The sequence below is a fragment of the Anopheles ziemanni genome, chromosome 3 (genome assembly GCF_943734765.1).
Source record: "Anopheles ziemanni chromosome 3, idAnoZiCoDA_A2_x.2, whole genome shotgun sequence".
NCBI classification, from domain to species: Eukaryota; Metazoa; Arthropoda; class Insecta; order Diptera; family Culicidae; genus Anopheles; species Anopheles ziemanni.
In genome coordinates, this window is record NC_080706.1 from 8944 (window position 1) to 81032 (window position 72089).

The 72089-nt window shown below is 37.3% G+C and overlaps 6 protein-coding genes across 9 annotated transcripts; 3 read left to right on the top strand and 3 right to left on the bottom strand.

Moving 5' to 3' along the window:
- Window positions 1–6215: 6215 nt before the first annotated feature.
- On the bottom strand, window positions 6216–10269 carry LOC131288501 (cadherin EGF LAG seven-pass G-type receptor 1-like). The gene is made up of 7 exons (XM_058317642.1): window positions 10100–10269; window positions 8919–9024; window positions 8248–8414; window positions 8033–8170; window positions 7775–7961; window positions 6637–6738; window positions 6216–6569 (listed from the first exon to the last, which is right to left on the bottom strand). Exons 1-7 carry the CDS (start codon window positions 10267–10269, stop codon window positions 6216–6218), a joined length of 1224 nt encoding a protein of 407 aa, XP_058173625.1.
- A 3551-nt stretch (window positions 10270–13820) lies between these two features.
- On the bottom strand, window positions 13821–18732 carry LOC131288884 (venom carboxylesterase-6). The gene is made up of 6 exons (XM_058318065.1): window positions 18529–18732; window positions 16237–16950; window positions 16005–16167; window positions 15741–15922; window positions 14268–14424; window positions 13821–14194 (listed from the first exon to the last, which is right to left on the bottom strand). The coding sequence occupies exons 1-6, from the start codon at window positions 18730–18732 to the stop codon at window positions 13821–13823; spliced, it is 1794 nt and encodes a 597-aa protein (XP_058174048.1).
- A 1968-nt stretch (window positions 18733–20700) lies between these two features.
- On the top strand, window positions 20701–28046 carry LOC131288553 (DENN domain-containing protein Crag). Of its 4 annotated transcripts, none has more exons than XM_058317695.1 (11): window positions 20701–21088; window positions 21948–22724; window positions 22809–22915; window positions 22983–23133; window positions 23210–25413; window positions 25479–25787; window positions 25993–26076; window positions 26209–26605; window positions 26673–27140; window positions 27342–27520; window positions 27620–28046. In XM_058317695.1, exons 2-11 carry the CDS (start codon window positions 21975–21977, stop codon window positions 27936–27938), a joined length of 4968 nt encoding a protein of 1655 aa, XP_058173678.1. In that variant the 5' UTR covers window positions 20701–21088; window positions 21948–21974; the 3' UTR covers window positions 27939–28046. The 4 variants fall into 4 exon arrangements, with proteins under 4 accessions (XP_058173678.1, XP_058173679.1, XP_058173677.1 ...); XM_058317696.1 differs by having other exon boundaries at window positions 20701–20901; XM_058317694.1 differs by having other exon boundaries at window positions 20701–20870.
- A 467-nt stretch (window positions 28047–28513) lies between these two features.
- On the bottom strand, window positions 28514–30636 carry LOC131286049 (dual specificity mitogen-activated protein kinase kinase dSOR1). Its single transcript, XM_058314911.1, has 3 exons — window positions 29854–30636; window positions 29388–29720; window positions 28514–29328 (listed from the first exon to the last, which is right to left on the bottom strand). The coding sequence occupies exons 1-3, from the start codon at window positions 30619–30621 to the stop codon at window positions 29209–29211; spliced, it is 1221 nt and encodes a 406-aa protein (XP_058170894.1). The 5' UTR covers window positions 30622–30636; the 3' UTR covers window positions 28514–29208.
- A 999-nt stretch (window positions 30637–31635) lies between these two features.
- LOC131289567 (chromatin assembly factor 1 subunit A) lies at window positions 31636–35369 on the top strand. Its single transcript, XM_058318851.1, has 3 exons — window positions 31636–33459; window positions 33701–33864; window positions 33926–35369. The coding sequence occupies exons 1-3, from the start codon at window positions 31665–31667 to the stop codon at window positions 35342–35344; spliced, it is 3378 nt and encodes a 1125-aa protein (XP_058174834.1). The 5' UTR covers window positions 31636–31664; the 3' UTR covers window positions 35345–35369.
- Window positions 35370–37082: 1713 nt separating this feature from the next.
- On the top strand, window positions 37083–38453 carry LOC131288892 (uncharacterized). The gene has a single exon (XM_058318072.1). It carries the CDS (start codon window positions 37083–37085, stop codon window positions 38451–38453), a length of 1371 nt encoding a protein of 456 aa, XP_058174055.1.
- Window positions 38454–72089: the final 33636 nt, after the last annotated feature.

Below are 72089 nucleotides of genomic sequence, written 5' to 3' on the forward strand. Positions count from 1 at the left end.
GACAATCTATGGATAAAACCTATAACGAGATAAAGTTGTAGTAGTATTTAATAAAGTCAATGATTAAAATAATGCTAACTTAAAACTATTAAATAAAAACCTACCAGCACGTCAACAGATAGTCCATCTCGAATCCTGTTTTATTACCATCACTCGATGGACAATGTATGGATAAAACCTATAACGAGATAAAGTTGAAGTAGTATTTAATAAAGTCAATGATTAAAATAATGCTAACTTAAAACTATTAAATAAAAACCTACCAGCACGTCAACAGATAGTCCAACTCGAATCCTGTTTTATTACCATCACCCGATGGATAATCTATGGATAAAACCTAAAACGAGATACTAAATAAAACTATTAAATAAAAAAAACCTACCAGCACGACAACAGATAGTCCAACTCGAATCCTGTTTTATCACCATAACCCGATGGACAATGTATGGATAAAACCTGTAACAAGATAAAGTTAATCATTAAAATATTGCTTACTTAAAAATATTAAATAAAAACCTACCAGCACGTCAACAGATAGTCCAACTCGAATCCTGTTTTATTACCATCACCCGATGGACAATCTATGGATAAAACCTATAACGAGATAAAGTTGTAGTGTATTTAATAAAGTCAATGATTAAAATAATGCTAACTTAAAACTATTAAATAAAAACCTACCAGCACGTCAACAGATAGTCCATCTCGAATCCTGTTTTATTACCATCACTCGATGGACAATGTATGGATAAAACCTATAACGAGATAAAGTTAATGATTAAAATAATTCTTATTATTTAATTCTCTAATTTATTTTTATTTACAAGATGAAACAAACATTCTCTTCGTTTTTCACACTTGGCTTATTTTCTTTCATGTTTTGATGCGCAATGCACAATAATTGGCGAGCTAATACGAGCCGAATATCAAAAAGAAGCCACCATCGCGGCAGCAGATTTAGGCAAAAGCTACCGCCATCTTTACGCCATCTTTACGCCATGACACTGTTTTCGTCACGCCTACTAATTAGTAGTTAAAAACATGATCATACACACCTTGGTATTTGAGGTATATACACCTTGGTATTTGTTGTATACACCTTGGTATTTTACCTCCGCCTGGTAGTTTACCCACACTGGTTCCCGGCACTTGTACATTTTTCTACCGCTCCGACTTGTACCAGGAGCACAGGCGCACCAGGAGGTACCCTCAACACTTTAACCACCTCGGTCGATCTTCCTTCTCTCTCTCACAATTTATGTACCTCTAGCTATGCATACCTTGTTACCAATTTATTGCCTCATCTCCTCCCACTTGCTGACCAAGCAATTGCTGATATAGCCAATCAGTAGGCCTTCTAATGCTTGGTTCATTTAGAAATGGGGCACTTTGTATTGCGTGTATTTTTAATACCAGCAATCCAATTGATTAACTTTGTTCGAATGAATAATAGGTTTTGATATAATATATTTAAAAGAAATATTACAAAAATTATACTTCGATTTTACCAAGAAATTCTCGCACTTTTCTGTTCATACCGCCCATCAAATGGCGCACAGCAGCTTAAGTTACTGTTCTGGTCAGTAAATTAAACCAATTCTTTATTTGTATTATGTCCTTCGTTACTGCGCCCTTCTTCTTTAATTTGTGTTTCATTATTGCCCAATATCGTTCTATTGAGTGGATCTGGGGGCAGTTCGGTGGATTCCGCGATTTTTATATGAATTTCACAAAATTATCGTTGTACCATTGTAGCACATCCTTGTTAATATGGCAGCTTGTTAGATGAGGCCAAAACATAACTGGACCATCATGAGTCCTAACAAATGGCAACATTTGTTTCTTAAGGCACTCCTTCTTATACAAGTCCGAATTCATGTTCTTATTCGTCACAAACACGGTGGTCTTTTTGCCACATGTGCAGAATCCTTGCCAAATCATATTTTTTTAGCGAATTTATCGGCGAAAACAAGTTTGAACCTCTTGGGGACGTTGCCACGAGCATAAGCTTTATACAATTTAATGCTCGAAATTTGTTTAAAATCGGCTTAAATGTAGCTTTCATGGTCCATCAAAATGCAACCATACGGTTTGGTCAGCACCTGATCGTACAACTTCCGAGCCCGGTTTTTGACCATTGTTTTTTGTTTTAAGTTTCAATTTGGATGTTTACTGACTCGAAAACACTTAAAGCCAGCTTGGAGTCAGATTCGCCGTTCAGAAGAGCGGTCGGCGTTAAGATTGTTGGCCAAATTATATTCCAAGATATTTGGGTTAGCTTTGATTTTCGGAATGACTCTAAATCGCAATTGACGATTCACGGTTCCACTGCATCGCTTAGTTTGCACCTTACGGGCACTCGTCTGTGTTTGCTTGTACTTTTTAATCACTCACGTAACGGTAGATTTAGCAAATTTAACCGTTCTGCCAGCTCCCGAGATGACACTGATGGATTCTGCAGATAGTTGTGCACAATTAGTTTTCGCTTCTCCTCTTGCATGTCGAATATCTTGGAGCAGGAATAACGAAATGGCGTGAAAATTTGACCAAATAAAGTATATACTTTTCTCACCAAATGCTGTAAAAATTGTCCATTTTTTCCCACGGGGTGCTATCATTCAAACAAACTGCCCCATTTACCAGGTGCACACTTCTTACTCAAAGGTACCCGTATCCTTGATTCATTCAATTTACATTTTACATTTATCACCCCTTTCATTACGATCAACGAACATTCATCTTACCTAACATTGCATTATTCAATTCTATATATTCACTGAAACCGCAGGCATTACAGACACGGTTTTCCACCATTGTAGTTCTCCCTGAGGAAACAGCTTGGTTGTAACTAGGTCATCAGGCTAATCGACGGTTAAACATTTGGAGGCAAATCCAACCAATGACCAGATCTTCATTCAACGAAATATCCTCCTTAAGAGTCAAGAGAACCATATCACCGCGACTTACGATACCATAGATAGGAAAGAGCTATGCTAAATCGTATATTAGAGGCCACAATGGATGTGGTTTTGTACAACCTTTTTATCTTACCGGAATCTGAGATTAGTTTTAACATAATCTCCGAAATGCTTGGGATTGATCATCTACACACGATACCAGATCACTTACAAGGCCATAAGGTCATAATAAAGTCAATGATTTGAGAAATACAATAAATCAGATCAGACCAACCAGTTGGGGGACAGCCGAGCGGTAGCGAACCGCGGTAGCGGTGGTTAGAAAACTATCCACGTACACAAAGGGAATATGTCTAGTAGGCCCTTTAAGAACCGGCATGTGCATTACGAATCAGGCCGAAATAATGCACCAAAATACTATGACATACAAATCGTTGGGTTGACTTGTTAAAGCTAACTACAACAAATTTTATTTACATTTGCATCCCGAAAATTTGAAACTACAAAATTACAAACTACTATTTTTAACTCGTGTAAAAAACATCCACCGACAAGATTTAGATTTTAATTTGAGCTCTTCTACTGCAAAAGACTCACAAAACGACCAGAGCACAATCCAGAACTTACCCTCTTGGACTCGTAAAAACAGAAGGAGAGATTTGGTAGATATTTTCGAAAAAATATTATTTCAAAGGTAACTAAAGCATGACCATAACTAAATTGAACCAAGGAAAGCGCGCTACTGTGGCGCCTGTAGTGGCGTCAGCGGGAAACTAATATTTTTAGTAATATTAGTAAATAGTAACAATCAAGTTGTGAAAGTTTCAGACCTGTTTCGCGAAATGCCGTACAATGGAAATTGAACGACCAAAAAAGAATCCGCACAAATAACTGGAGCGCCGGTGGACACATTGACAAAGCCTGGAATCCATAATAAAAGCAAAGAAAAATTAAAAGTATTTTTCTTTTGTACAGTTATACATAAGGTTTGTTTTAAAAATAGGTTTTTACTATTTACGTGTTCCCTGTTCCTATAAATTCACATACTTTTTTTTTTGCTGAGTTTTCGACCTGCCATTATTCCAACGTTGTCTTGAAGTGGTTCTGGGTCAATAAGATCACTTGGTACCAAAACCAAATTTCCCAGAGTTTCGTACCATCGAAAAAATCTGGGAAATCACAAAACATCATCTTAGACGAAGTGGTGGAACAGTTAAAGATGTTCTTGCCAAGAAGAAGTGAACGGACGTTGCGAAAACGGTATCCCTTTCCACGATACGAGCGCTAATGCAGGAACCAAAACACAAAATACGTGAATTTATAAGAACAGGGAACACGAGAATACTAAACACCTATTTTCATAACAATCGTTATGCATGATTGTACAAAAGAAAAATACTTGTCATTTTTTTTGTTTTTTTTTTTAATGAGTTATCGGCCTATTCAATTTACTCAATTGCCTTGGTACTCCAGTGTTTTGTGCGGGGTCGGTTTTGACAGTTCAATTTCCATTGTTCGGCATTTCGCGAAAAAAAATAGTACATGTCTGAAACTTTCACAACTTGATTGTTACTATTTACTTATACTAATAAAAATATTAGTTTCCGGCTGACGCCGCTAGAGGCGCCACAGTAGCGCGCCTTCCTTGGTTCAATTTAGTTATGGTCATGCTTTAATATTGATTTGTAATCGATACCAATGGTTCGAAACATGATATTTTCTTCCCAACTGAACTTGGAAAAAAAGTTAAATGTTTCTATAAGACAACAATTTTCTATAAGACGTTTTCTATAAGACAACAATTTAAATATTTTCTCCTAGATAGCTTTCACCTAAGAAAATAAATAGTGAAATCCGTGTAACCGGGCAAGTGATCAAAACGACCGGTTAAAATAAAACACAAATTCGTGGTAACTATTAGTTTTAACTATTGTACATTTGATCCGACATAAACCATAGCTGTCTTTTATAGAAAGTAGTTAATTTCACATTGTACTCATCACTAATTTAAAAAAAAAACTCTTTTAAATATATCAGTAAGAGTAAGAATCATGAATAGAACTTAAGTTTTATGGTTTATTTGTTCACATTCCCAGCTCACTATCACACGTCTCATGGTAACTCTTTTAACTATGGCAATACAGAATCATGAATAAAAGTTTTATAGTTTATTGGTTCACATTCCCAGTTCACTATCACACGTCTCATGGTAACGATGGAAATTACTTTTCAGAATTGTAAACAAGTCAAATTACTTTGAGATAAAAATGAATAAACGATTATGTTTGCCTGCGTGAATACCTTTCAACAGAAAAGTTCTACCTAGGCTTCACGTTCATCCAAATTGGTTTCGGTTATTGTAAGGTTATAATATTACATTTTTTCATTATTATATATCACATTCATGATATCATTGTAGTTCATGTGCTTTTTATGTGTTCAACTACCCAAATAGCTATATAAAGTCCTGGGATATTTAATTTTTTTTCTCTTAAAAACATGTTCAAGATACATTCTGTACCACACTTCTACCCTTGTAGAAAATGGGTCTAAAGAGGCTGAGTACTCTTACGTTATACCTTAAAATATATGGTAGTAAACACAATAACTCACACAATTTATTTCGTCTTCCGTCATAAAATTTGATATATTGTCATGAAATGCATAAAATATTTGTGCAGTTATATAACGAAAATATTCCTTTTTTATATGTATGTTTAAAGTACGTAATTCAATTAAAAACATGCCTGTATATTTTACCTCATGCCTGCGGAGGACGTATCCCCCATATCATCCGCAATGCACAATAAAGAACACCAGCAAAGATAATTTTATTTTAACTGTATAACAATCATATCTAATCATTACCAATTATCTAATAGTGTGTAGTACTGATGGTAGTTGACAGTTTCCTTTACTTTATTCTTATCACTCCTTACCCTCTAACGGAAGAATTTCAAATATTTATATTTTCGTCCAAATCGTTTTGTGTGGATAAAATCGATATGTGTATTTCTGATAGATCATCAAAATTAAATTTGTTTAATAACCACAAGCGAACAAGATCTATACGATGTGGGTGTGGTTTAATGTACTTGCTCCATGTAAGCATGTTTTGGTGGCTTTAATATGTGATATGAGTATATCGCATTATTGTAATTGTGGTTACATTTTATATAAGCCCCATATTTTGCAATATTCTGTACGTTACGTTTGTCTGACTTATATATTATTGTCCTGCCAGTAAAACGGGGTTCTTCTCAAAAAATATAAAAACCGAACGAGCAGGGCAGGCAAAATTTACACAGATATTGGTAATGGAGTTTTCGGTATATCGTTTACAGGGAGTGATGTTGAAAGCTCTCCGTTAAAGGCGCTGTCGACACCTGTCGATACCAAATTGTCCTGTCGATCGACAAAAATACCCTCTTTGTATGTCATCTTAGTTAGGCTGGACACACCGTCATCAACAAGATTTATGAAATTCACTGTATCGTCATAGTTAGGATTTGTCACTGAAAGCACCCCATAGCGGCCGCCATCCCCATCCTTGAGACTACGATACGCTCCACGTCGTGATTTGTTGCTTCGGTGAACAGAATATAGCTTAAGGACCTTGCAGTTACATGACACTAGCAAAGCTATAACCAAGCCCTGGAAATATAAGAAATTTGTATGTTATACAAACTTGAGCATTTTTTATATGTAAAGAGTTTCTCACCTGTATTCCTTGTGCAATGCTATAAATTGACCAGAACTCAACAATGTTCCACAGAGATGCTATAGCACCGAGGCAGGCAACAGATGACAAAACAACAAGAATCTAGGGAAGATGTAATGAGACGTTACTCATATGCACACTTGAAAGCATTAAAGAATAAAGCATTAACGTTATAAATAGAACTACATTAACGTTATAAATGAATCCTTACTAATGAGCGAGGAAAACTATAACGTAACTAGATAAACAGCTGAATAAGCTATGTTTTGATTTAGACACTGAGTATTTTACGATGAGGTTGTAGATTAAATTCGATCCATTATGCTATTTAGTCAATAATTATGAACGAATTAAAAATAATGAATTGTGACTCTGGGGGAATTTCAATTGTATTTAGCAGAATTTGCTGTTTGCATCCAATTACAATTGTATCCATATGTCATTAACATGAGTAATGTGATCGATAATGAATAACCAAGAGCGATTAGTTCTACAACCGTAGTATGCGGCAGTGGAGGCTTCAAACTCAAAAAGGTTTGATGAAAGTTTGACAGCCTGAACAATTGTAATAGCTTAAACTATGGTAGACATTAGTCGCATATGTTTCTAAGTCGGCATCATATAGGACTTGTATATCGTAAGTTAGCCGTACATTGCTCGTTGTATGTATGCATTAAGCAAATGGTATCACATTCTTAATCGGCATTATATGCAAAAAAAAAATTCATTGCTCGTACATTGTCTATGCATAATGCGATTCCGATTTGAAATATACTGATTTGAGATTAAATTCATACAACTTTATACGACTTCGTGTTATGTGGGATATACATTTTGAATAATGTACGGTTAGCGCCATTTTTGTACTTATAGGCATTATTTTAGCAACATAAACGATTCAATCGTGTAGCATAAACGTACGACTATTTCAAGAAATTTTCATGAAGAACGTGAAATTAAATTAGTCTATTGCTTCATACATATTTAGGCAAAGCCAACTACAATCAATTAATTTAGGATATAACTCCGATGATGTTTGAACAACCGTTGATTGAAAATATTCTCGGAATGAAGCCAACTAATTAAAAAAAAATCAATATATCTTAACTTCGATGATTTCTAAAATAATGAAACCTACCTTGAAGAAGAGTCCAATTTGTAAACCACGTTTCTTCACCAGCTTGTTCTTCGCTCGCGAATCTACTTGCAATGCTGCGGCGATTTTAATGGCTCCCCCTCCCTGACATGCGAGATAAAAGCCAGAAAAAAGGAGAAAAATCGAGGGCATCAGAAAGCCCCAAATATATGCAGATCCTTCCATTAACCTATAGGAAAAAAAAAACTATGTTAAGGGGGTATTCCAAAACGGTATTAGCCATTTTGTTTTCCAATTCACCAGCAATGATTATCTCCGTTCAATTCCTGCACGATCTGTGCAATGAGTTGTGCACCACTTATTTTAATTTCCTGTTCTTTATACTTGAAAGCTGCCGCTACACCAAGCATTAGAAGTGGAAATCCCCAGGAAATTATGCTATTTACATTCGGTAGAAAAGATCAATGTCGGATGTTTGAAGAAGAGTTTTATAATTTATTTTTTTAAATACTAACCTGTAGTTCAATAGTGTCCTCCCCATACTTGGTTCAGGACTTGCGTTGAGATTATTATTGCAGCGGAACATAACGAGCGCATGATGACAACAACAGCATAACCAACACAGTGATGCAAGTTTCATGAAAAGCAATGCCAATGATAAGGACATACATAATTCAGGATCCTGGAAATAAATATGGTTACGATATTGAGTGTATTGAGATAACCAAAATCTGGAAATTTTGCACGAAGAATTAAGAAATCATGTTGATTGATTTTCAAGCTTTTTGACACATTCGAGGATAACAATAGCTACTTGTTACGGCAGACTCATTTAAAACAATAATTATAGTGTGTTTCAAATTTTCCATTTTTTCAAATGGTTCAACATTCCCTTGGGCTAGGACAGAGAAAGCAACTGTAACCGACTGATTGTATATTATATATCGATGGCCAGCCATTTGTTTTCGAAACAAAAATTGTACCATAAGCTCAAACTAAACTACTCTACGTATTAAATGTTCATTTTAAGATTTTTACACGGATTAATTTTAAATAAAACGTGAACATGATGCATACTCATGATCATTCCAGCCAGAGATTGATCAGAGTTGGCCGGTTCAGGCTATTTACCTTCTATAATCGTAGAATTGAATTGAAATCCTTGAGCAGAAGAACTGATACTTACTTGTACACCTCCGACACCGATAACAAAAAGAAGTTGACTCATGAATAGTGTAGCCAATAGACTCAATAAAGTTGTACCAGCTAGCGACTTTAAATCTGAAAACAAACTAAAAAATGGATTGGTTTAGATGTGTTTGCCAGAATATTTCAATAAAATGCAAATACATTACTTGTAATCGCATACGTTCATCGTTAAAAATTAACGATTCCGTATGTGATTCCACCTACTGTTTCTGACATTCACTCCAGTCCAATTGATCCCTTCAAAAACAAAACCAATACTAAATCTAGGCCATAATAAATTATTTTTTACCATAATCAACGTATGCATGTCAAACGGGTTGACAACTATCGGCGATAGCAAGTACATCCGATAATTGAATAACATTAATTTTAATATACAGGTACATAAGTTTACAATTTGACAACAATATTATAATTGGCAGGAAAACTGTTTATATTGGCATCTTTTAAAGTTCTTTTCTACTACTGTTGATTCATTATGGCTTCAGGATTATCGAAAAGATCCGGCGTTTAAGTTTAAGTTTAAGGATAAGCCATGAATTTTCAATTGAAAGCAATCGCGAGGGCTAGGGAGGATTAGCAATGTTGGGTATCAATTTAAGCTTCATTCGCTTTATCTCATGTTATGTGGCTTGGGGATGGCAATATACGTTACTATCACTGCGCAGGCATTGGGTTGTTTGCAACAACCATTTCTTCAAGTCATAACCAGAAGTGATCTTCCGTCCATAAAATAATCAAGCGTAGTTTGTGTACTGTTTTGGCCACCACGAACTTAATTTTAATGAGAATGTTACCAAACTTGTTCTGCACACAAAAAAAAATGCTACTCTAGTTGACTCTTTCAATGTGAATTTTTTTCACAAACGCAAAATTAGGTTCTGTTTTACTCCATGAAAAATCTTCTGGAAAAAAATTTAAGTTTTTCACGGCGTACGTTTTAGCAAAACTAGCCCAATTATCAACTTAATTTAGTTTTCTTTCAATGTCATGATTACCAGCAATTAAATTATGCATGCTGTAGCAGTTATTCTCAAAATATGTGCTTAATATTGCAAACTTTAGCTAGGTAACTTTATCAAAGTTATGGTAATAAATATATTATATTATGATCAAACAATATATACATGTATATGTATAATGATTGTAAAAACTTACCTGTACGTTATAAATGCAAAAGCAAGACCAACTAGACTGACAGAACTACCAAGTACCACTCCTAAGGCAATAAGACCTCCTTGAGAGCCCCATGTAGTACTCAGCGCGCTGTATGATATGTTCGCAGTAGGTGGAAACCCGTGAATATGTCCAGTATATAGAGTTTCCATGTTTCTGTAATTTGAATAGTCGGCGTAGTAGTACGCAATCACAAAAAAGTTAAAATAAGCTAATTGAATGAAATAAATTTCATTATAAACTTACATCACACACATTAAACATCACATACATTTAAAAAACTATTTCGACTGCCAGTAAGGCGGCTTTAGGGTACTAGCCGAAACTTTAGCCATAACGTTTGCATTAAAAAAGTTGACCTTTTCCAGATGGTCATAAAAAAATACCCAGACAGATAATTGCTTTGGATGAATTTTCCATGGATGGTAATTATTGATGCTTACTAGCAAACAAATTCTACACCCTTACGAACGGCCTGCCGCAGTTGACTGCGGGAAGCAGTGATGCGTATATTAATTATATTTGACCGGTTAAACTCCTCCGATGATCTTTGGGCATGATTTGCCAGATAGCCCAAACCACTAGATAGTATACTTAACTCTTACGCCGCAACTCTTGACAGAAAAAAATAGCAGGTTTGTGCATAGCCTTCTTGCTGATTTTCAGCCATGATGTGGCGTTCTATGGAAGTTAAAGGCCCCCAAAATATTTAAAATGTACTGTAACACGCTTCAAAAGGAATATAAAGTACCAGGTTTTATTAACCACTCGCCACCGTCTAACTTAAATTAAGCTACAACATCCATGCTGGTCACGTTGTCACGATGTCGCGAAAACATGTTTGACAGGAGCTTCGAGCCGTTTTGTTTGACTAACTGGCCCCGATCGACACATGAGTATAGCAATGTCCATCTTTTTAAAATTTATCTTAAGATAAGGCCAGTTTAAACGACCTTCTGGCTCAAAGACCGGAATGGTTAAGCCATTTTTCCTTCTGCCTGTCGTTACGGCCTCTGTTGTAATGTGGCGTTCCGCAGTACGGCCCGTGGCCGGGCCAAGGCTTCCAAACGATTTTTTAACCTTTCTCCATAAGTGACCAAATAGTCAAAACTTCAAATCAGCTGAGTTCGAACAAGAAATGTCTCACAACATCAAACAAGTTTGTGCAGCGATAAATTTTGGGTTGGTGTAATGTTTTGGCCACGGCGGATTCAATTTAAATGGTAAAGTTGTCAAACTTTTTCTGAATTTAAAAGAAAAGCTATTCTTTATTTTGCGTCGAAAAGAATGTTACTAGCGTGTTCTGTTTTTGCATGAAAAATCGTTAAAACTTGTTTATTTTTTTAATGCAAACGTTAGGCCATATACAACATGTTTTTCATATCACGCGAAACAAACAACTAAGGTTGTTAAACATTTACAGTACATTAACACAAACTGTTTAAATCTGTTTTTCGCAAATTTTAGTTAATTATTCCTGTGAAGATTTATTTGCTTTTGACTGTAAAACATTAAAAACCAAGAAACCTATGGTTTCACTGAACATACTAACATAAAACATCGTCCTGAAAATCCGTCAATCTGATTCGTATATTAAAGCTATTTTAATTTTGTGTAGCAATTTTTCAATAACTTACCAAAAATGGTTGTTGTATGTCGGTCAAGATAGTCTTCGATTACTGTTTCCCGAAAAATCATGTGGGTGTTTAAATGATTTTTTAAATATTTGATTGATAATTATGCCGGTGAATCAGGTTCTTGTTACCCAGCATGGACACAGGTGCGTAACGATTGTCTTTTAATGGTATCTGTACTTATTTTTCATGTATCCAAACGTGTTTGGGCTCACAGAGATATAGTTTTTAATAGGTTAGATATTTGCTTTTGAAATGTGTTATGGATGCTCAATATCGTGAAGTTGTTATGCACAATAAACGTTCTTAATGTTTACCTTCGCAACAGTACATGACACTCATGGTATAAGAAATATTACAAGAGAATAACTTCCTGTTTTGAATTGAGAGGTGAAATAGGACAGTTCTCATCCTGTACAATCGTTATTATCTTGTTCACCTTTGTATGCATCTCACAAACCGAACACGCACAAGAAAGAAACGCACATGAACGCCACGTTTGCGTCCTTAAATTGTTGTTCCGTCATTTTTTTGCTTGTGTTCTGTCAAACAGTTTACGTAGTATAGAAGTAATACTTTTCCCAAAGATATTGAAAACCATATGCTACCAATAAACTGCAGTGCACTGAATCCATAGTATGTTTACTTATCATAACTGATAAAGGAATGAGATATTAGGGCACATGAAATATTTTTCACATCACACATCCACAACAAACCCACACACAAAATCAGTAGAGAAATCCGTATTCTATATACATTAAGACGATAAAGCATCATATCTTTAATGCGACTTTTCCTGGGTCGTACACAAATCACACGTATATAGCGGTTGGACTAAAGGAAGTTTACACGTAGAAATCACTGATTCTGTTTCCCCTTTCCTTGAATTGAAGTATCATCATTGCGACGAGAATTCTTTCTTGAATCACGGAACAGCAAAGGCAGGTGTTGCGACAATGCACACTGAAGGAATATTGAACATAGATTTTTATGCTAAGACGACAATTTATTAAGAGTTCATTTCCTACCTCTCATGATTCATTTCAGCGCAAGCGCATTACATATCTTTCTAAAGCAAATGTGTCCACGTCGTGCTTGGCGATTGATCATAATATTAGAATTCGTTAATCAGGATCACAACTGGCATATTTTTTTAAGTACCTTATTTTTACGTGTATAACGACCCAAAAAAAAAATATTCAATGATTATGAAAAAATTGAAATTTTTTTAAAATAATTTTTATGAGTTGTAACAATGTTATACGTGTTTTAACCTCCGTGTGTCGGGGGGGTCCGCGAAAGCCGAGCGGTAGCGCCGGTTAGAAAATCGGCCCATGAGCGCCGGGGCTCACCACCTCGACGGCGTAGGTTCGAATCCCAACCGAGACCGGACCCTCCCCTGTACGAGAGGACTGACTATCCACGTACAACAGGGAAACAAGTCTCGTAAGCCCTTAACGGGCAGGCATGACCAAGAGGTCGTTACGCCAACAAGAAGAAGAAGAACCTCCACGGTCGATATACACGGAAAAATACGGTATGTAGCTAATTCATTTACCTATGGTTATGGCTTCATAGTAAAAGTGACGCATGACGAATTATTTATGTCAATAGTATTGAAATATATTTATTATTTTCATTCATTTGGGAAGAAAACCATCAACATACAATAAACTATAGAAAGGATAACGAGCGGATCTAACTTGCAATGTAGCGGAATGGCAGATTTAGATGCAGCATATAACTTTTTAAAGATCAGATTTTTTGGTAAAATTTTACAATTCCAACAATAAAAACGATATACTGACCTGATACGAGCTATGTAGATTTCAATTGCAGAATACATGACAATTCATGGGCATTCACGTTTTACAAGATTCACCAATGTTCGTTAGAATTGTTCTTTTAAAAGAATTCATCGCATTCATAAGTTTTGTAAGGCATTTTTGATATTTGTTCAATACTTTAAGCCATCATTTTACTTTACGACACATAATTTTACCAGCGTTTTACTATCTTGTGCTTTGTTTGGAATGGCATGATGACAAACAATATAATATAGAGTATCACAACTCATTTCGGGAATGAAGCAGACGGTCATATTCGGAAGATGTCTTAAAGTTGTGCGCTTTTAGCTTACGCCAGAACAAAGCACGTTCTTCTAATAAACCCGACTCTAGAGCCACAAGCGGTTCAATAGAGGTATCGAGACTACCGATGCGTAAATATTGTAGGGGAAATCCGCTGGTTGGAGGCCACTGTACGGCTATCTGATCAATCGATTCATCAGTCGGAGTTGGATTTCCAGTTCGAGCAAAATTTACCCACAACTTTGTTATGATCTTCCTAACATCTAATTCCTCTTCTGTTGGAATAGCAGTCTGGAAAAGATCCTTTCCGATCGGAAACAAATACTGAAGTTCTTCCGCGTGACAGACTCCTAAAAGTTAATACAGAATAAAATTGATATAGATTAACAAACATCAAAAATAGTGTTTAACAGCTAAGTTTACCATAATAAGTTTCTTTTCCACCTTCAAAAATTTCAGTGAAACTAGCAGATCCTTTATGTGCAAACAGGTACACATACGTAGGCCCAGCTTTCAGGGAACGTAGCCGAATACGTAAATATTCATCCATGCCAGCCAAAAACCAAGCATCTGAATAAAGCTGGGAAAAAATATAATGTATGTAAATGTAAGATCGATATAATTTTTCATAATAAACAATATATTGTTTATAACATAACACCGAAACAATTTTCCTTGGTGAGTTTCTTAATTGGAAGTTATATTTTTATAGGTCGATTACAGGCCATGTTTTGTAATAATATCGCAACCAATTGAATTTACCTTTCTCTCAAATTCAAAGGATTTCGGTATTGAACTGGTTCAAGGCGTACATTTATAATACCTACTCAAAACTTAACAGACACAGAACAAACGTTACTCATGTACATTCATCTCATCTGAATTTTCAGTGGTTGATATTAAAGTGTTCTTCAAACGTATAAGTAAAGAACAAAGCACACTACCAGCTTCGAACGATTTGTCAAACGACGAAAACCGAGGTCGATGAAAACCGAGGCCAGTCTGTATAGTTATACTGCATAATTCATTTGGATTGAGATCTGGTGTCTGATAATTCTTAACCAAAAAAACAACCAAATTTACTCGTAATCATTTATGGGTCAAAATAGCTGTGTTAAAAGTTGTAGCATCTTGTTTAAACACCTTATCATCCTTTCCCTACATGTTCTTATGTTTGCCGCCACAATATGTTGTAAAAACACCTATTATAGAATGTAAAGCGTCAACCTTACTTTGTTGCTAGAAAGCTAGCCGAATTGCAACATCGCTGAAACGACCCAGCGTCGACTTATAAAAAGGATAGAATGACGCCAATTTCTGGCACGTAACGTAATATTTAACCACTTAACAATACCACGTTAAATGAATAAAGTAACGACATTCATTAAGGCTGGTCAACTTTTTTGATAAAAACAATCGATATGTTTGGCCTTTTTTTAATATACGCTTCTAAACCACGGCGGGAGCCGAATGTTGGAACCAAGAACTTTTCTATTGATGACTGGGATACCCGTTTATGTAGTCTTACAAATTGCCTCTTTGAAAAGTCTGAAATTGCTAAATCTCCTTTCATCGGATTTTCGGAGACTGCTAATTCCATCAGACTTTTTCCATCAGAGAAAGCGTTTTTTTTTAGTTATTGCTTATTCTATTAAATATGAACAATGAATGGAAACATCCAATCAACAATTTCAATTGCTTGACACTTACACTTCCTATATATACACATAGACACTTCTGGCTCGATGAAAAGAGTGTATAAGAATATATCGTGCAAAATAATTAATTTGCAGCATAAAAACTCTACCGAGATTTTTTTAAAACATGCCACACGTAGTTTTTGATGAAAATTAGCTTGAGAGTTAAATTAAGATTCAAGCAAAAAAGCATACTTACGTTCGTTAGATTTTTTTCTGTTGCCTTTATAAGTTGTTGATTGTTGAAGTAGTATTCATTAATGTATTTAGTAATTTTGGCCTGTTGGTTCAGGTCGTGGTGGTCATAGTATAAAGATACAGGTAAAGCTTGGTTCCAGTGATTGTTAAGACTCTGGCGAAGTGTAGGCACGTTGATTAGCGCTGCAAGCATGTATGTACACATTTTATATAGTAAATTTAATAGAAAATAATAATAAAAAAGGTTAATAAAGTGTAATCTTACATGAACTTTTTAGGGCACCTTCATCCAATGTAATGCCAGTCATCCAAGGCAAATTGATAGCATGTGGCTCATCCTCATTCCTCGGGTGCTTAGTGATGAAAGCCCCTGGCAAATCAGGCTCCACGACCGGAGGGAAGGGAATCATGGGATCTGTATCCCAAACCTAAATGATGGAAAAGTTATTCTACTTTTAGAATTCTTTAGTTATGTATAGATGATGTTTCATACTTACATAAAAGTCATACAATGTTTTTGTTATTTCCTCAGCAGACACTTCTCTTAAGCAACTCATCATGTCAGCAAAATGTCCTTCTTTTCCTTGTGTACAGTTTAGCATCTCTCCTAACTTGATGGCACGCTCACGAGCAACTCCTGGATGCGCTGGCTGTGCCCAAGCATTTAAATTAACTCCTGATTGTGAAATTACCCGATGAAAGAGTCCTTGAGATAGAGGAGACATCATATGATACGTTCCACTTGCACCGCCGGCACTCTCTCCAAAAATAGTTACAGCGTTCGGGTCACCTCCGAACGCAATTACATTATCCTGAATCCAGCGCAAAACCAAACTTTGATCCTTGAGTCCATTGTTTCCTGGACAATCCGCTTGCTCTGTACTGAGGAATCCCAGAGGCCCGAGCCGAAAGTTTGCTGCAATGTAGATAACATCATGCTCTAGCAGGAAATCGGGACCATAGAATGACCGTGTTCCCGAGCCACATTGCCATCCTCCGCCATGAAAGAATACCATAACTGGAAACGTAATTGGTACCAATTTATCAGATGACGACAAATTTAGACGTTCTGGGATATAAATGTTTAGCTGTAAGCAATCTTCGACACCGGAAATGGCTTCATCTCGTCGGTACGGATCTCGCTGGGTACACAAAGGGGCATCCGTAATTGCCTTTCGTTCACCAACCCATGCCCCATATGGAACAGATGCCTATTCAAAGAAAAGAGTAAATTTTAGTGTAAACCAATTTGAAATTCTAGTAGTGATGTTATCGTTATGTGATATTATGTGAAAGTGTTATCAATAAAATGAGTTACAATCTAACTTTACAACCGTCTACATGTCACGTTTTTTCATAAATGTGAAACATTTTTTAAACCTTCATTTTACATGAAACATTTTGAAACTGAATATTCTATTGATTGGCTTACAATGAAGAATATACAGTGGCCAGAGTTTGAGTGTTACAAGAAATTATAAAGCATAAAATATGTTTTATGACACTTATTTACATTAAAGTAATTCATTCAAAGCACGAAATCCACAAGGCAGCGGTAGGAAAAATCACTATGACATTTTAAACGTAGGTGGATCGCCCTGGTAGAGGAGACATGTGCAAAACAGATGCACGCATGGACGCTAAGATCATTCGTGAGATCAAAAAAAAAACAAAAGTAACTGTCAGAGAGGTCATCATTTTTCGAAAGAACTATCCGTCGTCGTCATGTTACATACGGGTTACAGAGCAGACTTGCTAGGAGGCTTCTTTATATGAGCATGATCAATAAGGCCAAGCGTCTTAAGTTCACTCAGGAACATGCTGCTAAGCCTTTAGAGTACTTGATGAAAACGTTTCTGTGGTTCGACGAATTAAAATTTTAGCTTTTCAATCCGAAACGACATGAACCTGTATGGCGCAGATCGGATGAGGCACTTCAGGATCGTCACATCCAGTGCACAGTATGCCAAGGAGGATGGAAATGTGATGCTCTGGGGTTGTTTTGCACGGAGTGGAGTGGCGAGGCTTGTGAAAATCGATGTTATCATTGCTGTAGATTCCTACATCAAAATGCTACAGGAAAATCTAGAGATCACTGATCGAGATGGGCCTGGTTTCTCAGCAGATCAACGACCCGAAACAAACTGCCAAGAAGTCGAAGCATTTTTTTCCAGTCTTGTCTGATAAAACTGTTGAAATGGCTTTCTAAGATACCAGATCTACACCCCACTGAGAGTTTGTAGTCAATTCACGATGTGGGTGGACAAAAACGATGTATCGAATAAAAACGACTATTTTGAAGCTCTAGTGCGCGCTTAGGAAGAATTAGATCCCCAACAACTAAAAAACTCTAGTGGAGAGCATGCCAAAGCGCCTTCAGCAGGTTCTAAAAGCTAAAAGAGAACACGTAAAATATCAAAATGCATTTATTATTATTTATTTTTATGTATACTAATGAATAACTGAACTGGGCACTTTATCGTGTCACTGTTTTTAAAGATACATATTTTTATTATTTTTTTCTCAAAATGAAAATGTGTTTTTCTTCACCAACTCATAAGTTAATCGTATAAAGCATATGTAAAACGAGATACAAAAAATATTTTCAGTGTATTTAGTTAGATTAAGAAAAAGATATTGAGCGAAAATGAAAAAAAAAAATTGAGGTGGGCACTTTTTAGTGCCGGTCACTGTATTTGTAACGATAATTACTTATACATTATCAACGGAAATTCCTTTGTAGTTGATGGAGAGTAATTAAGTATCGTACAGAACATCCATATCCTTACCTTGAAACGCAGTTCGCCAATCGGTGGTTTAGCATATGGTATTCCCAAGAAAGCGAGAATGCCCCGACCGCTGAATGAATGCAGGTATCTACCAATAACTTTACCTCCGTGTGGTAAAGTTACTTTAAGTTTGTCCGAGGTTCGTCCGTTAGTTTCTGTTAACATAAGAGTGACGATCAGGACCACAAACTTCATGATCGTCATATTGCTTGTTTGCCACCATAAATGCATCTTTGGCTCAAATTCTTTTAGACCACAATTTTAATTAACCACCTTGCTATTTGAAGGTTGTTCGACATCGGAGCACTACAAAACAACATACACTGTGCACAATTGTAAGATCCGACACGCACTAAATGAGAGAGCTACGTAACATCAAGGTTTTATACGCATCATTCCAACACCAACGCATTCAAACGTGCTGAGCTAACAGGTTTAGGTTTAGAAACTCGTTTTGGTACATCATGTGTTACTGCAGCATTAGATTTTATAAGATTTCTTAATAAACTATGAATAAACAGTTGATTACAATTCTTCCGGATAAACGTGGTAAAAAAACGAATCAATAGAAGTGCGGTTTACCAAAATATAAGATACAAAAAAGAGAACGTATCATATAATATTAATAATTAGATGGACACACAACTGTTCGTAGCGAACACAGTCTCAAACCTGCTTCAAAAAGGAAAACAAAACGTAAAAAACCAATGTAACAGAACCGGTTTTGTGGCTTAGTAGGATTCTATAGATCATGAGTCTACGACGGGAACGATCAAACGATGTTTGATCCAATCGTCTGTTGCCGGCGTTAGCTTGTTCACAGAGTGTTTAACCTTCATTTCATAATTAATTCGTGACAGTTACGACTGTTAAAAGCGTTGCAAAAACCAGCTCAAGTAAACATGTTATGTTTTTGCAAAGGTAGAGCCGGTTTTAAGAGTCGTTTTTCACTCTATGGATAGAGTTTACAATTTGGGCATCAAAATGGCTTTATAAAAAACCTAGAAAAGAAAACACTAAAGAAACATAAACCAGCAACATAATTTTTAATGTGACTTGATGCCTGATAGTAATGAATTAAATTTGAAAAATATCTGATTCATTATATGTATTTCTATTTAGGGAAAAGGGGATTTTCGGACACATAAGTGCACTTATCGTTTCGTCCATAAACCGGTAAACGTAATATGGTTATGGAGAGTTACTGTCGAACATGCATTTCGTTTCATTTTTTTGTGAAATTTTTAAAAGTCAGTGTCAAGAAGTTAAATCAACATACCAGGTGAGCCTATCCCGCGTTCGGATCCGAGATATCCGAAGGTTCAAATCACTTTGATTTCATAGGAAAACTAAAGCAATTTTTTGACAATGAGTCATGCTAAATCTTTCTGCTTTTTTGTCTAACTACTTAAATATAGTATTTGTTTTGAAATAGTCCTTTTTAATCATTCACAACACTGAATTGTCAAAAATTTGTTGTATTTTTCATTCTACGATTTGTGAAAATGTAAATAGAGTTTAGAATAATTCCGCTTGGTGATTTCGAGAAAATCGCGCTAAAAACGTTCTACATGAAACAAACTCCGAGCAGTTTTGTATGGTAAGTAGAACGATTGCTCGAAAAGTAGGATAAATGCTCGAAAACGTCCCACATTCGTTTCACCCCCATACAAAAAAGAAGAACGCTTGTTCACGCGTAGGATGTTTTTAGGTCGATATTTCGAGCTGCCAAGCGGGATTATGGTTGACAATTGACAACGATGGTAACTCCTTAAGGAAACCATTTAAACTAGCAAGGGTAGAATGCTTATAGTATTATATTTTTCAATAACAACTGTTATTCCGATTGTCAAAAAAAGTTAAAGCTAACAATATAGCTGTCACGACGATGCTATAAGCTTACCTCTCTGAACCTTTTCGTTTTTCATACCCTGGTTCCGTTCAGTGTGCAAGGTCTAGTGATGAGGAAACTGAATCACTACAGAGATTCGAAGCTTTAGAATTCGTCTAGGGATCGAATCTTCGAGTCTTCCGAGTCCCGATTCTGCCAACACTAGCAAGGTCTTTAAGAGATGCGTAGTGACGATCTTGAAAGAATACGATTGCATCAAAGTGTGTTAAATAACAACGAACAAATAACATTGAGCGAGCGTCAGCAAAGTGGCAGCGACAAACATACAGTGTAGATAAAACGCTTCTTTACTCAATGCAAGTGAAATAAGGTCTGAGGTACCATTACGGATTGCAATCATATCGCTTTGAAAGTAAAGTAGCGATGCATGATACACATAGCTGGCTTATTGGGTAAAGCGAAAAAATAAGAAGACAACACGGTAGCCAAGGTGGGAATCATAAGTTGATCTCTGATACAAGGTGTGGCTTATTTTATGTTAGTGAAAAGATTTCGATAAGATTCGAAACACCTGTTTTCCGTAAAGTGCCCAGTTACCGAAAGGGTTGTTCCCCAAAATGATAGCAATTGTAATATCAATTAATATGGTCAGTCATTGGAGGAAAGGAAATACTGATAATCTTTACCCATTTTGCTGCCGTGTTTGAAGTACGTCATTATGTCAATACTATGTACTCAATGTTCCATAGCAAACTGTAAAAGTATTCAATTTAATACAAATTCAGTTTCCTGTCATGGATGCTATTACGTTACTACTTCTAGATGAATAAGCTGTCAACATAATGAATCAAATACACCATATTGCTTTAAAATGTTTTACATGCTGTAGTGGTTAAGGTCGGATCATTGTTAAAATGTCTTAAAATACTTCACCGGAGTCGGAAATGGCATGATGGTGACTGCTGGTAACATTCGAGTGAAAAATGTGTTGTTTAATGGAAGAACATGGGTCATCATTGCGACATAGTGCATTCGTTAAGTAAATCGTAATCAATGAAATAGTCGATAGGTTGATGATGGGTTGAACAATGTTGAATATCTAATACACTGTCACTAACAACTCACTTCTGTAAAACTCATGAAAAGAACAACAGTAGAACGTCGTTTACAAACCATCAAGCAGCTGGTAAAACAATTCTTCTTATACATTTTGTTTTTGATTAATTTAATTAATTTATTTTGGAATATCGGCTCATGTTGTATGTTTTGTCAAATGCACTGACAGACTTTTGTTCATTCCTGTTATTTTTTAACTCTTCACCACGAAGGCAGCAGCAGTTTAGAAAAGTAAGAAAATATTCCTCGAGTATAAATTACAGTTGACTGTATTTTATTTCTATAGACATCATTTAGATATTATCATTTATATATCCAATAACAGGTTGAGTCAAATATGGTCCTATATATTTTTGTCATGATTTGATTATTCTAGATGACGTATTTAAGTAGACGATTGTTCAAAGGATCATAAAACTAAATAATTGTTTCAATTTCATTCCACTTTTAGAATAAATACTACACCGTACAACTTACGATGGAAGAGCGAAGAGTAGCAGACTACTTTGTTGTGGCCGGGATGCCCGACCAACCAAAATTACTCAAAGAAAACATTTTCAATGACGCGTCGCATTTGCGAATGGCTAACGCAATTGACCCGATTACGGACATTGGTGTGTATTTTCCTTCTCTGGGCGAACAAATCCCTGCTGACTATGAGGTTCTCGAAAACACACCGTCCGGATTGCTGGCAGATTTAAACTATGGTTCCGTTCGCACAATAGCATGTTTCATTTACTATCGACGGGGAAAAGATAAACCCCCCCTTGTTGACATCGGAGTAATGTACGAAGGAGCCGAACGTATTATGGCAGATGCAGAAATAGTACTCAGTACGCCGGGTGATCGTCTGGCAAACGTAAACAACTCATCTGCTAAAACTTTCCTAACATTCCGACGGGCGCCTACGGACATGGCATGTAATGAGCTTGTCGTTACTGATCTGTGTGTTGTGATACCATCGAAAGGAGAAAAACCGCCACATGCCTTCTGTATGATCCACAAAACGCTTAACAAGGGGCTCATGGGTAGCGATGTGTATCTGTGCTACAAAAAATCTATGAACCGTCCTAAGCTGATTAGTTACGAGCCGGAGATTCTGCATCGATACCCTACAGTTGATCACAGCGAATTTCCCCTTACACTTTGTCCAAGTGTTCCATTGTTTTGCTTGCCAATGGGCACCACCTTGGAAATATGGCCCCATGTGCCTGGAGGCGATGGAAAGGTAACTTTAGCGGTTACTTTGTTTCTGATAATTTGTTTTATTCAACTTGAAAAATAATAAATTTGATAATTTGTTTTATTCAAGATGAAGCGGAAACCGATCCAACCGATCTTCAGTACATTCGTTTTAACTGTGAATGATGGAACATACAAGGTGTACGGATCAGCCTTAACTTTCTATGAAGATTTTGAGTGAGTTGTGAGAACACCTTTGTCATGATTTCCATATTGTAAGAGATAAATTTTATTTTTTTCGCAGTGAAAACAATTTAAACGACCAGCAGCGAGAATTACTTGAATGGACTGTGGACTCTCACAAAACACACTCATTACATGTTAATAAATCTATTTGCCTCCTATCCCGATGGCCATTTGGTGATACCTTCGAAAAATGGTTACAATTTTTACACGTAAGTATGATAATGTCATTGAATTGTTATTTTCTCCGTAAACTCACTGAAACCAAATTGTTTTGTATATTTTTAGCGTTTGTCGATTTGCAACGAGAAATTGCCAGTTCCAATAGAAAGGTACATTACGCACTTGCTTGATGAGGTGCCATTCCCATCACCGAGTATTCTCTTACAACTCTCAACTCTAAGTAACACTAGAATACTGTTAACACTTCCTGAAGATTCTCCACTACCTAGAAGTGGGGCAGGTTTTCGGCAACTACTGTCTAATTTGGGACCAGAAAATTGTCTACACGTGTTGCTGCTTGTCCTAACTGAGCAAAAGTTACTTATTCATTCCCTTCGCCCAGCAATTCTCACTGCAGTAGCAGAAGCGGTCTCTTCGTTCTTGTTTCCATTTAAGTGGCAATGTCCATACATCCCACTGTGTCCGCTCGGCCTAGCAGAGGTGCTGCATGCTCCATTGCCGTACTTGATAGGAGTTGATTCTCGATTTTTCGATCTATATGAGCCTCCTAGCGACGTGACATGCGTTGATCTCGATACGAACAACATCAGTTTGTGTGATTCGCAGAAACATCTTACTACGAAGCTGCTTCCAAAGCGCGCTGCACGTATACTACGACAAAGTCTACGAAACTTGGAGGAATTGAGCCAAAACCAAGGCTCTGAGTCCAACAACAGCCTTGATAGGGATTTAAAGAAACGCAAGCGTGAGCAAAATCTCGAGCAGCGAATCCAGGAAGCATTGCTCCAGTTTATGGCGTCCATTCTTAAAGGTTATCGAGATTACCTTGTGCCGATCTCTAAAGCACCCACGATCGGAGCAACCGATCCCAATGCTCTGTTTCGCATGGAAGCTTTTTTGAGGTCTCGTGATAAGGCGCATCATAAGTTCTTCCATCTTTTGATGAAGACACAAATGTTCATTCGGTTCATCGAGGAAAGATCATTTGTGTCCGATGGTGATCATAATCTGGCATTTTTCGATGAGTGTGCGGAGAAAGTAAGCGCATACGAAGACACCCCAACGGAAATAAAGCTTATTGAATGGGATGCTGGCCAGAATGGTAGTGAACGGACCAAATTCATTCTGCCTCCTGAATGCCAACCGGGGCTCCCAGACCAAACTTACAGCTATAATTCGTTCATGCTTAATTCACTTCTGTTGAAACAATCAAGACGCAACGTGCATGATAATACCGTGCCCCATTACAGTAGCCTCGCACCTGGATCGCCCATGGCACGCCGAACAAAACATGAAATAAAAACGGCGCAAAAGCTCGCTCGTAAACACCAAGCCAATCCAGAACATTGGGCGAAACATTTGCTGGCTACTTGTTATTCAATGTACTTCATTGTGCTGCCTAGTCTCATATCAGAGAACTCTGGTCGTGAACAAACCGTCCTAAAAACGGCATATGATTTGCTCAGTAAGGCTTGTAAGTTAAAAGTGCAGTGCGATGAAGTTTGTTATCGCATAATGATGCAGCTATGTGGCATGCACAACCTTCCGGTTCTCGCCGTTCGGTTACACTACCTGATGAAACGGTCCGGCATTCAACCAAATGCACTTACGTATGGCGTCTACAATCGATGCGTACTGGAAGCACAATGGCCATCAGATTCGATTCTTTCCTCGCAGATTCGTTGGAGCCGGTTGCGCAACATTGTTATCGGCGCAGCCCATTTTAAGCGGGCTGGGAAGAAGTTTGCTGATCGGCGTAGACGGTCAATATCGCAGGAAAATAATTTAGTTGCTGCTGCTGCAGCAGGAGGCGATACGTTGGAATCGGTTGATGGAACTTCTCGAACAAGCCTAGACTCTGGTTATTCTCAGGCAGAACATCAACATACGAATATGACATTGGACTTTTCAGCATTTGACAAGCTTAGAGGGCGACTGGGAGCAATCGTTCGGCAAACCACCTCAAGTACACATCATCAAAAGACCGCGGATGTGTTGTCTAGTGCTGGACTTTTGATAAGTGGGGAAGGAACACATCATCACAAGATGCAACATATAGAAGGAAAGAGCGGTTATGTAGCTGTTTCGCCTGCAAAATCATCGAATTCATGTGACCTGAGTCCTCGTACGTTAGCCAGGACCGATAGTTTTGCAGGGGATACGAAATTTATCGACAAGCTTCAAAGGCAAAATGCTACAAATGAAGAAATGAAAGCTAAAAGATCACTTGACTTTCAATCAGTTGGTAATGGAAGTTCGCAGGAGGAATTCGACATCAAAGTAACCAATGTGAAGGGAAGCCCGACAAAGTAAGTATAAAAATAACGCAGTGCAACAATGTACGTTCTAAATTGACAAAATTTCTATCTACTAGAATTTCGCCACGTACGATTGTTACACAGGACGATCCATTAGGTGCGTTAAATCATGCACCGAACGATACAATTGAAGTATCACAGGGAAGATGTGAAACTACACAGGAAGGACAATCGGCAATTACATTAAGTGGCAAAAGCACTATCTACACAGATCAACCTATACTGTTTAAAGGCCAGCGCTCGGCAACTTTCGATGATTCAACTCAGTTGAATAAAAGCCTTCAGCGATCAGAGACTATGCCGATGACGAATGCAGTTACGTCCGGGTTCGCGAGCTTGGGTTCGTCTTTGAAGTTTAATTTTGGGTAAGTGGAAATCAATGCTTAAATGAACCATTGCATGGTGTTATATCTGTTGAAAGCATGTGATACGGGTTTTTGCTGTGACAAATTAAAAATCATTCTTAAAATCGTTACGTTCTCTTCCTTCGGTTGTATTAAGAGTTATGAGTAGATGCTTTTTTATTTGGTTTATTTTTTGTTATTTATGCGTACATCTTTTTTGTTGTAGCCGTTATTCACCTGCACGTATGTCTATGAAAAAAGATTTGAAATCGTTATCCACAAATATGTTAGAGAATATTTCCAGTTTAAGGTAAGTCGCGTCTCCTCTTTCAATTTAACTGAAAATATACGTCACTTACAACACTCTTTTTAAACATTTATTCAAACATATGGTGTCGATAACGCATGTGTTTTTACTTCTTCTTGAACATCTTTTAAATAGTCCTGGTCTGACCGGAAAGAAGTCAAATGAAATTCTGCAGGGTGGTTTAAGCAGCATAAAGAATGCGGCCAGCTCTATGGCGAAAAAGTTGGATGAGATAAAGGAAGCAATTTCTGCTAACTCGACCCCTGTAAAGACCGGATTGAACGATACGTTAGAACGGGATGGCCATGGTTCGGAGAACGATTTACTGCAACACGACGATGCTGCTATACTAGCAACCAACGGAAATCGTTCCAGACGTGTTTCCAGCGACTTCGATTTGTGGGGCCGCTTTAGTGAATCCCGGAAGTCAAGTTACAATAATCTGGTTCCGCTTGGGGAAAACACTACATCAAACATTAGTTTGAATGGATATCCAACGCTGCCTGACAATATTTATCCTATGGTAGAAGAGGTAGCAAAGTTGATAATTTCTAATGCGGCAAAAGCTATAATACTCATATACGATATGCATCCTACAGGTTCTGGAAACTAACGTAGCAGATTATGTGATTCAAATGACCTCATGTTCACAGTGTCACAATTGCTCAGTGTTGCTGTACGATGAAGACATCATGGCAGGTTGGTCCGCAGAAGATTCGAACTTAAATACCAGCTGCCAGGCATGTGGTAAGGTGACAGTACCATTTTTGACGGTTCAAATAATTTTACGTAAAGAGGAGCTGCACCACCAATCCGAACCGTCACCTCTTCATGCATCTGCTGCCTGCCCGGCTCCGCATCCACAGCATGATGTTATAAGTGTGCCATACTTGAATCCCCTGGTACTGCGAAAAGAGTTGGAAAATATTCTTAGTGAAGAAGGTGATCTAGCTCTTACCAGGAGTAGCTTCGAAGAAGAGCATCCTATAATTTACTGGAATTTAGTATGGTTCATGGAGCGAATAGATGCCAGTACACATCTTCCAAACTTAATATTGCCGAAACAGGTTAGTTTATTCTCGTTAGGATTAAGGTGGTGTCTGATTCTCTAAACATTTATGGTGAATTATGAAACGCTGAAAATTCAAGAATTTCAATCAGAATTTCATAGCTCTAGACAGCATAATTGTACAGAGGGTCATATTGAAATGTAAAAATCAGTACAACTAATAACCTTTCCAATCGTTTAATTTCATGTACCCTACAAGGAAAATGACAAGGTTGATCCGCTAAGTATGGTTAAAACCGTAGCTGTTCAATGCTTGTGGGACAACCCTCGACTGCATGCGGAGGCCGGTCCAGCGATGTACATGCTCTGGCGACAGAATCAGCCAGATAGCACACTGCTCAAAGCATTGCTTACAGATCAAACATCTATTAATCGAACGTAAGTCATCAGTTGAGCATTTACATTTTAGTATTTGTTTTCTAATTTAATGTTAATTATGTTTGTATTTTATTTCTTTTCAACCTTCTGTCAATCTAGTATTATGCAGCAAGTGATTGCCTCAATTCGCTGCAACGATTTGCTAACCCCGGTCAAACGGTTAGCTAACGAGAGGCAAAAACTTAAGCATCGGGGTGTCGACCGAACACACTCGATATATCGCGACATGTTGTTCCTAGCCTTCATTGAAATCGGCCGCTCCGAAATCGATCTTATTTCATTTCACCGTGAGTACGCTGCAGTTTTCGACAAGCTGACCGAAAAGGAATGCAACACGTATTATCGTAGTCAAGACTTACCGCCATCGTCCATGGCCATCTTTTGTCGAGCTTACTTCAAACCGCTTCTTTTACCGTGACCATGACTACACTGTCATAATCGAGGTGATGTACATTCGGTTGTTAAATTACAATAAAAGGACTGTGTTTAGAAGCAGAGACTAGCGGATATGGAAGACAGAAATGAATGAATGCTAGAAACATTATAAACGTCATATAATCCCAGCTTCGATGTAAAGCTTTATTTGTTCTCATCGTTCTTGAGAGCGTTTTTCAGTGCGATTAATTATATTTTGCTAAGGATTTTAATTAGGATTTTAATTTGGATTATCGCTGTATTTAGCAATTTCGTTTGATTTACAGATTCCTTAACATATCACGCATTTTTTTAGGAAATGTTGGGTGGCAGAGCTAGGATGTAATGGAACAATCGGTTCAAGTTCAAAACGAGGAGTTGTAGTTTGAGGATAAAAAAGCGAGCATATATGTACATACCTTAAATTCCTTGGAACGTGCCTTCTTTTGAATTTGTGAATTGAGAAAACGTAGAGTCCTTACATTTATTTGGAATAATGCATAATTTATTAGTATATAGTTTGATAAAAGATGATTTTCTCGTTCCAATAACATGGTGTACTTATCGTTTCTGTTCCAAACAGGGTTAGGAACAGTCGTTCAATGCAAAACTATACCTACTTACAAATACATATAATTTTATATTCTCTCTTGGTTTCCATACTTTGTAATCGTGTACTCATGTACTTTCCGGAATATAACAATCATGTACGTGTATTTTCAAGCATAATTTAGTTAATATTTTGCAAAATGTTTGAAGACCTGCAAAATACTCGTCTAGCTTTTTATATTACATTTGAATCATCCGAAAAACAATTCCCAAGTTGTTTATTGCAATGAAGTGAAAATATATATTTCATAAACAATTACCTTAATCAGCAGATATATTAATTATAAATTAGTTTACATTTTTGAATGTTTAGTGTTTAGGTTAATGCTGCACGAATTAACTGTGTAGTTTCTCTATGACTTTTCCTACTGTTTAGGACCAGTTTTATACTTGGATGATTACATAATTTCGCAAATTTTATATGGTTTTCTTTCCTTCTGGATGATAAGATGAGGTCGAAAAAGAATTGAATGATAAACAAACCCTTACGTGTACATGTGGATCGAATAGAACGGTCGTCCTGCATTTCGATTCAGTGGAACGATTTTTGTTGTATTCATGTAAATGTATATTAACTTAAAATGTGCATTTACGCCTATATTTTTTCCTTTACTTACGTGTGTACAATTGTAATGAATGTAGATGAAATATTAATAACTGTGCTTTCAGTTCGCAAAAGGAGAAGCGTTCCGTTTCGGTGTAGAAGGTGCCAAATCCATTGTTTTACACACCCAGCCAGCAATATCAACATCTTCAGCTTCAATGTTTTTAATCCAGTCATGGTTCTACAATTTGTAATGTATTGAAAATAATGATATAACGTTTAGTGAGTAAATGGTCTTACCATCAGTGTTTTCAAATCAGCCCTCTCTTCAGGATTTTTCTTCAGACAACGATCAACAAAATCCTTGAATCGATCCGTGAATGAGTTGTGTTCCAATCTAGGTGGTGGTTCATTAACAATGTAGTCTAGCAACTCGAAAATAGCCATTGGTTTCGGTTCGATGATATTTTGTCCCGGAGAATTGTCTTCGTTTCTTTCTTGAAAAATAAGATCCAACATTTTGGCATCTGGTGGAGGAATAGGATACATTCCTATGGCCATTTCTACTAAAGAAAGTCCCAGCGACCAGATGTCGGATTGCACAGAATAATGCGTTCCTTGTAGGCGTTCAGGCTGCAAAAGAAAATCTACGATTATTATGTTTTCAATTTGACATTATTGAACGAGACTTCCAGTAAATGAGCAATATTTTTATGTAACATGAGTTTAATTGTTAGCAATACTGGAATTGTTTAAAATTTCTTACCGACATATAGCTTCTAGTTCCAACAAATGAATTGGCCATTGAGTCGATGAGTTGGCCGGATACCCCAAAGTCGCAAATCTTAATTTCACCGCTGCTGTTCACCAGAATATTGCTAGGTTTCACGTCTCTGTGCATGATGGCATGTTTATCGCGTAAATAGCTTAGACCCTTTAGAACAGCAGATGTGATTTTGGCCAAAATAGCTTCCGGTATGCGTCCAGCGCGTTTTAATATCAAATCAAGCGATCCCCCATCCATGTATTCCATACAAATACTTATCTCTCCGTCACTGTAAAATGCACCATAAAATCCAACGATGTGCGGGAAATTGCATTCATGTAACACCTTCAGTTCGCGAATGATCTGCTTCTTTATAGCTGGTTTTACTTCTAAGTGTATAAGCTTCCGGGCCATAATAAGTTGAGTAGGAATGTGACGCACCTTCATCACAACACCTCCGTTGCCCGAGCCCAGTTCTCCGAGCTTTTCTAAGTCTTCGTCACTTAGTTCGCCGATCTTTTCCTTTTGGCTCAAGAATACCTTGATTCGTTTGCGAGCACTTTCCTCCATCTCGAGTTCTTCAAGTGTTTCGGTCAACGCATCAATACTGTTTTTCGTTTTACCTAGTAAGTTGTGTTTTCCGATCACGTACTCTGTGCCCGATGGTGTTTTGAAAGAAGGAGTTGGCGTAGTTTGTTGTCCGGCCGGAACATCCACTGATCCAGGTGGAAGTGTGAGGTTGAGTTTGTTTTTAGTCATCTTACTCATTGGTACTTCGCGATATAACTTTAATAGCGAAGAATATTATTAGTGCTTTGATCGTGTTATATAGAGAAACAAATCTGCAGTATATCTCAAGAATACCTTTCTGAATAGCGAAGCTTAGTATTCTTGTTGATTTTTGTCGATACCAAATAGCGATACAAACTTTAGAAAAGTGTTACCACAAAACTACCCACAGCAATATTTCAAATGCTTATTACCGATTAAATATAATTTTTTATAGTGAATCGTACATGCTTCAACAGGGAAACAGTAAAAATCCTTAGTTTTTCCGAAGATGTTTGCTTTTCTTCAGTTTTGACAGCTCTTTTTTTGTATGAAACCTCAAACGTCAGATTCGTTTTCACGTTCATACGCCTTGTTTCAAAGGTCAAGTGCTGAACTAATTCATGAAATGTGATTCTACGCTTATGTTGAAACTCTATAAAATTGCTCTTCAGATTTATGTAAAAAAAAACAAAACAATAGAAAACTATGTGTATAACTGTATAAAACCAATCATTTATGGGAGTTTGAAAACACTGCAAATAGAATGCCATCGTCATATAAACCTTGATAATAGTGAACGTTTGAAAAACTAGCCACACATTTCAATATCATACGACGATTCTATTGATAGACAACGACGAAATATTTAGATGATCTCATACAATTCTATACAATCAATACAATCATTAAGATCGTACTGAATATTTCCTGTTTGAAGCATCGTTCAAAATGAAGATCAAATGACGTTGAGATGCGAGTAGATTGACATCGTCATATGCACCTTGATAATGATTGACGTTTGGAAATCTAGCCGCGCTTTTCAGTGTCAAACATCGTATCGAATGCTATGTGATGTGTGGGTTTTGCTTTGTGAAAAGTAAAGTAAATCTCTAGGCGCTTCGATTGCAAACTGTTCTCTGCTAACCCTCTGTGTGCAGTTGACGGTTCAACATTGATCCGTTTAGTTTTCTATCAGTTGCGATTCAAGGTTGCATTGTGTAAATAATAGTTGTGAGTGTTATAAACAAAAACTGTACGGAATGGAAACAGTGCTAGCCGCCGGTAGCTCCAAAAGGCCCGAGAGCTGCAGTGTTCGGAAGCTGAAGCAAAGTCGATTACCCTTTCAAGCACTCTCGCCAGGAATGACCAGTTCTACAGCTATGATTAAACCGTCTGTGGAAGTTGTTGAATCTCGTAAAAGAAGACCTTCTTCCGAAGAGCTGGAATTGGGCCATGCGTCGAAAATTGGACGTGTTTTAGTGGCAAAAGAAAACGAAAAGCATATTGAAGTTGAAGTACTGGATAGCGAAAAAAGTGTACATAAGGATCATGAGGAACTTGCCTCGGATGCATTGCTAAGCCCGACAGCAAGCAGTGTGGCTCATAATTTGAATGACAGCACAAAACTCAATAAGAGACATAAGAATCGGCACACACGGAATAAGGATAACAATAAAATATTCATTAAGCTCCCTAAAGGAAAACAAAAACGTTTGACTTCCAATAAAGTCAAATCTTCAATAAAGAAACACAATCAATCAGAGACGCCGAACCTAAATGATACATCTCGTGAAATAGTCTTGTTAGACGATACAGATTTATCGGAGGAAATTGAGGACGATCACACATCGAATATTGCGAATGAAATATTAGCTAAAGCAAAACAAACCGTTCCTTCTAGTGCTGCATTAAATACAAGTAACGAACTAAACAGTTCTTCGACGAGTGATTTGGATAAAGAATCAAGCAATCATGAAAACGAACATCATATTGCGACTTGCGCTAACGAGATTGTACCATCGATTCGCGAAGAAAAACATTCTGGTGATATCACGTTAACTAAATTGTTCAGTAAAGAAAAATCGCCGAAAAATATTCCACTGGATAAGTCCGATATAGTTGGATTAAGCCGTTCTGTTTCAGACTTTAATTCCAGCGAGGAGGATATTTACATGCTATGTACCCCAAATTCCAAGGTGATTCCGAAGCCTGGTGAAACACAGAAGCTGACACCGAAACAAATCGCCCGTCGGGAAGAGCACAAGAAAAGAGCTGCTAAAAAATTGGAGGAAAAGGAGGAAAAACGTCGCAAGGCGCAAGAAGAAAAGGAAGAAAAAGCGCGTGAGAAAGAAGAACAAGATCGCCAACGTAGGAGGGAACGGGAAGAAAAAGAGGAACAGAAAAAGAAAGAGCGTGAAGAAAAGGAAGAACTGAGACGAAAGGAGCGCGAAGAAAAGGAAGAGCAAAAACGAAAGGAACGAGAAGAGAAAGAGGATATCAAGCGCAAAGAACGAGAGGAGAAGGAGAAAAAACGCCAGGCGGAAATTGATCTTAAAAATGAAGAAAAGCGTCAAAAAGAAGAAGAACGCCGAAAAAAGGAAGAACAAAAAGAAGAGGAACGTAAACGTAAAGAGGAAGAGAAAGAAGCTGAAGAAAAGCGGAAACAGAAAGTGGCCCAAGCGTTCACTAGCTTTTTCGTTAAGAAAAACGCCAGCGGAAGTGGAACCAGTAGGGTTTCGGATGAAGAAAATTCTTTTGAATCTTCACTGGGGGCTTCTACAAATACGGGAACATCAATGAGTCAACAAAGGTTCATGCCATTCTGTGTCAAAGGAGACATGAGACTGGCACCGATAACCCGCAGAGCACTGGGACCATTGCAAAAAGCATACTTGGAGCAGATTTTGGCGAACGTGGGGATGAAACCATCAGCAATGGCACCGTCTGAGCTATACCTTGGTTTGTTGAGGGACGGCATCTGTAAGCCTCGCAAGGCTGGCCGTACTTGGAGCATGGAAGAGGAAGAAGATGATAATGACGACATTATGATCGTAGGTATGTATTATACTCTGGGAAATCAATTACAGGAGTGTTGAATTCAAAAGTTATGTAATTATAGATTACTCAGCCTACTACGATTTTTAACATTTAACATTTAACATTAACCATTTTATTGGAACAATAAATTTTGTATGCTTGTTACACTATGGTTATGCTAAGCTTATTGGGATTTTTTGCAAATATTTTGACTTACTAAGCCTACTGTGTTCACCACATAAACTTTGGTTTCCTGTAGATGATACTGTATGCCATCAAATTGAAGAAGATCCTGCAAAAATGAAGCAAAAGATGAAGGCAAAATTCTTCCTATTCGAAGAAAACAGGCGGCCCCCGTTTCGTGGGACCTGGCGAAAGCGCAGTTCCTGTATTGGAGCTCGTCGACCGTTTGCAGAGGACAAGGTAGGATGTATATTAATTTGGTCTCTAGTAATGCTTCTAACAGTCTCACTTTTTTTTTTAGAAATTTTTCGATTATGACGTAGATTCCGATGAAGAATGGGAAGAGGAAGAACCGGGCGAGTCATTGCACGGTAGCGATGACGAAAAAGACGTCGATCCAGAAGAGGATTATGAAGTTGATAATGAATTTTTCGTGCCACATGGTCATCTGAGTGACGAAGAACTGCAGCCAGAAGAGGAAGAGGGTGGAATGGATGACAACAGTCCGGAGGCTCAGAAAGCCAAGCTTAAAATTATGCAGCTGGAGTTTGTGGCTGAGATGAAAAAGAAAACAGAAAAAATCAAGCCTAGATTGATCGGTTGTATCTGGGAAAATCCGGGGGAAAAGGTTAAAGAAAATAACCGAGCAAATCATGTGGACCGACATGTGGATTGTTCTGCTATTATTTGGAAGATGCTGAATGATCGTGCGATGCTGTATGATGCCGATGAACCCATTTCATTCACCTTATCTTCGACAACTAACCCAAATCGACAAGTTGGCCAAGAGTTGGAAGTTTCTTCACCTAGTAAAGAGACCGAGAAGGGTCCGAAAAAGGTACGCATCACGGATGATGCTGTAAAAGATCTTGTTCGATTAGTCCATGGAAATGTCAATAATCGCAAGTTTTTAGTACGTGAGTTTCAAACTTTTTGGTCGCATCGTAACGAAACTGCAGACGAAGAATATCCAGGAGAAAATTGTGGTGAAGTTAAAACAACAAAAGTCTCACTTGTGGGAAATGGAGTAGAGTTTAGCCTGGAAAGCATAAGCAATAAGATACGAGAAATTGCTGAGTGGGGAGCCTGTCCTCTGGAAGGACCGATGATGGGAAAGCTTTGCTGGACTGTTGATAAAGATATTCTGGCACAGTATGGCCTGGAACTGTTAACAATACCTAATGTTTGGAAGTATCACTTGAAAGGAAACAAACAGCCAAGGATGGAGAAGAAAAGCGGGTGTGTAAATGAGGACCTGGAACAGAAGATTGTGCATTCAAACAATTCTCCAAAAAAGAGAGGAATAGCGAAAACAATGAAGAAGTTTGAAAATGATTCTACTTTAAAATCCTTGGCAGGGAGTAGTGTGAGCTCATCGATGGTTAGCATAAAGAAGTTTACCAAGGTTATTGCAAAGGATGAACGGATCGGATTACCACTAAGTGATTCGAAAACATGCGATTTAGCGCAAGAAAACACAGTACCAGCCAAGGCTGGCTTAACCTCTGCCTCTGGTGGTAATCATAACCTAGACAGAAAACAAATAAAAAAACGTGTGCAACTGTTAATGTCCGTTCCGCGGGGTCAAGCTATCAATCAGTCTACAAAAACCATTCTGATAAGTCAATTTCTTGCAAATGGCAACAAAGACGTGGGGAAGCCATGTACCGAAAACGTAACAACCTCTGGCTCTAATAATCAGCCAATCGAAATTGAGTAGGCATTATCAGTTAGCAACTCTTTAAGCTGGTTTGACATTTTCACGTTTTACCTTTTATTTTATTAATTATGATAGAAGCGAAAGTTTGCGATTCGTGGATTGGCACCGTAATCAATGGAAGGAAGGATATGCTATCAATAAATTATAAGTCTTTATATTCACAACTGTTTTATTATTGTAGTTTTGTTCTCCCTTTGAAGCTAGATTTTAATGGGAGGTAAGAACATACATTGATTATGATGGTAAATTATGTCGACCCTCCCCGGAGCTTACATTTCGGTTAGCAAGCTTTTATACGAGGTGATCAAATTTCGGTTTCCATACTACACGCTGATAAACTGTTACACACATTTTCCTTTCGGGGAAATGAATGCTGCGTAGTGTTGTGTCGGAATACATGCACATAGAGTATCTTCCTCAAATTGATGGTCAGTTAGGTGCCGTACTCTTTCTGTTTCAGTCAGATCGTACCGTAGTACTGTACTTGTTGTACCGTCCGTGTTTTTTTTTGTTGCCTAACAGAGCGTAACATGTTGATGATAATCGTACGAGGGTATGCAGCAGACAATATGACGAAGGTAGCGTACTCAGTGCGTCATCAGGTTGACGCTATAGTTGAAGGATGATTTAATTTATATTTTATCTCTTAGCTGAGCTGTATCAGATACACCAATAATGGTACTGTATTATACTTTTTAATACTGTATTATAGAAGTTACTTCTAGTATAAGAAGATGCTGCCATCGTTTCCTATACGATGTATTCTTATTAGCATTGGACAACAACTTTCGAATTGTGCCTATAGTTTAAAAACTAATATTGTACAAAATATGCTAATAGTCTGTTGAAGTGATGAATTCTTAGCGTGCCCAATTAGAATTAAATAAATAGCAAAGATATCTCGTTCGAGATGTTTAAAATAATCGTTGGCTAGTCGAATGATACTTCTTTGGTATTGATCGAATCCAAAAATGACTACCCTTGTGAAATATAGTCGTATTTTTTGATCTTGTCTCTTTCGCTACAGTTGAGAAAGCCGTACTGCATCCGTGAAGTGGATTTTTTTTTTAAATCCTATGTTGTAGCGTCTATCTCATTCAGTATAGAATTGGAAATTCAAATTAATTATGTTCAGAACCTTTGTAAAAGCACTGTGGTGGAGCAGATGTGAGGTTTGCCATGTTATTCTAATGTAGCATTGTGTGTGATTTCAAGCGATGAATGCCATCGTCAATTTTCATTGTGCACTCGTTGAATGAGTTTGTACGTGGGGTGACTCCAACCGACACACATCACATGATGATCATGAATGCGAAACGACAATTTTTAGTCGTGTGCTGGCATTACAAGTATTCGGATGTGCTTCACTTTGAGCGGTAACAGTACAATTGTGAAAATTGTTAGAAACATATGGAGCATAATGCGGAATTGTTAAAATTGATCTCTTCATCTTGGATTGTGGGATTAAGCTGCTTGTAGTGAATTTCGTCAATCTTTTGAAAATATCTTGTTAGTTAAGATTGAAGGCCGTGAAAAGTAAGTAGAGAAAAGTAAACGAACAAAAATAGAACACAACATTTACCCAAACATGGCGGGTCGAGTAACATACTTTCGAGGATATTGCGAGTTGCGATTATCACATTTGATACTGTTGGCAGCAGCAAATATTTTGTTATTTATAAGCCATAAACAAATTTAGTTAGTAAAGTTATCTATTTTAGGTTCTTGTTTTAGGAAGATGGCAGTGCTTTCTGCCACGTGGATTGTGCTATTGGGGATATTGAATGTGTGTACTGGAATGAGCATCCCGGAAGACATGGAAATTTTGAACGGTTACGAGTTTGGTTCTTCTAACACAGAACTAGCAAGTGAAGATGACGGATTTTCCGAAAGGCGTAGTCTACTGGAGCCGTTTTACCATCGGGCGATAAGAGATAAAAGAGAGGCACACTACAGAGTACTTGAATCACCTGGGTTTTATAGCCATTTTAGATCAGAAGATGCTAATATTATGGATAATACCCTGAAAAAGCGTATCAGACGCGATTTACCAGCTAATAAAAACTCTGTTTCAATCATGCAACAAGGCCAAACAAACACTGGAACAGAAATAGCCTTAGCGGAAAAGCAGATTATGAATAATCGTGAACACATAATACCAGAACAATGGGTAAAACCTGATAAGTTATCTGGATTTCCGGGGAAAATAATCAACCGACAAGCCGACTCCGATGCTGATGCATCCTCGATAATCAATAAAGGATTAAACTCGCGTGCCCCAAGGGTTAATTTTATCACACAGCAAACAAAAAGTCCTGAGCTCTCCACAGAGACACAAAGCGATGGAAGTGGTAAGGTCATTCGCGAGTTGCATCGAAGGCCAATGCAAACAACTTATTATTTGAGTCCTGCAAAGCGAGACTACGACTCATACATGGCTCCATCACAATCACCAATGTTTCCTCGAGTCTACGATAAGTACGACGCCTTTCACCGAGACATGATGGATAGGTTGCATCCGCCTTCGCCACATAGGTATGATCAGTACTACCAGCGACGGTACGACGTGGACTACGATTCTTACTACCCACGATACAAGTTCCCTTACTTTTACTACTATCCAGACAAACGCTTTGATATTCCACTTTACTATCGCAATCGTAACTACATTTACACGAACGATGTCACTGATTTGGGATCTCCCGTAAGCCCCAACTACGAAGCATCCTTGAAGCCGCTTTCAATCCTCTCTGCTGGACCTGTGCTACGTAATCGACGTATCATTTATTACGCTACCTTACCGGAAATTGTACGCACGCCTGTCAACTTACCTGTTGATTATCGAGTTAATAAGTACAATCGTAATCGATTCGAATCTTTACATAGTACCCAAGTGCCTCCATTGCCAAATGCCCATAATGAGCTACGGGTGAATGCACATGGTCGTAAGGAAGATAAATACGTTAGCTCAAATCCAATCAAAATCGTACGGCAAGTTGGCTTTTCGCACCATAGAAGTAAAGAGAATCCGACTGCACAAGAACAATCATCCTTGTACGAAAAGAGTTTTACTGACCAACAAAGGAAATGGAGTAGCTTTGGAGGATGAAATGTGATGCACACAGATCGTCCTGGCCCGCGCGAAGTTTGTTCACTAGTCGAGTCAAAGGGATCTTATCTTTGTGTGCGTCAGTGAAAATAATATTTTCCAATATTCGTTTTGTCCTTATGATAGAAAAACAGGAGATATGCTGGATTAATAGCTTTGCTTACTGTAAAATTTTAATTTTGTTGCACACTCATTTTTGAATCGCAATAATTACTTAATAAATGGTTATTTCATGATATCAGAGTAATCAATTTGAACAATGAACTCAAAAGTAAATCAACAATTTGTACAAATATGCCTATTGGCATATTTTGAACATATACTTATATACGCGAAGATGAACGACGGTGAGAATTACAGATTGAAACTACCACGTCCGAAACTTATAACACGCTTTTCTTGCATCTGAAAATAATCCAAAAGAAATACCAACACAGAAATCAGAAGTATGTCGATTTGGCACAGCGTGCACGCAAAACGTTTTTTAGAAAATGAACGTAATTGGGGTATTAATTTGTTATATACAAGGATTACGAAATAAGCACGCTATGTTGATGTAAGAGCTTTTTAATCGGTTGTCGACAATTCCTTGTACGTTTCTTGGTACAACTTCAGATCTCTAATGGTGTGCAGCGTAAACATGGCTCAGTCGTTAATTAATTTCTTGTCAATTTTGCGATCGCGATCGCGTCCGATTGGATGAAACACGCTAAACAAATCGGAACAAGTGGAATTCGGTACAGTCGAAGCTTCCACTTGCATTCGATGTTCTTTGTTGGTATTAAATTCTGCTATTCGTGCCCTGATGATCTCCGCATAAAAGGAGACGAAGTAGAGCAAGCACTAAAGCCAAAAAAATGCTCCAGTGATGACGAAAGCTACGTCGCATACGAATAACGCTGAACGTCTGACCTCAAGGGAAACTAATTAAACAATGTCGTGGAATAGATAGTGCACAAAAGAATGCATGTTTTTTAAGTGGTTGATACAATCATGATAGTTAAAAAAAAAAAATTAAATTGGCTCATGTTAATGTATATAATTAAACAAAAGATGTGGGGTAGAATTAAATATCGTAGAATAATCTCTTTATTTATTAACATCATCTCTAGGTTCATAACAAGTTACATAATTTTATGATTTGGAATAGATCATGAGTATTTTTTGATAATAATTATTTTGATTTTTAACGCTTTCTCCGTAAGCAGCGTATTTGCCTTAAAAATCTGTCGATGGGTGAAGTAAGATTCTTTTGTATTTTTTTATTTTTACACAAAAAATAGATCACTTCCCTCCGATTCTAGCGTTTTCATATTTGAATACTTTGTTTAAAATTATATTTCATGTATACATTTGAACCAGGTTTACTTTTCATGAGACAAATTTATTCGCAAATTAGAAAAAATAATATAATTTGTGAATGCCGGTGACATTTGTCTGCCAATTGGCATAGGCATAATGAAGGGATTTGTTGTATGATAATAAATAATATTTTGTTATCACATTCTCACAAAGTTATTTTCAAACAGCTAAGGGAAACAAATCAACGTTTGAGATAGAACTGGCTTAAGAGTGTCCAAAACATTACGACTCATGTAACCCGAACGACACGAACAATTTTAGATGTTGGGCTTAAAATATTAAAATTTAATCAGAACATCTTCATCTATGCCAGTTCTTTCCCGGAACAAAGCAGCACGTTTGGTGCTTCGGAAGTCATGTCTGTATTATGTACTGGGATACATTGTACTTTGCTGGTTTGTCGCCGTTTGATTGTACTGTTTTCCAGCGTGGTTATATTTAGGTCTTTGTGAGCAATTGAAGTCTAACAATTGTGCGATGTTGATATCGTCTTCATAAAAGAAGGGAACGAAATGTTTATGTCTTCAATTGTATCATTGCGTTATGAGTTGGTACCATGGTTGTGGCTGAAAATATAGAAGCGCCCCCTTAAAAGAGAATTGCAGAAAGGAAATAAACATGTATGCCTTACATAACAGGGTTTAAAGTTTGAATATTTCAAAGCACAGTATATTTCAAAGCAAGCAACAATTACTCCAAAAATTGCGATCCAGAGGTATAAAAAAAGTCTAAGATTGGTTTCAGTTCTCCATTAATAGAGGAAACATAAATTTATGGAAAATTTAATAAATTGTCGTAACAGTTACAAAAAAAGCAGAAAAATTTGTATTTGTGCGAATCATGGCATTATCGTTTCCTCCATGATTAGATAGAGGGACCATGTACGATTAATAAAGGCAAATACCAAATACCAAAATATACTTCCATATTATTCTCATTGATGTGAAAGTGCATCGATCACTGTTTCAAAGATTCACTCTTTGAAAAGTAGTGGCAGTAAATGTGGTCCATGACAGTCCGCGACAGCTTAGTGGTTATGTCGGTTAGAAGATCGGCCCACGAATGCCGAGGTGCTCCCTTGACGGCGTGAGTTCGAATTCCAACCGAGACCGGACCCTCCTGTGTACGAGAGGAGTGATTATTTATGTACGCAATGGGGATAAAGCCCAATAAGGCTTTAACGGGCAGACACGACCAAGGGGTTAGGTTTTGATCTTTAATTCAAGGTTATAGAACAATACAAATGGCTGAGTACAAGAATTAATGGTTGTCAGATTACTACTTTAGTGTAGAGTAGCTGCTGAAAATTGCCCTCAATAGCGATGTAAGTGTGTAAGCTATTAATTGCAAATGCTAAGCATCCGCTGGGCATACCCTATGCTGGAAAATAGATTACAACCATCTACAGATCAACAATGTGTGACAAATTCAACTCACCAATTTGGAAGAAAGTTCAATATTTTCCCAATCCATATTGTGCTGGCTAACAAGAATATAACTTTCAACGAAAACACTTGTAATACCGGTTTTTTCTTTTTACTCAGCCAGAACTTGTTAGTTATCAAAAAAGTGTAAGCTAAATGAATAGTGAACTGAAACGGGCAAACCAGTGTGATCGCATATTATAAACTTGGTAAACGAACATTGGGGTACCCAATTGGACTTGTTCATTCACTTGCATTCATGGTAGCAGCAGCAAGCGATCCGCGACATAAGCACTATTGTCTAGGCACTTTTCAAGCAAATGGTTTAATTGATTTGTCTTGGTGTTTTGGATTCATCTGGCACCATTCTGATGGATGTAGGGAGTGTTTCATTTTCATTCTTTGGGATTCGTATAAGGTTGTTGTACGAAATGTGAGATAAACGTTTATCGTATTACAATAATCGATTCCTTTTTCTTAATCTAGTACGACTGGTTCTAGGAAGTTAGAGTAAGTGCGAAATCTCATAACGGCAGTTTGTTTACGGCTTTTCTAAAGGGAGACGAATGGATATTTGTAGAAAGGGATTCGTGAATGTCATGAACCACTTGCCATCAGTAATTAAGATTCTGTTAACCCTTCAAGAAAATATCATCTTTCATATGAGTTAATAGGGAGTGTCACTACCGCATGTGACATGAAGCTCAATTAAAGTAATATGAATGATAGGGTGAATAACTTCTTTTTTTTACATTTACTATGAGTCTATTCGGCCATCCAAAATGGATGATAATATGTAGGTAAAATTACAGAAAAATTCATGTTGTTATATAGGGAGATTTGTATCTTGTACGCTGTCGATAAAGCATATCGATATTCTTGACAACACAAAATTTTATAACCAATCACAACGCTTTGCTCACAGTCATCAAAAAACGAATGGTTCCGCTCATTTGCCAAAGTAAATTTGTTTCATTATTGTACCTGGATCACGCAACTAACCTGCATGTACAGGAACATTTTATGCTGCATTTCTTTATGATGATATAATTACACTAGAAAAAAGGTATTTGCAAGTCGAAGTCGATCACGAATGGCAGCATGTTGCTATGAATCTCCCACAGTGTAAAATGTCAGTTTTGGATATCTCCACGATGCAGACACGAAGGAATTGAGAGTGTGCAGGTTAGAGCGCGGGTAGTTTTTAGCTTCTGTATCACTGGTAACGTCTGAATAATTTGTATTCTCTCTTGATGGTCCCGTATTGAAGCAACGTTTGCATGATCGTGAATAAAGATATTATCGTACACTATCGAATTTCCATCACCGTCTTTAGTTTCTTGGCAGCCAGATGAATTTGACGGAGACAACAAAGACATATTATCAAAGCGATGTCCATGGTCTGCTTCACGCTGCCGGTTCCGCTTGGCTTTGATTTCGAAAAAATGACTTTGTTTAGCAGATCTTTAGCTGGTATAAGTGGTTTCACTCGCGCCGTATATTTAATCCTTGATATGTCAACTGTGACAAAACGAGTCCCATATCGCTGTGATGATCGCCACTCGTGCAAAACGAATCGTTTAAATCCTTTTATGACGGTTGTCGTTCGGAATTGTCGCTGAATAAACTGCATTATTTTATTTCAGTCGTATGACAAAAAAGGAAAAAGCATAAATACGTGAAAGAACAGATCGGACTCGCGGGGTTCAGAACGATTGCGTTCAACATTTAACACAACAAGGAATACACAAATGATAAAATGTCGTCTTAAGCGGATCTTTTCGTGACGTCGTTCTGAATGATGAGATAATCTAAACCAGAGCTGGCTAACGCATTTATACGATCAGCTCTTGCTCAGTTTCTACAATAAAACTCTTTGTAGAACCGGTTGACTGTCCTGAGTCCCGTAGGCAATTTGTGTTGCCCACGCAATGTCACAAACGGGGTGTTGAGCTTCATCTTTAACGAACATATTTTGTTTCGTGAGCTCTGGGGGTCAGTGGAAATAAAACATTGACATTTAATTTATTCCGATTCATTAATTACAGCCAAGAATGGTCCGTGTAACGTGATGCTAGAGTGTATTTCCGGTGGCTAAAGGACAAACATCTTACCACCTTAGGGTTCACGCACAGAGCATACTAATCACTCTTTGGAATCCAGAATGGACTAGGTTCGTTTGCTTTTGGGAAGAAAACACTTTGTGCCGTATTCCGAGACACTTTTCTCTAGCGAATTCGAAAGGCAGAAAACAAAGGGCCAGATGTAAGGAAAAACAATAAAATAAAGATTAGCTGCCGTTCTTGATCGGCATGTTGCTGTCGTCATATGGTAGTGTTCACACATTTTGGGCTCATTAACTGGATCCACCAAGATGTGTCCGGCTGTGGAAGATGTGTCAATCTATGGATAGAACATTTTGGTTTTTCCAGTGTTCCGCTTGTGCGCATTTGCTGAAAGTTGGAGACATTAGTGGATGTGGATAACAATTTTGATCATTAATGTTTACAGGAAGCAAGAGATGAAGAAATAAATCATATAGTAACATAAAAAATGGTTTGTAATGATTTATATTGATCCTTGACGTTCAAATAACAAAACATATATTTCAAGAGTTTTACAAAAAATTACAAAAATTAGGTGACATGTTTCTTCCTATATTTACTAATAACTATATAAATATGTTACTTCCTACATTTACTCAATACTAAGTTTTTTCGGAATAACATAATATACATTTTGTAAGAATATGAAGGTTACAATAAAAACTTGAATTTTATGATAAATGTTTACTCGAAACTTTCGTCAAATGCATTGAAAAGGATAAAGTAAATATCGTAAGAGTGTGATCCTATAAATCAGCTGCAAGCTCCTTAGCACCTCTCTTACTATTCTCTTCAATGAGTGCCATGAAACCTTACATAGACAAGTTAATTTTTTCTCTCCGCAATAAATCATCATCCAATTATTATCGGCGGTCCGGAAACCCCGAATCGTCAGTATGCTTCTTTTCCGAGATGTTATCGAGCGGAAGGCGGAACGAAGCAGGGGTTTCGAAGAAAAACGAAAGATTGCCTATTTTTCCGGGTGATTTCCCTGAGTCGGTTGCCAGGAAGTGTCAACGATTCGGATGATTAAGTAGCCAAATGAGACTAGGAAGTTTTCCCCGGGCGAGGGCATGGTATCAGCATGCGCTATCACCGTCGGCATTCATCACGAGTGTTGCCGATTTAAGCCTGCACTTTGGTCCCTAGAGGATGATGTTGTAAGAATATCTTAAAGGGAAATTTAAAGAAAACTAAAGTATGGGGTGTTGATGGAAAATCTAATAGTACTGTTAATGATACTTTTTGCACCTGAACTAAGAGTTTATCGCACATATATCTTGTGCAACAAGTGTTTGTGGAAGAATGTAAAATAGCAGCGAATGTTAACCAAAGGGTACGCTTTTCTTTTCTGGCGAAAATGAGATTGGCGTTTACAATCATTTATCGGTAAGTGTAGTAGCTAAGTATATTAGCCTTTAATCTATCATCTTTCTCCTCATGCTTTAAGTACTACTACTTGACATTTAATTTTTTTCTGTTTTGATTTAAGTTTGATTTGTTTGACCGCTCTTCTTAAGCCATTTATTTTCCTTTTTTCATATGTTTGATTTTCACCCGTTATTTACCTACCTCTAACATCTTACGTTTATAAGTAAAACTGCGATGCAACGATTCAAACGCATGAGTTCATATGAAAAAACAGTCGCTCTTTGTACACTTCTACGGTAGATACATTCTCCAGAAGGGAAAAAAGCAGGAAAAGTCAATCAGGTGGATTAAAGGCTAATGAATTATGTTAAGTATACTCACTCTGTACATTCAGCCATATGAACGTTTTTCCGAAAAGGGAGCGATAGATGGTTTTCCCCTCATTTTGATTTGTTGACCGTAAGCCACACGTGGGTCGTAAAATTTTATGAAAATAGTCGTTTTTTGGCAACAATAAAAAGCACTCCAAATTGAATACGTGAATGGGACGTGATCTGGAACTGCGATGGGCTCTTCCCGGTTTCGTCAGCCTAGTACGATGAGGATGATCTTTTTGACTTGCTCACCTCGCTGTACTCTTGAAGGGGGACTTTTATTCAAATGGCACTTTGATTTGAATTCTATGGATCCCTAACATTTGTCTGTGCAATTCGTTGCAACTAGTGATGGGAAAGATTGTCATTATTTTCTTATATGTTACCATCAAATAAATATAATGTCGTTTTGTTTGAGACTACATTTGCTTCGACCTATGTTGGGTTTCTTTCTTTTAAAGCACGCTGCAAAATTAGATTCAGTTTTTTAGGAAACGGCCTCGAAACGGTTGGAATACGACCATTTGAGAGTATTAATAGTACATTTTATGTTTGTCATATATCGTCTTCCAATGACTTGTATTTTACATTTATTTACGTTTTGATAGCTCGCTAGTCATTTTGACGTTTATCTAATGTTCTAGTAAGAATTTAGCAAACTAAATCTTAATATGGAAATATGATAAATTAAAGATTCTTTATTTAGCACATGTCTTCTGAGCATTAGTACAGCTACAATACGTTTCCAAGATAAAGTTTTGTCACATACGTGACAAAAAAAGAAAATGAAAGTGAAAAGAGCATTTCCAAGGAATCCTTAAGATATGGCATCTACGATGAGTGTGGCCGTGAGTAATAATAAATTGAATGACATAAATTAAGAGCCATCTGAGACGTAGGATGATCGATTGGATAGTGGCCGAAAGGGACTAACACCAGCTATCGTAAATCGACTCCTGAGGGGATTCTGAGGCACTTCTGTGTGGTTGGAAAAACAAAACTAACATCAACTGACAGGGAAAAATTCCCGACCGTGTATACAATGACCCAAAATCACGTACAAACTTTTTCTATTTGCAGTCTATTAATTCTCTTGTTTTTCTTCGAGCATGTCTGCTCGTTGTGATCGGTGCACGTTTATCTTTTGTGGTCAATGGCTTTTGCTTCCGGTTCTGAAGACATGGTGGCAGAATTCTGCAAAGCGTCAGGAGTATAGTGCGTGTCTAACGTTCATTAGGAATAGAAGTTTCATTGCGTATGTTTCTTTGTGTGTTGTTTATGTGTATGAATGTATTTATGTATATAATTCGATATGTTTAACACACATAGAATTCAGTTTAACCAGTATGATGTAAAATAACTTATGCAAACAGCAATTCACTATCCGGGAGAAATTCATCATTTGGGAACATCGAAGGCTATCAATCATAGATTTATCATAAATCTTTCATAAGATTCGCTATTCTTGTTATAAAACACTGTATAAGACTACAATATGGAAAAATTTCACAAAATATCTAGTTAAGTTCTTGCTAGGTAGCGTACCAGTTTCGAGTGATACATATAGCTGCAAACATACATTCAATTACATAACAAAATCACCTTTCTATTCTGTTGAAAGCCGCTGGGAATTTGTTTGCAGATTTAGTTCATGGTTTGTCATCATAGGAACTGCATTTATTTTTCCATTTCAATCGGCATCAATAACGTTTCGAATGCCTTCACACCTCCATTGCTTTATTTCGGTATCAAACAGTAAGGGCGCCAGTGACCAGCGAGTGTTCTATTTACGGCCCGTGGGATCAAGGGACATAACTAATTAGTGTTGGTCATTCATCCCAATCTTATTTATTGCAAAACCTAGAAGTTCATTACCGTTAACAGCGAACAAACTGACCAAAACCCGAACCAGTACAATAGGAGTGAAGATGGATGATATTCAGCACCGTTGCTACTTTGTCCTTGCTTAGTTCTGGAGGATTTCACCTTGACTGACTGTGCATGGAAACAACTACCATGTTTGCGGTGTGTCGCGCAGTTGCTTCGTGTTAAGGTATGACACAAAAGAAATTGAGGGCAGTTTACGACTCGCAGCAGCCTGTTGGTGATGGCAGATCTCCATTACGACCCAGGCGTAACAACTATTTGCAGTAAGACAAAGAAAAAGGCATTAAATTTATGTCCTTATTCGAAATGAGGGATGAGGTTAATGAAAACCACTTTTTCACCTCCAAAGTGGACGGAAGTCGTAGATGGTAGCCATTCGACAAAGGTAATGTGTTTTTGTTCCTTCAATTTTCTACATAATATTGTTAGCTTGATGCCAATGGAGCTTTAATGTATCATTCCCATTCGTTTTTAAAAGTTGGAACCGCTTGTTCCAAAGCATTTGGGCAACGACTCCAAAACATATTCAATGTATGTAACAGTTATTCCTGGTTAAAGAATCAATGTCCCAGGAGGACATACTACATAGTGATTTGATGATGTATGACAAGTGACATCACGGTTCCCTCAAAATTATTCCCACACAGATAGCTACTGACTACTGACCTTTTCTACATTGTGGTTAGCGGTCCGTGCATTGAAACGGTTTGCCTACGTTTTCTACACTCTTTTTGAACGGATTATCAACAAAAGCTGTCGCTTTTCTAGAACATGTTCATACCACAAATCCTCACCCCTTATGTTCTGCTAAAAGTTGTTAGACCAAATGGACCAAAAACACGGTGTTAAGCGGTCGGAAGCGGTGTGGGTGCTGATAGAAATGGTTTTTGATGGAAACCGTTCACGAGGGGAAAGTTTTCTAAACCACCACATGGATCCGGCCTGGCATTTTCGCGATACCAGAGAATTAAATCACAGATATTCGGAAAGGAATGTACTATATATCCTTTCCGCGCCGCTTGTTAGCATGGAAAAATAGAGGCAACTGAAGGATCGCACACGTACAAATATTGTGTTTGGTAGGAAATCTAAATGTCGTTTACATATTTTGAGTCATTTCTGTGTAGTTTGACGTGAGTATCGATCACACTACTAATGCGTGTTCAAGTAATTAATAATAAAATTTATACATGTGAAGTCAATGTCGACGAATTTTGACTCTATCCTAGATTAGTTTATGTAATAACATTAACATTTATAACAAGATAACATTCTTCATTCAGTTGAAGCATATATTTCTATTTTCGTGTAAAGAAGTTTCTCATGGGATTGTTGGTAGTTCATTTGATTACTTAAATTTCTTTTCCTGGCTAAACGACCATCTAGGATAATTCAAATCGACTTGAAAAAGTTTTCCATTTGTGTATGCTTTGCGTTATGTGTAATTGATGTATGAGAACGGTTATTTTTAAACTTACAATTATATGTGTTGTAAAAATGTGTGAGGCTTGTAGTATGCAAGAGTGTCGTGGAGGAGGACTAATTGATCGTGGAACAAAAACATTTAAAGCATGTCTCATAGTAAATTGAGCCAAAGAAAGCGCGCTACTGTGGCGCCTCTAGGGGTCCCAGAAGGAAACTAATATTTTTAGTGGTATAAGTAACTAGTAACAATCACTTTGTGAAAGTTTCAGACCTGAACTATTGTTTTTCGCTAAATTCCGTATAATGGAAATTGAATGACCAAAAATAAATCCGCACAAATAACTGGAGCGCTAAAAACACTAGCCAATCACAAAACTTCGTCTTAGAATAGTTAGAGTCTCTTAGTTCTTCGTCTTATATTAGTTAGAGAAGTTCTTGGCAAGAGGAAGTGAACGGAGGTTGCGAAAACGGTGTCCCTTTCCACGATACGGGCGCTAATGCACGAACCAAAAACAAAATACGTGAATTTAAAAGAACTGTGAACACGTAAATAGTAAAAACTATTTTTATAACAAACGTTATGCATAACTGTACAAAAAAAATACTTATCATTTTTTTGTTTTTTTTTTAATGAGTTCCCGGCCAATTCAATTTGCTCAGTTGCCTTGGTTCTATAGTATTTTGTGCGGAATTATTTTTGATCGACCAATTTCCATTATACGGCATTTCACGAAAAAAAATAGTACTCATCTGAAACTTTCAGAAAGTGATTGTTACTAGTTACTTTTACTACTAAAAATATTAGTTTCCGGCTGGAGCCCCTAGAGGCACCACAGTAGCGCGCTGTCTTTGGCTCAATTTACTATGCGACAGGCTTTAGTTATAAAAACCAGAGAAAAAAGAAAGAAATTATTTTTCATTTGTTTCGAGATGATTTCCTTGCTTTAACATGCTTGCATCAGATCATTCTTACTAAATTTGCTTCCGGCTTCTGTGATCGTTGTGGAATTTAATTTAAATTATTCAAAACTACCCCCAGTCTAGCGTAGCGGCCAGTTGGCGGCACGCCGTCTGCTGTTTCTATCACCCCGTATACAACGACGCCAGTTCCAGGAGGCTGCGGATGATTTATTTCAAAACATGATTCAGTGACGGAAAACCGGCGGCGTTTCGACCGGAATCAAGATTTAAATCAATTACGTAGCTGTACGGGCAAGGAAGGGTCGACGTTTCGTGGCCGGAAATCGACTAAACTGTTACAGTTTACAAATTGAATCCCCTCGCCTCCGGGCGCGAAACCTTTGCAAACAAGATTACACTTAAAATTAGGGTTGACATTCGTCCATGGCACTCGAGGACGGAGCGGCATGCAAATGTTTGTTCATCATTTCAACCAAACCATGTCCATCCTTTCATGTTTCTTTTTGGACATAGGGTTACGGTAGTGCAACACGGGTGAGAAAGCGGGTGGAAGGAATTTTGTTTTAATTTATCTAAGCAAAGGCACGCGAAAAGAAACGAAACGACTTTGAACGCAAAGGTAGCATCCTCAGGCTAGCTCTCGCCGTGGGATAGGATAAAAAAACTATGTGAAAAGTGATTAATTTCGTTCCATTTTCTTTCGGATTGCATATTCCACGTTTGATAACTTTTCCCAACTTGTATCTAAAGACTCGCCAGAAACCGGCCTCTCGTATGCTAAGTTATTTCAGTAATGAATTTTTCTTTGATCTATAAATTTTATCAGAGCAACCGCGTCAATCTCCACGATGCAAACATGAGATGCGAAAAACGGAAACTATATCGTGATTTTTATCCTTTTGTCGAGGTGATGAGCCCCTGCGCTCATGGACCGATTTTCAAACCGACGCTACCGCTCCGCTATCGTGGACCCCCAATTATCCTTTTATGTTTCATTTTATCAAAAGCACATATAACATGGGTTATATTTGACCCGATGGGGTTTGGGAAGAACAATGATAAAAAGAAAATGTTGGTTTCTAAATTATTTGGTTTTAGAAATCGCTCAAACCTGTTCTTAGTCACCAATTCTTCCGAGTTTCCTTTCCGTTTTTCCTTCTAGTTTTTGTGGATAATAATTGAACGTAGTGTTTAATCTCGTTATTATTGTCCGGATTAACTGGAATGGGCAATTCCTGAATGATTGTGCAGGGTGGTAGACGTAAATGGATAATCATCCTGTTGATGCTACTGCTATTTATTATGTATGACTAATCTCATGAAAACCGATTTGAGCTTGCTGAATTATGATTCTTCTTCATTGTAAGATTTACGTATCATTCAGTCTAAAGAACGTAGTATACGAACTATCAAATTGGACTATGTTACCTAAGCACGTTCTTGCGTCGAGTGTTATTTTTCCTCCGAAGTCGCTCACGATTCTGATTAAGATTTCCCCTAAAACGATTGTTGGCAAGTCTAGATGCTGGTGAAATGCAGACTCATTTCAGTTTATTTGACACCACTTCCATGAATAATCATTACGTAAACAGTGACTTTCTCTAATCTATGTCTAGATTCCCCTCTCTGGAAGTAATCGAAGTTGATGAAGGAAAAGTAAACGTGTAGTTTTTCTCGTCGCTTCAAATCGTCATCGAACATCTGTGTTTCTTGCACTTAGACCATCTACACCGATTGTCACTTCATTTGTTGAATCATTGGGAAGCATAGCAAAGGTCGTACAGTAAGAAAATCTAGAAACTTATAGTTAATTAAAAATCTATGCAAATAACCATTCATCGTGCTCAGAATCGTATTTACTCCCGTAAATTTTTTAAGTCATCACCGCAGAGCATTCCAAATGCACTAGTTTGTTGAGGTTGTTGAAACCGAGCAAATGTTATAAGAAACCAAGCGCATGTTATGTGTAACGCAATTCACCTACGGTTGAAAAAATAAGGTAATTTATCTATTCTGCGCTTGATTAAGTTTTAACGCTAAGGCTCAGTTATTTACAAATACTGCAAATTTGCAGGAATATGCTGATTTATCAAAGCAGGATATAGTAAAATGTTTACTTAAGTCTTTTTCATTATAACCGAAGGGAATTTTGAAGGTTTGCAAAACATTGCAATAACATGTTGGTGCTCGAATGGTTTATTGATTATAATTTGCCTTTGTTTGTTAGCCAGCCAACTCCTATCTAAGTCGTGATAATATGTCTCTACAAAAGAAATAACCAGATAATGTTAAGTGACAAAAGATTATTTTTATTGTCCTTTTTACCTTTTTCTCCATATGTTCTCTTTTGGTCCCACATACATTTTATGTTTTTTGTAAGAAAATGTTGCTTTCATAACGATAATTATATTTGCGTACCGGTTGGCAACGCCTTTAAACGAGGTTTTGGTGCGTGGCTATGTAGAGTTGTCTTATCTTCTTGTTGTCTTTTCGACAACTGTGATGAAAATCAGACGGTGTTAATTGATGTCCATTTGCGCTGTTCAACATCGGTTGGTAACTCCTTCGGTTCACTTGCTTTGACTGGACTGGTAATTGAAGAGCAAACATATCGGCAAAGGAGGGAAGATTGAATTATTATCACCAATGCCGATGGCACTTTTCGATACTCTTTCTTCGTTCTTTCAAAATGATGGGTTTTCCAACTTTTTGTTCGTGTTTTGTCCTTGTCGTATAAACCTTTTCAATGATCAGGGGTTGGCAAATACGAGCACGTAAATTTACGACTCTAGTGATGGTAATTTTATTGTAAATCGAGATGTATAAATTATTAAAAATGTTGTCTTTAGTAGAGTCATGTTGCTTTTATAATTAATTGATGATAAAAAACATACACGTATGGTTAGGAAAAATATTGCCGACTCCTGATTTAAGTGGGAACATGTATGCTAATTTACTAACAAAACAAAACCACCTCCGGCAAAATCGTTGCACGGCTACGTTAACGCAAATGTGCAGACGCACTCATTGATGCCTATCATCTTCTTGGACGGATCCAAGTGGTGTATCTTGGAAGACGTCGTGGTAGGTAGTCATACGGCAATTATCACAATAGTGCCAGGTTTTGAACAAAACCTTAAGCATATTTATTAAGACGCCTCGCGACGATGAATGCATACAAAGAGTTCAACAAGGTACTATTTGTATGATAATGTCTTTACTTTCAATCGTTTTTGTTTATCCCAGATATGAAAAAAGGGTTGAAATCAATTCAATAATGGGACCTTGTTTTACTTATCATTTTTCACTATCACGTAAGTCTACTTGTCTAGGGGATGAACTTATTTTTAGTTGGGAATGATTTTCATATCACCGAGGTGTTACTTTGAGGCTCATGGAGGCGGTTCGAACTTGTGTACGTGCATTCCAAATAGGCACCAAAATAGTCTATTACAGGTTTAGAAATATCGAAAATGTGTGGCGTCGACGAAAGTTTTCAATCGGATTGGTTCTTTTTTATTCAAGAAAAATTATTTATCACACATCAATTTTTATGTAAATTTGTTATTGCTATAAGATCCATGCAAGGTTTTTTTTAACAAGCAGCAACAAAGTCACAATTAACTTTATATTAAAACGATTTTTCATTTTTCATTAATTGACGTCAATCAATTAATCACAATTTTAACGAAACCGCGTCAAGCGAATACGGGTTGTCACCGTGTTCTATATAATTTTCCAACAACATGATGACATTCAAAATTATTTCACCCCTTGTTCTTTGTACCAACCGTAAACATGCTTCAGGACTAAAACCACTACGAATCAAACAAGTCTTAAAAGAAGAAGAATGACGCCTGCGTTTTCCTTTTTACAAATACATACAGATAGGTCGAGTTATCGCAAAATGCAGAGGTTCGGAAACTAAACGTAACAGTACAAATCGTGTTATCAGTGGAAAAGAAAAAGAAAGCTCATTTAATTGCCTGTCAATCACACATTAAACACATCACAAACATTGACGACAACGAGCACATGCGGTAGCCAGAAACAATGAAGGGGTAGGAGAGTTGCTTTGATGAGGGGTGTTTCGAAGTCACTTCCGGTCAAAGGTTCGAAAATGTTCCGGTCTGAAAGGGAGTTTATGGGAGTTGGCTTGACCTCAACAGGAACAGACGATACAATGGGGCAGTGACTAATGTGATGAAAAGTGAATCAATGTGCTTTGACCGTACAAACATTTCCAGGCGGATTAATCGCTGAGTGAAAGGCTTTGTGTGGGAGACACACATTTTCACCGAGGGTTTAAATTCATTTTCACTTTGTTGGCATTAAATGGGCTTTGAAGGATGGTTGGAAAAATAGATTCACATCAATCAAGTTGTGCCTGGATGTGATGAGATGGCGTGAGCGAAGAATTTGGAAAATATTTCAATGTTGGCACACTGTTTTGATTGGAATTCTTAATATATTACCAATACAATCCTAAAACTGTGTATATTTATATTCAGAAAGAAACTATTTTATCTCAATCTAGCCGCCATAAAAATATTACTTCTATCAAAACAAGGAATTTAAGTATTTATGAAACAATTGTCATCGACAGAATGGTGCAAATTATACGCAAGAAAAATTTATACTCAAGATAAATATGTTTTAAGACAAACGATAACTTAGTAGTTATCTTAGTAAGCTACGCTAGTTATCATTTGGATCAAGTTCAATAGATTTCTGAATAATCAAGGCGGTAGAATAACCTAATCGGCTCTCTATTTTGAAAAGAAATATTAAAAATGTCTCAAGAAATTATACCAAACAAGATTTATCGTCACGTCTTGAAGGGTATTCAATTTTATCATACTGTGGACGGAAGTGGTATGTATAACTATTTTTATGACGGTAAATTTAATCAATTTATAAATTTGTGCACCGTATATTTCTGTTTTTAGGATGTACTCTTAATGAACTTGTTTCGTTTGTTTTTTTGAAAAATGAACGAATATACAAGCCTCAGGTAGTCGCGAGGTGGGTTAAACATGTGCTGGCAACATTTCACGGTTCTGGAATGTTGCAGGATGATCATTGGGGGAATTTCCAACTTCATACTGTCCTCCAACAAGGCCCGTTTGATAATGATGAAGATTTTATGTTGAATCCGGAACATGGTCATTATTATGTTGATAATTCTAGTGAAGAGACCTTGTCAAACGCACCACACTATCAAAAAGTTTTGCGTCGAAAAGGAACTGCACACATTCTACCCAAACATCGGGTTCACGGACCACATTTTTCCAAATGACAAAATACCAAATAACCATCTGCCAAATGAAAACTCAAATACGAACATGTCATGGCACATGAAAAGTACAGAAGCTTTGGAAGGAGATTTATTATTCGACTCAAAATTTGAAGGACACTTTGACCCATATTCTAGTCAAAATTTGCCTATTTCATTTTCCGGATTTGCTGTAAGTTCCGCTTTCGAAGAAGAATAACACGCATCACGAAGCACATTTCTTAAAACTAAATTTCGATAGCTATCTCACTCAACCAAATCTCGTTACAGCTGAAAAGCATGAATATATAACATGAAATGGAAAATCTGACGCCTTGAGCGTAAATTGTCCCCTGCTGTAGAAAGTTGTGCTGCCTTCAATCTACATTAGGTCATGGTGGCGTTGTGTAAATTTATTTTAAAGATGAAAACGGATTAAACAGATGAATGAAATTACAAGTCGCTCACGGCTCCTCAAATTACACACGAAATTATAAATGTATAATAGTACGGACTGTTCGAAAATGTTTGTTCCTTGCCTTTGTAGATTTGCTCTTTTGATGATGCGCGCGTTTTACAATGATGTTTTTTTGTAATTTAGAAGTAGGCATAAGACTGAGGTTGAAATGAAATAGATCTCTTGTGGTGATGTTTTCCAAAAATCTTGTTTAATGAACTTTGATTCTGAGCTGTAAATTGTAAAGATAAATTGTTTGCAGAACTATTACTTCACCCGATATTGAAAACGTCCAAATGCCGCATGTCTGATGAAATGCTTTTGATGTTGCTTCTCTAGTAAAAGGACGTGTTTAGGATAACATAGGCATCAGCCTAAAACGACCTTTTTCTCATATTTTAACCGCCAGCAAATCTGCATGTAGCAGCTGAAGATGATGGTGGTTGCGCTTTTTTATCAGACTGTGTTTTTACTTCACTGTATTTTATCTGCATTGCTTATTGTAGGAGCAAGAATATGTTTTTAATAAGAAAATCTTAATTGAATTAGCAGGGGCGGTTGCGGCTTTTCTCCTTCTACGATCCCTGGGGTCACGTTCGTTCTTTTACAACTTTCCTCTTTAATGTTTGCACACAATTCATCCAGGGGTTAGAAGTTTTCTTAAAACAATATTACATCATCCCTCTATCGGCAGTTTCCACCAACCGATTGGTAACAAAGCAAAACAATACCTGCTCACAGAACCTGGAGGAAGACCGTTTAACAAACTAAAGAAAAAAAAATATCACACCGCTAGCATACACCACCTCTGTTGGAACAATTTTCCCAGGATCCAACAGTGGTTGTGGAAATATGTGATTGGCCTACTCCTAGCCGCAACGCATGTCGTTGAAAGCGACAAAATACATTTTGACATGGCTGAGAGCAAGGGGAAAACAAAACAGCTTGCAAAAGATCAAGGACTTTAACAACAATAAAAAAACACCAATCTTCACCCCACCTGCGGGTAAAAGAATTACATGATTAGTAAAGTGCTACCCTAAGAAAATACCACATTGGAAAAAACGGAAAGAAACCCAAATCCTTGGTAAGTCCTACTAGCGAGAGAGACAAAAAACATCAATCTATCCTTTTGGAAGTCAACAAAAAAAATCTCTAAGCTAAATAAATACAGGGGAGTCTTGTAACTCAAAATCAGATGGGGGAGTGCAAGTTCAAGAATTCTTGGGGCGTTTGCCTGAGCGGTGTTTTCCCATGCTGAGTGACGAATGACGTCGATTGGCCTAAAGATGAAACAAGCCAAATAAAGACACCGAACTCTGTCAAAAGAGGGAATATAGGAAGGGAAATTGAAATAGATCAACAGCTAATTTGCCCTCGGCGGGTTGGCGATTGTTTGATTTGACTTTGGTTAATTTTTTATCCTAATCTTTTGTCAGAAATACCAACGGTTTACTTGTAAACCAAGAGTTTTACTTTATTTTGAAACCAAAATAAGTATTTTCGCGAAATTACTATTCCAGTAACATAACGGTGACTTGTATTGGTGAACCACTGTGGAGACCACGACGAAACTGTAAAATGTGATGTTGATTGAGGTTATTACGTAGGTTATAACGGTTATGCAAGGACGATGTGCCGAAACCTCTAAACAAATAGAAGGATGTATGCAATGCAAATTTTTTTCTAAGAGCTAGTATGTAAAGGTTGATTTATGAAAGGACCTTTTCTGTCCCAAACCTTGTCCTTGCTGCTATCGACAATATCCATTTATTCTGCCACAAAGGAAGTTTAGGGAACCTAACCTAGTATTTCTATTGAGGCAAACGACTGGAACCAATAAGCATTTACGTCTTTTACGACACCACTGGGAACAGTTTTCCCGAGTTGAAAGGACGAACAGCACTTGGGTTGTGTCCAGTCATTCGCAGATTTGTCAGAGAAGGAGGTGAAACCTTTCGGTGGTTGTACACGAAATGCCTTGTGTGGTCATTCGGTCACACCAAAGAAATACTGTAGATCAACTAGTTGGGTCAATGACTTATGGAACAATAACGAAAATGAAGCCTTTGTGTTGCCTTTACCACTTAATGTCTAAACCACATCATTGGCGAATTTCATAAGTTTTTTAGATCGCTGGGAACACTTTTGAAATCGATTGATGGTGTTTATAGATGGATCAAGTAGCTGAGTTACGTTTGACCTAAATTTTAATGTACCCTGTACCTTCCACAAGAAGTAATTAATATATTAATTCAATGAACGTATCAAAAAGTAACTTCATCGTACATCATATTACTATAGCTATCGCCTGACTATCATAGTAGTTCGGGAAATGATAAAATACAATATTTTATTTGTGTGGGTACTCTCGATAACGAAATTAGCATACCTAGTTTCATATCACAAGTTTGGTTACATACATACATTCATAAAATAAAATAGCCCAGAATATAATTTGTTATGCTATTTTCTCGCATCGTCTATGAATAGGGGAATGACGCTTACTTTACCACTGAAAATTCAACAGTTATCTCAAAAGGAGGGTTACGTTAGCAACCCTCGTATATTCAAACGATTTTGCAAAGGGGCCGAAAACAGTTCCCCTCTTGTAGTAAAAATTCGCAAATTCGCACAACGGAACCAAAGGAGGAGTGAAATATGCGAAAAACAAAGGCAAGCCCATCTATCAAAGACAAGAGCACAACACATCCTCACGCAAGCTCTGACACCCAAGATGTGCGAACCAACATAGCCGCCGAAGAAAAGCGAAAGACATATTCAAGACTTTCCCTGAGCAATGCCTTAGAGTTTCTACTTTTGCTAGAGTGCTTTATAATGTGCGAAAAAGTACGGCAGCTCGTGACGTCGCCCAATTTTATTTGTTCCTTTGTGTAGGTTCCAAATATCTTTTGGAATCTTTTCGAGGTTTTATGTCGGCTTGCAGTCGGGTGCCGGAAGCCTGTCACCCATCTATTTTCATAGACCGTTCTTCCACTTTCTTTCCGATGGTTTGCGTCTTGCGCTAGTCCTTCTGTAATTCGTCACGTGGAAGAACAACTGCAGGATTCTTAAAATGTTTTCCCTCCTTTGTAACTGAGGTGGCAGCATTAATGGCCAATCGGATGTTCGTGCATTAAACGGGACATACTTCAAATAACGAACGTCCTTAATTAGAAATAAATTAGAGCCATGCTATTAGGTGTGACATTTAAAATTACGTATAAATTACTCAGTCTCTTAGTGATAGACGATATTTATCAGGTAAATTAAAATGACCATTAAGACCATTACTGAAATAATCGATTACTTTTTAGATATTGGCTCTACTTCGTGTTATTTGAAAATTTTAATTGTATTAAACAGAGCAGACGCTCTTCCCGTTTTCTATATCAAAAAAATACAGAAATAGTGTAGGTCATAATCGATCCTTTCTTATTCCAACTGACTACTTTTTCTCACGAGAATGGCGATTGGATGCGTCGCAAACAGGAATCAATTTATTGGCCATAAATTTTAAACGATGGGTAATGGATACTCGTTTCGTATTAGGAACGAAATGAAAAAAAAATACAAAACCCACCCACGGAGTTTTTCTCAAAAACCGTATAAATTTTCAAAACCAACCGTCATCAGGGGCATATCGAAGGGATGAATTTAAAGAGTTTACTTCGGGTTACTTCTGGATTTAAACACTATAGGTATGAAAGGAATGTCCTGAATACATTGAGAATATAACCTCGTTGGGTACGTCCCTCGAGAAATGAGGCTATCGGATTTAGGGGTGACGTACCTTCAATTCTTTAAAATATTAAAACTACTCAAGCCACACCTCTATCTTATAGTCTAGTCACGTTCGGTGACATTTTTCCGAATGAATAAATCCCTCTGGACGACCCGATTCATGTAGCAAAGGGATGTTGTTCGATACACATATGGATTTTGAATGCCGATAGGATACATGTTTGAACTGTGATTATTTGGATCTTCTGAAAACTAAATTGTTTGAACTTATAAAATTACTAACGATATGTTTTCGTTCATTCATAAAACAAATAATAAAAATTGTGTCACCATATCTGCTGGTAGCCTCTTACATTTTTTTTTCTAAATCATACTAACATAATTTCTATTTTTTTAATACGAATCTGATTTCTTTTCGTCTGCGTAAACCAGACATCAAATAGTATTTGTTATGTTTTATAAGGAGTATTACAGTTTCTTTCCTAATGAAACATAAAAAAATATATACATTTATATGATAAAAATAGATTTCTGTTTGAAAATAATGTTGTTTTTAAATGATGTTGTTCTTTATTGTTGAGATAGAGCACAAATGCTTTTAACAATGCGAAAAGCTACTGCAACAATACAAATTTTCTATGCAAACATAAACAAAAAGAGGAAGCAAACAGCACTCAAACACTCGTAATTGATTATGAGTATTATAATTCAACTTAGATGTTTTCTTACCAGGCAGCAATATAGAAGCTGTATCGTAAATAAAAAAAACTGGCTCTCTATGAAAATGATCCCTTGAAAATCCCATTAAGATATTATCCCACCCTCATGAAAACAATGGCAACTATGGACGCGTTTAATTTGTCCTACCCTACAGTTTTTAAGACTCATTTTCTGATGTCAGGCTTGTAAGTGACTAAAGGGTTCACCCTTTTTTTGTAGTTTCTTAATTTTTTGTTTGGCAAATGGCGAGGCAGTTTCCATAAACATTTTTCATACTTTACCAAAAAAGGTTCGTTTGAAGTTTTTTTGTGCAGTTTTTTCCTTTCGAGATGATGTGCCTGTTGTGAAATACGCGGCGATAACCCTGTTTAATTTCTGTTGAAAGGTTTATACCTGGCGTCATAGCATAACCGTAATGGACTACAGGAAATGAGTAACATAGTAAAACTTCTAAAAGGTATCTTATTTTTTCGCGTTGGGCCATTGCATCTCATTGCACCATAAAACTTTCATAGTCATAAAAGTCGCGACGCTGTAGGCCTTGGGCATCCGGAAACTGTTAATCCTATCGAGCAACCATGTCAAAATATTCCCACCGGAACGATACTCCTTACCTTATTTACATATAAATTTCCTACACCCGAAGCAGGGACACATTGATCATCTCATGGCTTTGGTAGTTGAAGTAAAATTGGGAAAGCCGTAGGGACTACCAGCTGAATAAGTGCTAATTTATCTCATTGGAAAAAAATGTTGCCTGTTTCCTACTACTTCCTTCGACAATCAGGGGAGAGTTTCGATGCCAACAAGTGAAAGAAATATTAATGTTTTAATTGAATAAACAATATTGTTTTCAATTAGTGCACCAAAACGGAATGTTCATAATATGTCAAATAAAACATTGTTGCACTGTATGATGTTGTATTTCGTATTTTGTAGTTGTTTCTCACTTGTACGAGAAGACTAACTATCCACTTATCCAAAGTAAAAAAAGTACAGTAAGTCCTCAACGGGCAGGCTTGATTGAAAACGGTCGGTATGTCAAAAAAGGAGAAGTAATGTTACATTTAACAGACCAAAAGTATAGCATATTCCTATATTAATTCATTTACAAAATGTTCCTTAACAAAAACCAACAAGCAACATTTATTGACTAAAAAAGTATTAAAACAGACTAGATAACAACAAATCTTGTTTCATGCCATCAGGCTGGATTATCACGCAGATTTCTATCTGCAAACTTTTTTCTGTATAAAACTGTGTGGACTAGAGAATTATTATTTTAGTGAGCACAACGAGGAAATTGCAATTAAGTATCTACGTTAGATGTAGAAAAAATAGCAGTATTGGGTGATATAATTATCTGTCTATCAAACAGACCGACTTGGGCGGTCAATGAAAGGAATGTGTCAAGGATCAACGTTATCAGGACAAAGGACAACAACCAGGATATTTCACATTGTGTATTTACGTCACGTTAAAGTGATTTCCGACGTTGAGATACTGAAGGGGCACATTTGTGGGAAACGAATCGAGAATACAACATAAATTCTCTTTTAATTGTCGGGGGTGTCAAATGTTGTGGAAGTACGTGAAAACAAGTAATAAATAGGGCATAGACTTGGTTAACTTCGCAGGAAAGTGGTTGATTTTCGAAATAAGAGAAAATCAATAACACGAGACACCGAGTTGAGCAGTGTTGCAACGAGCTCGGCCAAATTTTGGTGGAACACTATTCGCACTATGTTTTTTGTACTAAAATTATCTGTCTTATCAGTTTTGATCGTAGAGTCCAAAATATAATAATGAATTTCTACGTATTTTTTGGATCCGTATTTTTGTTGATTGCTACTGGATGCTGTGGCGAAATTCTCTTTTTGATAGAGGTGCACAATGAAATCATTGTAATTACGACCATTATGTTGCTCCCCTTCAAAGTAAGCTGTTTTTCTAGCAAGCCTTAATATAAGGTGTCTATTGCCTGATGGTCGAAGAAATAAAGAAATGGCGAAAGAATAAAAAAAATATATATGGAAGCTTGAGGAAAGATAAATTACCACTTCTAATGAGGGCGATTATGTTAATTTATCCTTAATTAATTCTTCTTCATCCAGGATCACCCGTCGAAAGGCGGGACATTGTTGGGGGGAATCTAAGCATAATCTTAGCATTCTTACATCCCATAAAGGACACTGTTAGGCCGAGTAGTGTTTTTTTATGCCTACGAATACGTTGCACTCGGTTTTGCGCTTAAAATGACTGATGAGAATCATTAAAAACCGCAAATCTCAAGCAAAGGACGTGCCTGTGAAACAGATTTTTTCAATTATTTTTTAATTCGTTTTTGATCCTTCTACGAAGTCCGTTACATTTTATCATCGAAAATGTCTTTTGAAAAACGAACCTTCAAAGCGATTAAGTTTTTTTGGATAGTTGGGTAAATAACAAGCAAGATAGGCACAATTATTATATTTATGTGTGGCACGACATCCACAGGCACAATTATTATATCAAGTAATTTTCTCTTCCAGTTATAAATTGTTTATAACTGAAAAAATTAAGAAATATTTTGGTTATTTTGTAATGAATGTAACATATGTACAAATAATTACAAAGAAAAAAAAGGAAATAAGAAAATAAAGCAGGCTTTGTATGCCGGAACCTTATATACATTTTCCAAATGTCAATTCGTTTTTAATGCAAAATGCAAACGATCTTATTTAACGTACAATTTAGCTTTTCTTAGTTTCTCCATGATCCGTCTTAATTCTATTTTGTTCATCAAACTAAACTATTGAGAACTATATATGCGCAAGCTGGGATGCACATTGCCGTAGAATGCAACTTTACCGTAGGATACTTTTTAGCGTTCCTCCGTTTTATGGAATTTAACTTGTTGATGGCTTACTAAAGTTTAGCAAAATAATTTCATTATCAGTTTACCTTATTTTGTGTTATTTCAAGCTAGTTGTTGTTAGGAATTTTCAAATAGATTAAAATAACGAAATGGTTTCATTTTTTTGCTTCCAACTTCAGATTGAAGACGACTACACCAACAATTCAAGAGCGGGTTCAAGAAACCCGATGCTCATATGGGATAGACGAAAGAGGGAAACGAAAGATGAGCGGAGGGGAAAAGATAAACAAAAGTATTAATAACTTCATCATCTGTTTTCGATATTTTCAGCCGCGCGTGACACTGCATCCCCGCGATTCTTGAGGGAGACGCATTCGCCAGACGATGACGCGTGTCCGCTGCGCTTGTCGCGCATTCAAATGCTAAGACAGACCATCTCCCAAGCTTGTGTTTACAGGAGACATATGGTTCCGTTATCCATCCGAAGGTTCGATCAGTTTTTTAATGTTATTGCTATGGGCCCTTTCTTACACCATCATCTGGATGTCGCTTAAACAAAGAATCAGAAGCAGTTCTAAGACCACAGTAGACATAGCTCGGTCGATTGAGGGTTGGCTTCATTACTTGTTTTTTTGTGATGGCTTATTGTGGATGAATGTGAACCAAAAGAATGAAATTACATTGAAATGTTACAACAATTTACAATTGCCGTTGAAAAGATACTGGAGTTGGAGAGAAAATAATAAAACTGTTTACAATTTATGCAAAGTATTATTTTATTGAAATTGTTTTTCATTATCAAGGTTTGAAAAGCACATCATACATTTGAAAAACTTTTTATCTTCTGTCGATGACCGTTCTGAGTCTTAGTTAACCTGCTGTCATAGCTCATTGATGTTACGTTTCGTACAGTCGTCATAGTATGCAGATTTAAAGGAAGTTTAAACATTTAAACAATTCAACTTCGTAGAATCTGGCAAATTCAAGCGTGTGTTTTATTTTGCGGTGCGTTTCATTTTATCATCAATACAAATCAATGGTCAAGTAAACTGTTTTCAACATTAAAAGTAGGCACTCAAGGGCTTTCGCACCTGGTTGTTCAAGAAGTAGTCTTTGCGGTCTTGTCGTTCTTTTGACCATAGGAACTCTGTCGTCCGTGAGAGAGCACATCGTCGATGCTTAAGACACGAGCAATGTCTTTGATAGCTTTCTTACTCTCGCGTATTACCGCCCTTTTGGCATCGCTGTTTATCAGATCAACACCTTCGGGTCCAAATGAGAAACATAGTTTTTGCATTAAAATAATTTGATAAGAAAACTGCTTGATCTCGACATTTTTTCACCGCTGCTTCTGCAACAGAACAAGGCGATTTAGTTTCGCTGCATGTTGTATCGGCACATCCAGTTAGGTCATGCTTCAGCGGTGCAAAACGTTGTCATCCCTATCGTCATTGCCATCATCGGGATCATGGTAGTATTAGTTTGCAGGTTTACTTCGTCCAGGTGGCATAGGTACGACAGTGTAAATTATCTGACGAGTTGACCGTACATAGTGGCTGGTTACGTTACGAATCTCTGCAAACAGTACGGAAGCGAATTTGGTTCTGGTACGGATACAGAAACGTCCACCGCGAAGAAGGTATGGTATAACAAAACAGATTAGCAACGGCGTTATCTGGTGACTGCAGATCTTAGCATAAAGAAACTTGAAACGAGCGGCACGTTAAACACAAGCCAAGTAATTTATGGACCACTTTAGATGTGTCACACATCCAACTCTTCTCATCTCGCTTGGAACACATTTTACTTGCTTTCGAAAGTTGCTTTATCGTAGGACATTAATTAATCTGTTGCTTATAAAGTTTTAACATTGCCACGGTTTTATGCATTTAACTGAATAATGTCACCAACAAAACCTTTGTAGTTCAATATGGACGTAGAAAACAGGTTACCATTTTATATTTTTGGTTTAACATCTACTGCTACGTTTGCAATACATGGTCATTTGATTGTATTAACCGTAACTATAACTGCTTTTAATTCGAAGAATAAAGCAAACGTAGTTTAGTAAGTGGCATCGGCAAAAAGTATTGAAACTTCTAATTATTCAAAAACCACTAGCCAATAGCTGAATACAGAAGTTGAATTATGTTCTATTTGTGTTAACGTTCTACTTACCTGTTACAATTCGTATAAAATAGTTATAAATTGTTGTTATGTTCACGCGTTTGTTCTATCTTTGAATCAATGAAACAATAAAAACACGCATATGATGTCCCATACAAACAAAATAATTTTGTACAGAAGCATGCCTTTCATATGACCAGGGAATCGCGCCCTTACAACCACATAACGAAAGATTTCTCAATGTTCCCTTAGGTATTGAGTTTGTTAGTTGATTTGGTTAAATGCTCCAGTTTCCCCTGCTCGCTTCGCTTTACTTATATCGCCATTCCGCAAACAAACACGTTACGGGTGCTTCTTTTGTGTATTTATGATTATTATTGCATATTATTGGCATATGATTTTTACGAGCGACTTAACACACATAAATACAATTACTTTCCCTGTGCACCTTTTCCGGAATGATAACGGCAACACGAACCCGCCCGATTCATTCGACTGATTCAATCGTTCTTTCAAAGTTGGTTATTATTCTGCTTTGGCCTTTGCCTAATGCGAGCGTTTGCGTAAAGAACGTAAATCGCAAAGATACACGTGCCACGACAAGCTCAGTTGAAATATGTTGTATGAGAAGGATAGAAAACTAAGGTACTTGGATCTGAACCAATTGTATACAATTTTCAGAAGTAGCTTTCTTGTGCCACTCCCTCGTCCATCCTTTTTGTCTATTGGTTACTAAAATGTACTGTAAGAAGGTACAAAAAATGAATATTTTCAGCAGAGCAACAAGTTTTTATGAAAGTGTTCATTGATGTAACATTGTCACAAACCCTTAGAGCCAATATCAAATTACACTGAAGCAGCAGTCTGTAACGTAACGACCGTCTTTGGTGATGCCTTCGCGTTAAGAGCTGGATAGCCAGTCGTCTCATACAGGAGAGACTCCAGTCTAGTTTGGGATTTGAAACGCCGTGTAGGAAGAGCCTGAGTGTTCATGGGCAGATTTTCCAACTGGTGTAAATGCTCCGTTGTAACAGACCCCCTATGTTTGTATCATAATTGTATATTATATTGTAAGAATTCAAACAACTAGATTAAAAGAAACATGAATAAATCACGTATAGAATTACATCCGTATAGAAATCCAATTCGTAGGAAAATAGCATGAAATACAAAATTAAATAAAAAAGTATCATCTCCTTCAACACGATGTTGTGAGGAGCATCAAACGACATTTTTTTTATTTAAGTTGAATGTCCATAATGAGATACTTATCTAGGAGATAAGAATCGAGTGGTTAGAAAATCGGCCCACGAGCGCTGAGACGCTGCCTCGAAGGCGTGGGTTGCGGGTACAAGAGGACAGACTATTCACTTACACAAAGGGATAAATCTAGTAAGCTCATTGTGGGTAGGTATGACCGAAGACGGTCGTTACGCCAAAAAACAAAAAGAAGTACTAGGAGATGTATTCTTGAAATCGGTAAAATTACGAATTGTAGATGCATTATTCACTCAAAATTAAATTGTCTCATTTTCTATTTAGAATAGTTGTAGGTCTGCTTTACACGATAAAGTTATGGCAACCATCCGATTCAATCTTGTACGCAGTTTGTTGACGGACACGTTTATTGAGAGTATTTCTAAGAAAAGAGGGTCTGCTTTAACAATAATGACAAATCTTTACGGAGCCATTCAGTAACCCTCCGCCGAAAGAATACATGAATCGTCGAAGACGATCATCGGCCGTCAAAATTGATCTTGACACCCACCCATTAACCGCATCTGCAACATCCATGAACGCCGTCTCCTTCATCCGAGTTTTGTTGTATCGTTTTTGTCGCCACGACGATCATTTTGTCCGCGCTCAGAGTAGTTGCTATCGAAGCGGCTTGGCATAGGACATAAAACATGGCAACTCATCACTTTTTGGTCGCACTTCATCCTACAACTGTATCGAAGATGTATGATGTGTAAATTTGAATGAGGCAATTTATTTCAATGTCACTTAATCACTAACGAATGGCGACGATCTCAAATGGTTTGATCCATTTCTTGCATATTTTTAATTCAAAGAAGGTGAACAGCATACCAAGTTCCATCTGACACTCTTATAGAGATGAATTCAAAATACAATAATTTATGTTACAATTACTGTTACACAAATTTTATATGACTTCCTGCTAACATGATTGCATTCAACGAAAATGTTTCTTCAAAGTGTTCAAAGTAGAACGATATGTTAAAACCACAATGATTCATGTTGCAATGAGCATGTGATTAGGATACAAAGTCTAAGTTAAATTTTTATTGTACATACATTTTGACTCAAGTTGTGTATTATCCAGTTGACCATATTTGCTTTTTTACTCCATCCTAGTTCCATCTTGCGAGTGAAATGATTAAATGTAAAATGTAAACTGTGGGACCAAACCAAAAAATAAACCATAAATGTTTGGTTTTATCTACTTTTTTACTTTATCCCGTAATTCCTATGAATTCGTTTAATATTCTAAGCCAGCAGAGAGTCTTTGTAACAATACTGTAGTAGGAATTTTTCTTACATTTCTTCAAAACAGTTCTGTTGTACGTAAATCATGAGATTTTTGTTGATAAGGGATGAAAAAAAATGAAACCACCTATGTATGTCTCCATTTGCTTGTCATTTTCACGCATCTATAAGCATCACTAATTGTCGTTTGCAACATCATTCGGCAAATGTAGCGAAAAAGGTCTCAGTTATAAAACAACCTGTGACGTTATTGAATCTATAGTGAAGATACTTTGGTCGAGAGTCACAAGGCCCTTAATTTGGGTCGATATAAAGGAAGAAATTATATAATTTTATTCATATTTATCGTGAGCTTTGACTGGATCTCACTCGGTAGAAGATTCCTGCTAGAAGGGAAACAATGACGCCGGCGTGTTAAATGAAAGTGACAGTATTGTTGTTCGCTTTGTGATGTTTGAGATGCTATGGAAGGCAAATACAACTGTGAGATGAATTTGTAGGCAAGCCGCCAGCCGGAGGCATTTATGCGTCGTTCCGATTCGTTACGTTTCGTTTGTTCAAAATTGTCATAATTCCTGTTTGATGTCTGACTTCCCGCTTTATGCCGTCTGTTTCGGTAAAATTTGGTATGGAATATTGCCTCTCTTTTCGACGTAGTAGTTTAAAATGTTCATCCACTTCAAACAATTGTCCTTTTCTTTTGAAAAAGGACTTCCCCAATTGCGTGTTGTGGAATGGATAGGGATGATAAATTCCCAGCGGAACCAGACGCGAAGGGTATAGAAAATTGATATTTCCTCTATGTCGCTTTGCGACAGTTCAACGGGAAAAGAGGATCATATTGATTGTTATCGCAACAGGGCGTTTTAAAGCGAATATGTAAGCAAAAACGCTATCTTGATAAAAGGATATTTTTCCGCAAACTCCATACATTCGCATTGAAAGTCTAATATATGAATGAAGTTGGGTTATTGTAAAATTATTTGTTTACACAGCAAACGAAATGTTCGCGAGAAAGCAATGTTTCCCGGTGGCGCGATAAAAATCGATTGAAAAAAAAAACGAGTCCAAGCTAAACATTTCCAAACGGAATCCTGGAAAACTCCTTGGCGCGAACAAAAAACCTAATTATTTTTGTATGGGACGAGATCGGCCAAAATAAAATTAGAAGATTTTTCAAGCACTCGAGAAACTTTTTGAGCATAATTGCTGTTTCGAGATAATAATTTTATTATGTTGGGGTGATTACAGCTCTATCGGTGATTTAGATAGTTTGTTGAACGGTGATTTAAATGAGTTTGTTTCGAATGCAAAGCCTTCTTATTGCTACAATCACACTTTTATGATTTGCTGGGTATTTTCAGTACATTTGGTAAATATGATAAGTAGGTTTTGTTGTGCGGAAGTGGAAAGAAAGAAAGCACGAAAAAGACACTGCAACACGCTTATTTAACAGAGCAACGCACAATCCTTTCGCAGTGCATAAACGCGAGAAGAACTGCATTATTCTATATCTACGCCTTATCCTTTCTTTTGTACTCTCTATCTTAGGCTTTATGGTCTATTTTGTGCATATTTAAGTAGACGAAACAACGAATATATGCGAATATTTCTTCAAAATTGTACGGTTGGTTTTTTTTATAGTACTTGTTTTTTCAAAATAAAAGAGCGTCCCAAAATAGTAGCTATAAATAAAAACAGCTGAGGAACGTTACTTTAAATACCTGACCAACTGTTGAACGAATTAACTGATGTACAGAATAAGTGATGCTTATGCGACATATTGTATACGTAATAGCTGGGAAATTAACTCTGATCCACTCCCACGCAAATGCCTTCGTTCGGTTGGACCCAGTTCCCTGACAGCTTTGTGGGAGGGAAAGCAATTTCTGGTATTCGTAAATTGTTGTGGGAACAGCACAATATTTCCCATCATGTACCCATGCAACACCCATTTTTTCTATGGGGAATGTAATGACATCTGACAATTGTCACGTAGTCGAATCGTGTAGTTTTTGGAAGTAGTATATAAATGTACTTTCTACTCATGCTACAATAATGACTATACGTACATAAGTGGGGCGCTAACCGTACGTTGGCACCTATCGCGAAAGCAGTCGATAAAATTTACCGGTAGGATTGGTTACATCGACCGATAAATTTATCTACTTGAATTGGTATAGCGAATGTATTCAACTGATCAGTCGATAAAATTATGACAACCCATAAAAATACCGATCCAAGTAGTTTCACCGTCTGTCAAATTGCCATGCAAACCAAAGTGATTACTATCCAGGTCAGTTCATCCCAAACAAATCGCCTTGATTTTATTTGAAAATGAATCATTGACATTTTTGACAATCGTTTTCTTTACGTATTCAACTTGTCGGTTATTGGTATTTCCAATAGTGAGGAACATGCTGTTTATATCATGTTCAGCTAATTTTATCCCAAATAATGCGTAGAATGTGGAAAAAACGTGTGGTCAATGTTCTTCTTCTTCTTGGCGTAACGACCTATTGGTCATGCCTGCCCGTTAAGGGCTTACGAGACTTGTTTCCCTGTTGTACGTGGATAGTCAGTCCTCTCGTACAGGGGAGGGTCCGGTCTCGGTTGGGATTCGAACCCACGCCATCGAGGTGGTCGGCTCATGGGCCGATTTTCTAACCGGCGCTACCGCTCGGCTGTCGCGGACCCCATGCTGTCGCGGTAAATGTTATTTGACATCAATTTCCAGAATATCAAATGAGGTCGTTTATACGTTTGTATATGTTGCTAAGTCGGCGCCATATAGGACTTACAACCAAGAATATACATTGCTCGTACATTGTTTGTGCATATTTTTATTATGTGGTACGACATCCCTTAGTGGGACAAGGCCTTTTTTGGAAGAGAGTAGACGGTATATTATAGATCGGTGGTCAGCCGTTCGTAATACCGGAGGGTGCCAGATTCGAGATTCGATCCCACACCTGTGGCGTAGTGTTCTCGTGCTGCCGCTGCGCCATGGGCACTCCCGCTGTTCATGCACAAACACGATTCCAATATGAAATATGCTAATTTGATATTCTACATACAACTTTATACAATTTTGTGTTGTGGTTAACCACATCACACAAGAAACTTTCCACACAACACGAAGTCGTAGAATGTTGCATGAATTAATTCTCAAATCAATACATATCGAATCGGAATCGCATATATGCATAGACAATGTACGAGCAATGTATATTCTTATGTTGCATATGATACCGAATAAGAATGCAATACCATTTGCTTTATCCATGCGTATAGATAAACGAACAATGTACAGCGAATGGATATCGTAAGTCCTATATGATGCCGACATAACTTTTGTACATATAGGCATTATTTTAACATCATACACAATTTAATCATATTGCATAGAAGTACAATTATTGCAAGTTGTATTTCGATATACATACAAAATGTGTTGTGTCGGTTTGGCTATGCTGTTATTTCCTTTTCCATAGTTAATCTGATTTGATTGCGCTAGTAAAATATGACACGCACTGAGTGTACGAACAACTTGTATTTGATCCAACTGGCTCCATCCACCAACGAGTGCGAAACTGCAGATACTATTGTGAGGAGCCATAAATACTTTGGAGTGTGACAGACAAGAGCGTCAATCACACGTCACCTGCTGGATGTCAAGTATGCTCCGCAGTAACAACTGTAACATATGATTATTTAAAAAAGAAGTTCGTTGGAACCACATAGATGAAATTCATCGCAAGAACATTGAAAGGGGTTTACTTAATCAGCTATATTCAAAGAGTGAATAGCAATGTATTATTGGTACCTGATATCATTCATTTGCACGTTATACAGTTGCTTTCAAAATAAGAGTCGAGTAACGTTTGTAGCCCCAATGTGATGAGTAACAATTTTAATTGCAATTATCCATTAGCCGTTTGTGTAACGTTAAGCTATAACTTTCTTCGCGGCTTAATTGATTGCTGTGCCGAATCCGTATCAGAGTGCAATCTTCTACTTGTCTTTTCTGTAAGGAACGAATGTGATGCATCATCTAGTCGGATATCGTTTGAAGTACACCAATATCCCCTTTTCTCGTGCTGGGGATGGTTCGGTCTCCGTTGGGAATAGAATTCACGCCACCAAGAGAGAATGCCACGAAGGCTGTAGGCCATGTTTTTAACAGGCGTAGCCTCTCGGCTGTCCGGACCCCCAATGATCTAAATATTATTTGCAGTTTTTTTTTTAATTTAAATACCACAATTGTGTAAGCTTATTGTCGTTAAATTGTTTGATATAATTCATATAGGGTTTAAAATTTAGCTTTTGTACCTAGAGCAAAACAATTTGATAACATATAAATGTTGCGTGTCATAGGTGGTCGCAGTTTCGTAAAAAACTTGCGGCACCAAAAGATCCCGAAGGCATTTGTCGACAGGAATTGTGGTCAATTTCAAGATAATCGGGTTTAAGCTTGAACTGACAATTTGTAAATTACCTCTGTTCTTCACTTTCTCGTTTTTTAAGCGCATCGAAAGCTGGGCATTCCAAAAGCCAAGAATACACCTAATTTACGAAACGAAGGTCAGTTCTGACAACAATTATGTTGGCAGCTTGTCATTATGCCGTACTTCCAGTCCTCGGCAATGTGGTACACGACGTCACTCAATCATCTGTTGCTTTGTTTTACTGTATGTTTTCAGAGAGTTCTCGTGGTCAGTGCAAGTTGTTGTATTTTGGTTCGATAAGTTCGATAAGGTATTTCAGATAGATGTGTTGATGAATATTTAAAATGTTATATTTTTCAAATGCTTTCTTTTTCATTTCTCATATCATCCAAATAAAAACTGTTTGCTAGAAGGTATTTAATAGGAAAACCATATTTACTTCATTCAGTTGTATTATAACCTTTTTAAAATTAAGTTCAACGCTTTGGTCAAAAATTTCAGACTATTGACACTGAGAGCAAGGCATAACCATCCATTCTCAGGAATCTGCTCTAGAGTGTGCGTCATCATGCATGAATATCGCCGGGTAGAAGTCTCCTATGAAGGAATACACTTAATTATACATTGCCTA

Bases quoted from the DNA above. Each gene is read 5' to 3' on its own strand.
- LOC131289567 (XM_058318851.1), top strand. From the start codon at position 31,665: ATGGAAACAGTGCTAGCCGCCGGTAGCTCCAAAAGGCCCGAGAGCTGC. The intron at 33,460-33,700 runs GTATGTATTATA...GGTTTCCTGTAG, and splicing joins TGACGACATTATGATCGTAG to ATGATACTGTATGCCATCAA. The intron at 33,865-33,925 runs GTAGGATGTATA...TTTTTTTTTTAG, and splicing joins GACCGTTTGCAGAGGACAAG to AAATTTTTCGATTATGACGT.
- LOC131288884 (XM_058318065.1), bottom strand. From the start codon at position 18,732: ATGACGATCATGAAGTTTGTGGTCCTGATCGTCACTCTTATGTTAACA. The intron at 16,168-16,236 runs GTAAGTATGAAA...TCCATCATTTAG, and splicing joins AAACATTGTATGACTTTTAT to GTTTGGGATACAGATCCCAT. The intron at 14,195-14,267 runs GTAAACTTAGCT...ATTAACTTTTAG, and splicing joins TGGAAAAGAAACTTATTATG to GAGTCTGTCACGCGGAAGAA.
- LOC131288892 (XM_058318072.1), top strand. From the start codon at position 37,083: ATGGCAGTGCTTTCTGCCACGTGGATTGTGCTATTGGGGATATTGAAT.
- LOC131286049 (XM_058314911.1), bottom strand. From the start codon at position 30,621: ATGAGTAAGATGACTAAAAACAAACTCAACCTCACACTTCCACCTGGA. The intron at 29,721-29,853 runs GTAAGAAATTTT...TTTCTTTTGCAG, and splicing joins GAACTAGAAGCTATATGTCG to CCTGAACGCCTACAAGGAAC. The intron at 29,329-29,387 runs GTAAGACCATTT...TACAAATTGTAG, and splicing joins CTGATTTGAAAACACTGATG to AACCATGACTGGATTAAAAA.
- LOC131288553 (XM_058317695.1), top strand. From the start codon at position 21,975: ATGGAAGAGCGAAGAGTAGCAGACTACTTTGTTGTGGCCGGGATGCCC. The intron at 26,077-26,208 runs GTAAGTCGCGTC...TCTTTTAAATAG, and splicing joins GAGAATATTTCCAGTTTAAG to TCCTGGTCTGACCGGAAAGA. The intron at 27,141-27,341 runs GTTAGTTTATTC...GTACCCTACAAG, and splicing joins ACTTAATATTGCCGAAACAG to GAAAATGACAAGGTTGATCC.
- LOC131288501 (XM_058317642.1), bottom strand. From the start codon at position 10,269: ATGGAAACTCTATATACTGGACATATTCACGGGTTTCCACCTACTGCG. The intron at 8,415-8,918 runs GTAAGTATCAGT...ATTTATTTCCAG, and splicing joins TCGGTGTCGGAGGTGTACAA to GATCCTGAATTATGTATGTC. The intron at 7,962-8,032 runs GTGAATTGGAAA...TTTTTCCTATAG, and splicing joins AACGGAGATAATCATTGCTG to GTTAATGGAAGGATCTGCAT.